The 72,089-nt window shown below is 37.2% G+C and overlaps 2 protein-coding genes and 2 pseudogenes across 2 annotated transcripts; all 4 read left to right on the top strand.

Moving 5' to 3' along the window:
• Positions 1-19,699: 19,699 nt before the first annotated feature.
• Positions 19,700-20,669, top strand: LOC133248862 (olfactory receptor 6C2-like; annotated as a pseudogene).
• Positions 20,670-47,123: 26,454 nt separating this feature from the next.
• On the top strand, positions 47,124-48,059 carry LOC133248861 (olfactory receptor 6C2-like). The gene has a single exon (XM_061419148.1). The coding sequence runs from the start codon at positions 47,124-47,126 to the stop codon at positions 48,057-48,059; it is 936 nt and encodes a 311-aa protein (XP_061275132.1).
• Positions 48,060-51,114: 3,055 nt separating this feature from the next.
• On the top strand, positions 51,115-52,112 carry LOC133248691 (olfactory receptor 6C2-like; annotated as a pseudogene).
• Positions 52,113-61,503: 9,391 nt separating this feature from the next.
• Positions 61,504-62,451, top strand: LOC133248690 (olfactory receptor 6C2-like). The gene has a single exon (XM_061419045.1). The coding sequence runs from the start codon at positions 61,504-61,506 to the stop codon at positions 62,449-62,451; it is 948 nt and encodes a 315-aa protein (XP_061275029.1).
• The last annotated feature ends 9,638 nt before the right edge of the window (positions 62,452-72,089 follow it).

Raw genomic sequence — 72,089 nt, 5'->3', positions numbered from 1 at the left:
TTCTGATCCATGAACATGGTATATTTCTCCGTCTATTAGTGTCCTCTTTGATTTCTTCACCAGTGTTTTATAGTTTTCTATATATAGGTGTTTAGTTTCTTTAGGTAGATATATTCCTAAGTATTTTATTCTTTTCGTTGCAGTGGTGAATGGAATTGTTTCCTTAATTTCTCTTTCTATTTTCTCATTATTAGTGTATAGGAATGCAAGGGATTTCTGTGTGTTGATTTTATATCCTGCAACTTTACTATATTCATTGATTAGCTCTAGTAATTTTCTGGTGGAATCTTTAGGGTTTTCTATGTAGAGGATCATGTCATCTGCAAAGAGTGAGAGTTTTACTTCTTTTCAAGTTTAGATTCTTTTTATTTCTTTTTCTGCTCTGATTGCTGTGGCCAAAACTTCCAAAACTATGTTGAATAGTAGTGGTGAGAGTGGGCACCCTTGGCTTGTTCCTGACTTTAGGGGAAATGCTTTCAACTTTTCACCATTGAGGATAATGTTTGCTGTGGGTTTGTCATATATAGCTTTTATTATGTTGAGGTAGGTTCCCTCTATTCCTGCTTTCTGGAGAGTTTTTGTCATAAATGGATGCTGACTTTTATCAAAGGCTTTCTCTGCATCTATTGAGAAAATCATATGGCTTTTATTTTTCAATTTGTTAATGTGATGTATTACATTGATTGATTTGCAGATATTGAAGAATCCTTGCATCCCTGTGACAAAGCCCACTTGGTCATGGTGTATGATCTTTTTAATGTGTTGTTGGATTCTGATTGCTAGAATTTTGTTAAGGATTTTTGCATCTATGTTCATCAGTGATATTGGCCTGTAGTTTTCTTTTTTTGTGGGATCTTTGTCAGGTTTTGGTATTAGGGTGATGGTGGCCTCATAGAATGAATTTGGAAGTTTACCTTCCTCTGCAATTTTCTGGAAGAGTTTGAGTAGGATAGGTGTCAGCTCTTCTCTAAATTTTTGGTAGAATTCGGGTGTGAAGCCGACTGGACCTGGGCCTTTATTTGCTGGAAGACTTCTGATTACAGTTTTAATTTCCGTGCTTGTGGTGGGTCTGTTAAGATTTTCTATTTCTTCCTGGTCGAGTTTTGGAAAGTTGTACTTTTCTAAGAATTTGTCCATTTCTTCCACGTTGTCCGTCTAATAGGCATATAATTGCTGACAGTAGTCTCTTATGATCCTTTGTATTTCTGTGTTGTCTGTTGTGATCTCTCCATTTTCATTTCTAATTTTATTGATTTGATTTTTCTCCGTTTGTTTCTTGATGACTCTGGCTAATGGTTTGTCAATTTTATTTATCCTTTCAAAGAACCAGCTTTTGGCTTTGTTGATTTTTGCTATGGTCTCTTTTGTTTCTTTTGCATTTATTTCTGCCCTAATTTTTAACATTTCTTTTCTTCTACTAACCCTGGGGTTCTTCATTTCTTCCTTTTCTAGTTGCTTTAGGTGTAGAGTTAGGTTATTTATTTGACTTTTTTCTTGTTTCTTGAGGTATGCCTCTCTTGCTATGAACTTTCCCCTTAGCACTGCTTTTACAGTGTCCCATAGGTTTTGGGTTGTTGTGTTTTCATTTTCATTCGTTTCTATGCATATTTTGAATTTTTTAAATTTCTTCTGTGATTTTTTGGTTATTCAGTAGCGTGTTGTTCAGCCTTCATATGTTGGAATTTTTAATAGTTTTTCTCCTGTAATTGAGATCTAATCTTACTGCATTGTGGTCAGAAAAGATGCTTGGAATGATTTCAATTTTTTTGAATTTACCAAGGCTAGCTTTATGGCCCAGGATGTGATCTATCCTGGAGAAGGTTCCATGTGCACTTGAGAAAAAGGTGAAATTCATTGTTTTGGGATGAAATGTCCTATAGATATCAATTAGGTCTAACTGGTCTATTGTATCATTTAAAGTTTGTGTTTCTTTGTTAATTTTCTGTTTAGTTGATCTATTCATAGGTGTGAGTGGGGTATTAAAATCTCCCACTATTATTGTGTTATTGTTAATTTTCCCTTTCATACTTGTTAGCATTTGTCTTACATATTGTGGTGCTCCTATGTTGGGTGCATATATATCTATAATTTTAATATCTTCTTCTTGGATTGATCATTTGATCATTATGTAGTGTCCTTCTTTGCCTCTTTTCACAGCCTTTGCTTTAAAGTCTATTTTATCTGATATGAGTATTGCTACTCCTGCTTTCTTTTGATCTCTGTTTGCATGGAATATCTTTTTCCAGCCCTTCACTTTCAGTCTGTATATGTCCCCTGTTTTGAGGTGGGTCTCTTGTAGACAACATATATAGGGGTCTTGTTTTGGTATCCATTCAGCCAGTCTTTGTCTTTTGGTTGGGGCATTCAACCCATTTACGTTTAAGGTAATTATTTATAAGTATGATCCTGTTGCCATTTACTTTATTGTTTTGGGTTCGAGTTTATACATCCTTTTTGTGTCTCCTGCTAGAGAATCTCCTTTAGCATTTGTTGGAGAGCTGGTTTGGTGGTGCTGAATTCTCTTAGCTTTTGCTTGTCTGTAAAGCTTTTGATTTCTCCTTCATATTTGAGTGAGATCCTTCCTGGGTACAGCAATCTGGGCTGTAGGTTATTTTCTTTCATCACTTTAAGTATGTCTTGTGATTCCCTCCTGGCCTGAAGAGTTTCTATTGAAAGATCAGCTGTTATCCTTATGGGAATACCCTTGTGTGTGTGTTTTTGTTGTTGTTTTGTTTTGTTTTGTTTTACTTTACAATATTGTATTGGTTTTGCCATACATCAACATGCATCCACCTTGGGTGTACACATGTTCCCCATCCTGAACCCTTCTCACACCTCCCTCCCCATACCATCCCTCAGGGTTATCCCAGTGCACAAGCCCCAAGCTTCCTGTATCCTGCACTGAACCTGGACTGGCTATTCATTTCTTACATGTTATTATACATGTTTTAATGTCATTCTCCCAAATCATCCCCCCCTCTCCCTCTCCCACAGAGTCCAAAAGACTGTTCTATACATCTGTGTCTCTTTTGCTATCTCGCATACAGGTAGACATTACCATCTTTCTAAATTCCATATATATGCGTTAGTATACTATATTGGTTTCTTTCTTTCTGGCTTACTTCACTCTGTATAATAGGCTCCGGTTTCACCCTTCTCATTAGAACTGATTCAAATGTATTCTTTTAATGGCTGAGTTATACTCCATTGTGTGTATATACCACAGCTTTCTTATCCATTCATCTGCTGATGGACATCTAGGTTGCTTCCATGTCCTGGCTATTATAAACAGTGCTGGTTAATATAAACAGGCTTTCTATTCTGTTCAATTGATCTATATTTCTGTCTTTGTGCTGGTACCATACTGTCTTGATCATTGTGGCTTTGTAGTAGAGCCTGAACATTGGGATACACGTGTCTCTTTCAATTCTGGTTTCCTCGGTGTGTATGCCCAGCAGTGGAATTGCTAGGTCATATGGCAGTTGTATTTCCAGTTTTTTAGGGAATCTCCACATTGTTCTCCATAGTGGCTGTACTAGTTTGCATTCCCACCAACAGTGTAAGAGGGTTCCCTTTTGTCCACACACTCTCTAGCATTTATTGCTTGTAGACTTTTGGATCACAGCCATTCTGACTGGCCTGAAATGGTACCTCATTGTGGTTTTGATTTGCATTTCTCTGATAATGAGTGATGTTTGGCATCTTTTCATGGGTTTGTTAGCCATCTGTATGTCTTCTTTGGAGAAATGTCTATTTAGTCCTTTGGCCCATTTTTTGATTGGGTCATTTATTTTTCTTGAATTGAGCCTCAGGAGTTGCTTGTACATATTTGAGATTAGTTGTTTGTCAGTTGCTTCATTTGCTATTAGTTTCTCCCATTCTGAAGGCTTTCTTCTCACCTTGCTTATAGTTTCTTTGTTGTGCAGAAGCTTTTAATTTTAATTAGATCCCATTTGTTTATTTTTGCTTTTATTTCCAATATTCTGGGAGGTGGGTCATAAAGGATCCTGCTGTGATGTATGTCTGAGAGTGTTTTGCATATGTCCTCCTCTAAGAGTTTTATAATTTCTGGTCTTACATTGAGATCTTTAATCCATTTTGAGTTTATTTTTGTGTATGGTGTTAGAAAGTGTTCTAGTTTCATTCTTTTACGAGTGGTTGACCAGTTTTCCCAGCACCACTTGTTAAAGAGATTGTCTTTTCTCCATTGTATATACTTGCCTCCTTTGTCAAAGATAAGGTGTCCATGGGTGCGTGGGTTTATCCCTGGGCTTTCTATTTTGTTCCATTGATCTATATTTCTGTCTTTGTGCCAGTACCATACTGTCTTGATGACTGCAGCTTTGTAGTAGAGCCTGAAGTCAGGCAGGTTGATTCCTCCAGTTCCATTCTTCTTTCTCAAGATTGCTTTGGCTATTCAAGGTTTTTTTGTATTTCCATACAAATTGTGAAATTATTTGTGCTAGCTCTGTGAAAAATACCATTGGTAGCTTGATAGGGATTGCTTTGAATCTATAGATTGCTTTGGGTAGTATACTCTTTTTCACTATATTGATTCTTCCGAACCATGAACATGGTATATTTCTCCATCTATTAGTGTCCTCTTTGATTATTATTTGTTGTTTTTCCCTTGTTGCTTTTAATATTTGTTCTTTATGTTTGATCTTTGTTAATTTGTTTAATATATGTCTTGGGGTGTTTTGCCTTGCATTAACCCTGTTTGGGACTCTCTGGGTTTTTTGGACTTGGGTGATAATTTCCTTCCCCATTTTAGGGAAGTTTTCAACTATTATCTCCTCAAGTATTTTCTCATGGTTTTTCCTTTTGTCTTCTTCTTCTGGGACTCCTATGATTCGAATGTTGTGGCGTTTAATATTGTCCTGGAGGTCTCTGAGATTGTCCTCATTTATTTTAAGTCTTTTTTCTTTTTTTCCTGTCTGATTCATTTATTCTACCATTCTATCTTCTATTTCACTAATCCTATCTTCTGCCTCCGTTTTTCTACTATTTGTTGCCTCCAGAGTGTTGTCTCATTTATTGTATTATTCATTATATATTGACTCTTTTTTATTTCTTCTAGGTCCTTGTTAAACCTTTCTTGCATTTTCTCAATCCTTGTCTCCAGGCTATTTATCTGTTATTCCATATTTATTTCAAGTTTTTGGATCATTTTCACTATCATTATTCAAAATTCTTTATCAGGTAGATTCCCTATCTCTTCCTCTTTTTTTGGTTTGGTGGGCATTTATCCTGTTCCTTTACCTGCTGGGTATTCCTCTGTCTCTTCATCTTGTTTATATTCTTGAGTTTGTGGTGGCCTTTCTGTATTCTGGCAGTTTGTGGAGTTCTCTTTATTATGGAGTTTCCTTGCTGTGGGTGGGGTTGTATCGGTGGCTTGTCAAGGTTTCTTGGTTAGGGAAGCTTGTGTCAGTGTTCTGGTGAGTGGAGCTGGATTTCTTCTCTCTGGGATGCAATGAAGTTCCTAGTAACGAGTTATGAGATGTCAATGGATTTGGAGTAACTTTGGGCAGCCTGTATATTGAAGATCAGGGCTGTGTTCCTGTGTTGCTGGAGAATTTGCATGGTATGTCTTTCTCTGGAATTTGTTGGCCCTTGGGTGATGCTTGGTTTCAGTGTAGGTACGGAGGTGTTTGATGAGCTCCTATCACTTAATGTTCCCTGGAGTCAGGTGTTCTATGATGTTCTCAGGATTTGGAGTTAAGCCTCCTGCTTCTGGTTTTCAGTCTTATTTTTACAGTAGTCTAAAAACTTCTCCTTCTATACAGCACCACTGATAAAACATCTAGGTTAAAGATGAAAAGTTTCTCCACAGTGAGGGACACCCAGAGAGGTTCACAGAGTTACATGGAGCAGAGAAGAGGGAGGAAGGAGTTAGAGGTGACCCGAATGAGATAAGGTAGAATCAAAAGAGGAGAGAGCAAGCTAGCCAGTAATCACTTCCTTATGTACACTCCACAGTCTGGACTGCTCAGAGATGTTCATGGAGTTATACAAAGAAGAGAAGAGGGAGGAAAGAAACAGAGGTGGCCAGGAGGATAAAAGGGGGAATGAAAAGGAGAGAGACAGTTCCAGCCAGTAATCAGCTCCTTAAGTGTCCTCCACTGTCTGGAATACACAGAGATTCAGAGAGTTGGGTAGAGAAGAGAAGGGGAAGGGAGGAGACAGAGGTGACCTACTGGAAAGAAAGGAGAGTCCAAAGCAGGAGACAGCAGTCAAGCCAGTAATCTTGTTCCCAAGTAAAAATAGGTACTTAGATTGGATTCTTAAAGGTACAAAATTGATAACAAATACCAAAAAGCAAAGATTAAAATTCTAGAGTAGAGGTTGGATTTTCAAAAATACAATATTAAAGAAAAGAAGAAGAAAAAAAAAAACAAAGTCACAAAAGTTATTAAAATATATATATGAAGTTTGCTTTAAAAAATAGTCTTTTTTTTTTGAAAACTAATAGTAGGCTATAAAAGTGAAAAATAATTTAGTAATAGAGAACTTAAATTTTTTTAAAAAGTTAAAAAAAGAAAATAAAAAGAAGAAAACAAAAGAAAAAGAAAAAAAGAAGAAAAGAAAAAGAAAAGAATGATCGTAAAAATAGTAAAAATATATCTAGGACTTTCTTTTGTGTTATTGTGGGCAGTGTGGGGTCCGTTCATTTTTGGATAGTTTCTTGGTCTGGCTTATATTTCTCAAGATGTATAGGCCCCTTCCTATGTAGTCAGTACTAACTACAGGGTTTTACTCTATTGCACCTGTCACTTCTAAGGCGGTTCCCTCGGTTTTAGCTTCTCTTTGCTGGTCTCTTCAGTGTCTGATTTCCTCCCTGACACAAGGGGGCGGTGGTGGACACTTTTTTAGGCTCACTTGTTCAGTCGCGCTGTGGGGAGAGAGGGACGCTGCAAACAAATAACACTGGCATGTGCTTGCAGTGTCTCAGCCACACTGGGCCTGCCCCCACTCACAGCGCATGCATCCTCCCTGCCCACACAGCTCAGGCTCTAGATTGATCCGTGGGAACCACCCGAGGCCAGCCCTGGGCTGCAATCACCTTCCAAGTCTAAGCCACTCAGGTTCAGGCACTCGGGTAGTCCTCAGAGGCACAGACTCCTTTGGGCTTGCATTTTGTGCCCTTCCCAGCTCAGAGCAGCTCGGGTGATGAGGTGTTTGGCGAGAGCGGTCACTAAGACTTATTGCCTCTCCCATCCCTGCCACTCGGTTTTCTGGGTGTACAACTGGTGCACTTTCTCAGGTGGATGACTGTCCAGAACCCCAAGAAGTCTTAGTAAGTAAAAAAGCCTGCTTGCCGTTTGGTAGAAAATGTCTCTCTGGGGCTGTGATTGCCCCCTTCTGTCTCTGGCTGCCTGTCACTGGAGGGGGATGGTCTGCAGCCGGCTAGTTCTGTTCCACCTTTTGTTCTGTGCATGGGCCTGGCAGTGTCTTAGGGCTTTTCACGTGGTAGCTATCCCACAGTCTGGTTTGCTACCCCAAATTACTTCCCTCTGATTACCCTCGGGGGCATTCAGGCCCGATCCTTACTCTAAGCAATGCAGCCCATACCTTCCTGCCCAGCCCCCGCTTGCTAGTGGCGAGCGCAGGCATCTGTGCTCCTTCTCTGCTGGGGGAGTTACCATTGGGCTCGTAATCTATGGGTTTTAATTATTTACTTATTTTTCCTCCCTATTATGTTGCCCTCTGTGCTTCCAAGGCTCGGCACAGACTCAGCAGTGAGAGTGTTTCCTGGTGTTTGGAAACTTCTCTCTTTTTAAGACACCCTTCCCGGGATGGAGCTCCGTCCCTACCTCTTTTGTCTCTTTTTTTGTCTTTTATATTTTTCCTATCTCCTTTCGAAGACAATGGCTGCTTTTCTTGGTGCCTGATGTCCTCTGCCAGCATTCAGAAGTTGTTTTGTGGACTTTACTCAGTGTTTAAATGTTCTTTTGATGAATTTGTCGGGGAGAAAGTGGTCTCCCTGTCCTATTCGTCCGCCATCTTAGGACCGCCCCTTTTCTCACCTTTTACTCAAACTTCTTCCTTGAGATGAAGGAATAGAATATTTTGCCAATTTCAATTATACTTTGTATTCTCTGTTTTGCCTAGTTTTTCTGGGCCTCTGTTAATTTGCTTTTAAGTTTTATTAATAAGATTTTAACCCTTATCTCCTAAAGATTTTCATCACTTCATGCCAAAAATGATTTGGCAGTCAGCCTGGTATCAAATCCTCTATATCTGTTCCCATCTTCTCTCCTCTCTCTTTCTCTCTCCCCGCTCCTGTTTTAATTGTCAAAACTACATTAACCATTATGATTCATAAATCAAAAAAAAGTCATTCTGGAGCTAAGATAGCAGGATAGGAAGACCCTGAGTTTGCTTCTAGTTATTTCTCTAGATAGATAGATAGATAGAGATACAGATATAGAGATATAAAGAAGAAATAACAATGGTATTAGGGGCAGAGATGAGCTATAGTTAAGACCCACAACCCAGGGTAGGTGACCAACAAATGCACGTATCCTCCCAGGGAGTTAGGGGTCTGAGCCACAAAACAATGTCCCCAGTCTGGGGATCCTACACCCAGAAGATGAGCTCCCAGAATATCTTGTTTTGAAAACCAGAAGGACTTGCGTATGGGACAGCTGCAGGTATTAAAGGACATACTCTGACTCCCAAAGCAGAGGTAGTAATTTGAAAGGAACCTGGGTGACCTCCACTTGCTCTGATCTTGGAGAACCTCCAGAGGCAGAAGGCTACCACTGGACTGTCCCTGGGGACACACACACACACACACACACGCAGGCAGGCAGCAGATATTTTTGAAAACTTGTTCTACCACGAGGACACATGTGCTGGCAAATGCCAAATTGGAATCCTCCCTTTAGCCCATTAGTGCAGAGTGCTTAACCACAAACCAGCAGGTCACCACCAGTTCTGGCACCTGGCAAACTGAGGAGCCAGATGAAAGAAGACAAAGTTGTGCCCTTCAGCAATCCAGTACAGCCCCCAAAACCCCTGAGGCTAACGATCAACCACCTGGGACTCAACCCAACATCCAGTAGGCTGCTAGCAGCTTCAAACCCCCACAGCCCCTGCACCTAACTGTCCCAAAAGAAGATCCTGCACATCTGAAAGCAGGCACCAGTGAGAGTATCCAAGAAGGGCCCATACAACCCACATAGGGGACAACTCTAGAGCATATCTCTCTGGTGACCAGAGAAGAGTGGAGACCATAGTACATCTCCTACATAAGATCATTTCTCCAAGATCTGGAAATATAACTGACCTACCAAATACATAGAAATAATAGAAAGAATTAGGAAAAATAAGGGGACAGAAAAATACATTTCAAAGTAAGGAACAAGACAAAACCCCAGAAAAAAGTTAACAATGTGGAGATAAGTAATCTACCAGATAAAGAATTCAAGGTAAAGATCACAAAGATGCTCAACAAACTCAGTAAAAGAATGGATGAACATAGTGAGAAGTTTAATAAAGAGAAAATATAAAGAAGAAACAGAGATGAAGAAAGTTGTGTGCTGTGCTTTGTCATTCAGTCCTGTCCAACTCTGCAACCTCAGGACTGCAGCCCACCAGCCTCCTCTGTCCACAGGATTCTCCAGGCAAGAATACTGGAGTGGGTTGCCATGCCCTCCTCCAGGGGATCTTCCCAACCCAGGGACCAAACCCATGTCTTCCATATTGCAAGCAGATTCTTTACCAACTGAGCCACCAGGGAAGCCCAATATGAAGAATACAATAACTGAAATTTTTAAATACACTAGAAGGAGTCAACATCACATTAGAAGTTACAAAGGAACTATAACTGACTTATAAGCAGAAACTTTACAGGCTACAGGGAGCAGCATGATATATTCAAAATAATGAAAGGAAAAGAAAACCTAAACAAGAATACTGTACCCAGAAAGAAGATGTGAAAGTAGGAGGACATGGAACTCACCTCCCCCTCCACAAACACATGAAAAATACAGCCACAGGAAGAACAGTTGTCACTGAGAGTTAACTAGAGACTGGCAGGAGTCATGTACAACCAAGGCTTCAAGAAAGATCCACATGGAACTGGGCAGAAAGGGGAAAGAAGCAAGCCCAAACTTAAAAGGAACAGACCAGCTCAGACGCAACCCTCAGGTCTTCTGCTCCAGCAACTTGGGAACCTGACCCAACCCCCAATAGACAGTGATGGCCACTGAGCAGAAGAGAAGCCATATCTCTCTCTGGCTCTGGCCCTAGCCCCCTTTATCTCCAGCCCTACCTCCTACCAAGTTAAGATGATGTCATTAGGATGGGCTCTGTTCCAATATCACAGATGCTCTTATTAAAAGGATAAATTTGGATTCAGAGACAGACACGAATAGCGAGATGATGTAAAGACAGAGATATGGAGGAAGAGGATGGCCAGGTGTCAATGGAGGCAAAAACTAGAGACCTGAAACTGCAGTGATGAAACACTACAAGGATACTGACAATACCAGATGCTCAGAGAGAGGCATGGATGGGATTCTTCCTCAGCTTCCTCTTCCTCAGAAGGAACCAATCTACCAACATCATGATTTTGGAACTGTAGCATCCATAACTGTTAGACAATGAATTTCTGTTGTCTTTCTCCACCATATGTTACATTTTTATGGAAGCAAACTAACCAAGCAATGGAATCCCCAGCAATAGAACTTCAAAGTATAGGTTGCAAAAAAATGAGATAACAAATCAAAAAAAAAAGAAAAATATACAATCATAGCTGAACGCTTAAACACTCCTCACTCAGTAATAAATAGAAATATTAGACAGTAAACCAGGAGGATATAAAAGATCCCCATAACTCATCAACCAACTGGAACTAATTGTCATTTATAGAACACTCGATAGAATAACAGGATACGTGGTAAAGTATCTGGGCAGGTCTGAGACAGATGTAGGAATTCCTGAGAGAGTCACAGCAGATCAGACCTTAAGTATGTATATAAGCATGAATATTATTTAGAATGAACCCTGAACCAGATAACTATGGTCCAAACAACAAAATAAGAAAAGCAATTTTAGCAAAGGCTTAACATGTTAAACAGAGTTCAGTCAACACTAAAGAAGACAAGACAGAGCTGTAGTTTGAATCTCACAGGGTTTATTGCCTGTCAGGTGAATAAAATTTCATACCTTTAAGGTAAATAAAACAACCCAGAGTTTATGCAGTGAAATATTCACAGTGTGAGGACACAATCCAAAATCACTGAATATACAAACAATCAGTAAAATGTGACCCATTTCAAAAGACATTCATCTACCAAAATGACAATCTCTTGGTACCAAGGCCAAGATGACTCAGATATTGGTAGCATTGCACAAAAGCTTTAAATCAATCTTACACAACCATGCTTTATGAAATAAAGGAAGATAATAAAAAGTTAAGATGTCCCAGAAGAGGAAGAGAAAACACATAGTATTAAAAGAAAAATGTTAGAAATGCAAAATATAATCTGTTTCTGAAGAAAGTCACACTTTGGGCTTACTCAATGGATAGATTACAGAAACAAAAACCAACAATTTTGAAAGTAGATTTGAATTGTGTCATTCTTTAAAAGAGGAAAAATAGATTATTTTTAATTTACAGAGATTCTGGGATCTATGGCACAATGTTAAAATCTATCTAATATGTAATTTGAGTCACAGAATAAGCAAAAGAGGGAATGGGGAAGAGAAATAATTTATGGGTGGAAACTTGGCAAATATTGGGGGGAAAGTTTCCAATTAACTCATACACTTCTTACACTTAAAAAGTTCAATCAGCTAATAAAAGCCATAGTCAAGGAAGATTACACATTGGTATATTAAAATGCAGCATAGGAGAGCATTTTAAAATGTGCCTATGCTGCTGCTAATTCACGTCATGTCTGACTCTGTGTGACCCCACAGACGGCAGCCCACCAGGCTCCCCCATCCCTGGGATTCTCCAGGCAAGAATACTGGAGTGGGTTGCCATTTCCTTCTCCAGTGCATGAAAGTGAAAAGTGAAACTGAAGTCGGTCAGTCATGTCCGACTCTTCGCGACCCCACGGACTGTAGCCTGCCAGGCTCCTCCGTCCATGGGATTTCCCAGGCAAGAATACTGGAGTAGGGTGCCATTGCCTTCTCTGAAATGTGCCTATTCAGTTTAGTTCAGTTCAGTGTCTCAGTTGTGTCCGACTCTTTGCGACCCCATGAATTGCAGCACATCAGGCCTCCCTGTCCATCACCAACTCCTGGAGTTCACTCAGACTCATGTCCATCGAGTCAGTGATGCCATCCAGCCATCCTATCCTCTGTCATCCCCTTCTCCTCCTGCCCCTAATCCCTCCCAGCATCAGAGTCTTTTCCAATGAGTCAACTCTTCGCATGAGGTGGCCAAAGTACTGGAGTTTCAGCTTTAGCATCATTCCTTCCAAAGAAATCTCAGGGCTGATCTCCTTCAGAATGGACTGGTTGGATCTCCTTGCAGTCCAACGGACTCTCAAGAGTCTTCTCCAACACCACAGTTAAACAGCATCAATTCTTCGGGGCTCAGCTTTCTTCAAAATGAACTTATCTACAAAAGAGAAACAGATTCACAGACATGGGGAAAAGACTTGTGGTTGCCAAGAGGGGGCATGTTGGAGGGTGGATGAGTGGGAATTTGTGGTTAGTAGAGGCAAAATAGTGTATATAGAATGGATAAACAACAAGGTCCTACTGTATAACACAGAGAAATATATTCAATCTCCTGTGGATAAACCATAAGGAAAAAAATATATAGAAAAGAATGTATGTGTATTTATAACTGAATCACTTTGCTGTATAGCAGGAATTAACATAACATTGTAAATCAACTATACCTGATTTTTTTTTAGAAAAGGCCCATGAAATGTGAAAGCCAAAGAATTATAAATATCTGGGAGGTATTTCTGAAAACTGTCAACAGTAAGTTATCAATTTGCCTTTTTTTTTGATAAAAGATTTTTTCTCTATTATCCGAATAGTGATACTGACACCAACCATTTTTGCAGAATTACTACATTGGAAAAATTGTCTTTATCATATTATAAATGCCTAACAATGATGAAATAAAAAAAGAGAAGGTTGCCTTTTGTCTTATAATCTGGTAGTAATTATTGCATACTTGGCCTGTTCTGATGCTAATGTTATTTATAGGTGTCTGTCTGAAGACGTTTTCCCCAGGTCTGTGCTCCCCTCTCTATCCCCAAATCTGGTGCATTACACCAGAGATTCATTAGTAATGCTTAAGATAGGGCCACCAAGGACATATTTGTTTGTTTCACTTAATTAAAAATTAGGTCAATTTTTTAAAGGGGAAATTCTGTCAGTATAGAAATATGCCCCTCTGCCAGAAACATCAGAATATCAACTTTCCCAGCAGCAGAGAGAGATCCCTATCTAGCCATTTAAATTACTGTTAGCTCTGTAGTTCCAGAGTAAAGACTTTCTGAACTCAAGGGAAGGCAGACTCTCTGTAGAGAAAATCTTCATCTTGTGTGGGTGGAGGATGACTTAGTGATACTCTCCAACTGCAGAGCCCTCTGTGAGTATGACTGTGCTCCTAAGAATGGGCAGAGACCACCCTCCTTTCTTTCCACCATAAGACCATTCTGATGATTTTTTTTTTCACCCTTTGCAACTTTGGGGTTTGGTGACCATCAGAGGTTACAACTATCAGAGAGGTTTTTGTTTGTTTGTTTTTTAATGTCATTTTCCTTACCTTTTCTGAACTCCAGAATGATGCTTTCCTCTGAGAAAAATCTATCAAAGTAACTGATATGGTTTGACATTTTAATATTTTATGAAGGTTTCAACAACTACTTCTAAAGTGTGACTTCTCAATGTGATTAGCAAGTACAGAGCTGTCATCGATAAGCAGTTTTCACATATCAATACAATGCAGTTGATATAAATACAGTGGAATTTTAGACAGATGCTCTATATATTCTCTGCCATAACCTCCGGAGAAGGCAATGGCACCCCGCTCCAGTACTCTTGCCTGGAAAACCCCATGAACGGAGGAGCCTGGTGGGCTGCAGTCCATGGGGTTGCTAAGAGTCAGACACAACTGAGCGAATTCACTTTCACTTCTCACTTTCATGCATTGGAGAAGGAAATGGCAACCCACTCCAGTATTCTTGCCTGGAGAATTCCAGGGACGGGGGAGCCTGGTGGGCTGCCGTCTATGGGGTCGCACAGAGTCGGACACGACTGAAGCGATTTAGCAGCAGCAGCAGCAGCAGTAGCAGCAGCAGCCATAACCTCATCCTTATTTTAAACAAAAATTACATATAAAATATGTGAATTCTAGATCCATTGAGTGACTTATTTACTTATGTATTATCATTCGGTGACCCCATCCACTAATAGTATTTCACATTTTAATGGAAACTCACTTTTTAACATATATATCAAGGTCAATGTCAGTTAATTACATGAGTGTGTTCTTAAGAATGTAGAATATGAATGACTGAAGAAAATGGTGGCATCTCCTTAGGACACCCAGGCTGATTGAAGTGCTTGGGAGAGTTGGATACTCTGGAATTGTGGTGACAGGACTTAGGGGAGGCACCTGGGCTGCAGAAACAATTCATTCCTGTCCCACCACTGGAAACTCAGTGCTATCTCTGTATGACCTTTAACCTGGTGTTGAGATAGGTAGGCTAACATTTAGGCAAAACATTCCCTGTACTTCCTTTACTCTGTTTTTCTTTAAACATTTTAGGCTAAACTGTGGGACTAGGCACCAAGTGGAAGCTAATATCTGTCTTAATAATTGTTGTTATTGTTTAGTTGCTAAGTCATATCTGACACTTTTTCAACCCCAAGGACTGTAGCTCACCAAGGCCCACTGTCCATGGGATTCTCCTGGCAAGAATACTGGAGTGGGTTGCCATTTCCTCCTCCAGGGGAATCTTTGCAACCCAGGGATGGAACCCATGCCTCCTGCATCTCCTGTATTGACAGATGGATTCTTTACCAGGAGCCACCAAGGAAGCCCCAGCCTTTCTTAATGATTAGGAAGAGAATTTTTAAGGCAACAAAATGAAACTTCAAGTAACTGTTTAATTGAAACTTCTAAGGCAAATGCCTTTTGGTTCAGCAGCATAGAAAAATGACAGGGTATCCAGACAATGCTGGAAGGATAAGCAATATTTGACTTAGCTGCGATGTAAATAATCAGAAAGAAGACCAAATATATAATCTTTTTGATTGAAGCAAGAATTTTAAATGAATTTCTTTTAGCCTAAGACTAAATATGACATATAGCCATTTTTTTTGTATTGCAAGGAAGCAAAGAATGATTTTTACATTTTAAAGACCTCACTTTTAAAATGAAGGAGAGTGGACAACAGAGATTATATATGGCATATATTAAGTATGTGAATTTTTATATCATTTATACCTCACTAAATCTAAAACACAAAAACATCTAATTGGCCCTTTGTAGAAGAAAATTGGGGATATCCATGTGAGATTACATACTAATATTAAAGAATTCCAAGCACTTCAGGTCTTATTACCATAAAAGAGAAGGGAAATTTCACTAGTTGAGAAAGCAAGCTGCTTGTTCTGAGTCACATGTACATATAAAATTTGTAAATTTTATAATAAACATATTTATTGCACTCCCTAAACTTTGAATAGGGCTAGCTGTTTTGGAATCTCAATGAACAAAACATAGCCCAATGCTAACAAAATTACACTCACATATTTAGAGGTAGCAAAGAGACAAGCGTAGTAGGCTAGAAAGCTTTTCTCAGGAAGTCAAACTAAGCCAAAACTTGAAAAATCTACATACATCAGTATCACTTTAGTGAAGGCAAAAACAGCAGTGGGAAGCTGGTAATGAACAGAGTTGTATCAGGAAACAGACTCCACTCAAACTTGTCAAGACATTACTTTGGTTTCTGGAAAATGAACAAGTACTTTGGTGGAAACACTGAAGGGCTCTTTCACAGGTAACTTTCCTTTCTAAACATGAACATTCTCATCACAGGAGTATAATATCAGTGGGTCAAAAAAGCACTTCAGGTCTTATTCAGTTCAGTTCAGTCATTCAGTCGTGTCCGACTCTTTGCAACCCCATGGACTGCAACATGCCATGTCTCTGTCCATCACCAACTCCAAGAGTTTACTCAACCTCATGTCCATTGAGTCAGTGATGCCATCCAACCATCTCATCCTCTATCATCCCCTTATCCTCCTGCCCACAATCTTTCCCAGCATCAGGATCTTTTCAAATGAGACAGTTCTTTGCATCAGGTGGCCAAAATATTGGAGTTTCAGCTTCAGCATCAGTCCTTCCAATGTATATTCAGGACTGATTTCTTTTTGGATGGACTAGTTGGATCTCCTTGCTGTCCAAGGAACTCTAAAGAGTCTTCTCCAACACTACAGTTTAAAAGCACCAATTTTTCAGTTCTCAGCTTTCATTATAGTCCAACTCTCACGTCCATACATGACTACTGAAAAAACCATAGCTTTGACTAAATGGACCTTTTTTAACAAAGTAATGTCTCTGCTTTTTAATATGCTGTCTAGGTTGTTCATAACTTTTCTTCTAAGGACCAAGCATCTTTTAGTTGATGCTAAAATTCTGGCTTTTAGGTCAGATAGAATCCATGCAATTCAAGTATTGCAGATTAATATTAAACTGTAATTTTAACTGTAAATGTTGATTTCAAATTACATCTTATCTATGTATGGAGAGAATAAAATGGACATCATCAAAAAATACAGCTGAAGAAGCAGAAACCACTGGAAGAGAAATCATGTTGTACCCAATAAATAATTCATGGAAGATGCTCCAGCATACTGCTGCTCATTTTGGCTTTCTTTTTTTATTTATATTTGGTAAATTTTTAATTATGAAATAATTTTGTACTTGCAGAAGATTTTACATACTAATGCTGACAGTTCCCAGATATCCTTCACACAGCTCTCCTAAAGGTGGCATCCTGCATAATCATAGTGCAATAATTATTGCCAAGGAATTAACATTGTATTGTGTTGCTCAGTCACTCAGTTTTGTCCAACTTTTTGTGACCCCATCGACTGCAGCATGCCAGGCTTCCCTGTCCTTCACCATCTCCCAGAGCTTGCTTAAATTTATGTCCACTGAGTCAGTGACACCATCCAACTGTCTCATCCTCTGTCATCCCCTTTTCCTCCTGCCTTCAATCTTTCACAGCATTAGGGTCTTTTCTAATGAGTATGCTCTTCACATCAGGTGATCAAAGTATTGGAGATTCACTTTCAGCATCAGTCCTTCGAATGAATATTCAGGGTGGGTTTCCTTTATGATTGACTGGTATGATCTTGGTGTCCAAGGGACTCTCAAGAGTCTTCTCCAACACCACAATTCAAAAGCATCAATTCTTTGGCCTTCAGCCTTCTTATGGTCCAACTGTCACATCCACACATGACTACCAGAAAAACCATAGTTTTGACTCTATGGATCTTTGTCAGCAAACTAATGTCTGTTTTTTAATACGCTATCTAGGTTTGTCATAGCTTTTTTTCCAATGATCTAGTGTCTTTTAATTTCATGGCTGCAGACATTATCTGCAGTGATTTTGGAACCCAAGAAAATAAAGTCTATTACTCTTTCCATTGTTTCCCCATCTATTTGCCATGAAGTGATGGGACTAGATGCCATGATCTTAGTTTTCTGAATATTGAGTTTTAAGGCAGCCTTTTCACTCTCCTCTTTCACTTTCATCAAGAGGCTCTTTTTTTCCTCTTCACTTTCTGCCATAAGGGTGATTCATCTGTATATCTGAAGTTATTCATATTCTCCTGGCAATCATGATCCCCTCTTGTGCCTCATAAAGCCCAGCATTTCACATGATGTTCTCTGCATATAAGTTAAATAAGCAGGGTGATGATATACAGGCTTAACATACTCCTTTCCCATTTGGGAACCAGTCTGTTGTCTATGTCCCATTCTAACTGTTGCTTCTTGACGAGCATACAGGTTTTGTAGGAGGCATATAAGGTGATCTGATATTACCATCTCTTCAAGAATTTTACACAGTTTGTTGTAATCCACACAGTCAAAGGCTTTAGCATAGTCAATGAGGCAGAAGTAGATGTTTTTGGAATTTTGCTTTTTTTTCTATGATCCTACGGGTGTTGGCAATTTAATCTCTGGTTCCTCTGCCTTTTCTAAATTCAGCTTGAGCATGTGAAAGTTCTCGGTTCATGTACTGTTGAAACCTGGTTTGGAGAATTTTGAGCATTACTTTGCTAGCATGTGAATTGAGTGTAATTGTGAATGTGAATTGCGGTAGTTTGAACATTCTTTGTCATTGCCTTTCTTTGGGATTGGAATGAAAACTGACCTTTTCCAGTCCTGTGGCCACTGCTGAGTTTTCCAAATTTTCTGGCATATTGAGTGCAGTACTTTAACAGCATTGTATACACTGTATACAAATGTTAATAATTAAAATGGAGATTTAAGGATGGATCCAGTTCATGGCCAGGCTAGGGTGGTCACCTAGGTTGCTGCTGCTTCTGCTGCAGCAGGTCCTTTGTGCTCCCTGGCCACCCGCTACCACCGCCTAGAGCTGGGGCTGCATGCTGGCTACTGACCCTCCATCTGGGATCCCTCAGACTGAGCATGTGCGAAGTGCTGCCTCCCTCACTGGGGCCTGTGTGTCCCTAGAGACACAGGAAGAGACTTATTGGGAATCATAGGATTTCAGGGTCTCAGAGGAAAGAAGGATTACCTAGGAAATAAATTAATTAAATAATTATTTTGTTTGGATTTTCCTAATTTTACCACTGATGTCATTTTCTGTTGCAGGATCCAATGTAAATTACTATTTGAAAAGGAAATGTCATGTGTCCTTAAGTGTCCTTCAGTCGTGTCTCATCCTGTCTCTTCTCTTCCTTTGTGACCTTGCAAGTACTAACAGTTGAGGTTAAATTCTTCAGGGTTTTTAGTTTTGGCATATAATAGTTTTTTACCCAATATAACAGCAGGAAACTTGTTTATGTAGTACTTATTAAACACTGTGTTCTATTAGAGTGAAAAATGGAAGGAAAGTTGGATACTGATGTAGAAATTTCAGGATGAATAGCAAGCCTGGAAAGCAAATGGGTATTATTTGGATGAGAATTCTGATACCAAAAGCAAAATATATAAAATGAAATAATTTTTTAGTCATTGCAGTAACAGCAAACACTCAAATACTGCACACATGATCTCCAGACTCTGTATAAAATGTCAAACTCAGCCATTTATTCGCATTTAACAGGAACTCACACTTCAAAAAACATGTGCGCTCATTCAAACTCGTGAGTAGTGAAGAATTATTAGGAGCAAAAGAACATTATAATATCTACAAAATAGTATCACATGGATGACATTTCTAATTCTAAAGCTTAATATATTTCATAGAATAAAGGACAGAGTTTAGATTAATTGAAAAATAGAGATGTGAGAGCATGCAAGGTGGTATATGAACACTAGTAAAAACATATCAGAAAAACATGATCATAAGGATTTCTATAATGCACATCAAAATAGCTGAGAATTCTGAAGTTTTGACTCATCATTAGCATGACTCACGAAATAAAATGACTATTCATTGCTGTGATTGGATATTTTCACCCAATAGCTATGGCCTCACAATTTCATGCAAGTTTTTTCAGTTCAATGTCACTTGAGTTTCTGAGGAGTTTGATAAGTATAAGTCAGCAATGAGAAACCATACATCATTACCTACATTCATATTGCTAGGACTGACAGATGATTCTCCAATGCAGGTTTTGATTTTTATATTTCTGTTTATATCCTACTTATTGAGTGTCACTGGGAATCTAACCATCATTATACTCACTTTAGTAGACTCTCACCTTAAAACTGCCATGTACTTTTTCCTCAAACACTTCTCTTTTTTAGAAACCTTATTCACCACGGTGTGCATTCCCAGTTTCTTATACAGCTTATCAACTGGGGACAAGACTATTTCCTATAAGGCTTGTGTTAGTCAACTATTTTTTGTCTTTCTTTTTGCAATAACAGAATTTTTCCTCCTAGCCATCATGTCCTGTGACCATTATGTGGCCATCTGCAAATCCTTATGTTATGCAACCATCATGAACGCCAGAGTCTGTGGATGGCTTGTTGTCTGTTGCTGGATAGCAGGTTGGCTGGTCATATTTCCACAACTCTGCCTGGGCTTAAACATAGAATTCTGTGATTCTAATGTCATTGATCATTTTCTCTGTGATGCTTCTCCTATGATGAAGATCTCTTGTGCAGACACATGGTTCATAGAACAGATGGTTGTTGCCGTTGCTGTGTTGACTGACATTGGGACATTTCTGTGTGTAGTTCTGTCATATATATATACATCATCAAGACCATCACAAAGTTCCCTTCTGCCCCGCAAAAGATGAAGACCTTTTCTACCTGTTCTTCTCACATGATTGAGGTTTCTATCACTTATGGCAGTTGTATCTTCATCTATGTCAAATCTTCAGCAAAGGATGAAGTGACAATTAATAAGTGTGTGTCGTTGCTTACTACTTCAATTGCCCCTATGTTAAACCCATTTGTTTATAGCTTGAGGAACAAGCAAGTGAAACAAGCTTTTACAGACTTAATCAAAAGAATTTCATTGATCTAAAAGAAGTAAAGAAATGTTGAAACTAAGCATAAAATAACAATTTAAAAAGAGCAATGGGCCTCAAGGTCACAATCTTCATTCATGAACTATTAAATCCTGGTATATTGTCTGTTCATATTAACAGGCTCATCTCACTGTTATTACTGAATCTCGGACCTAAAATCATCGTTTCAATGCTTGTTGAAATAAACAACTTGATTTCTTTCCTTCTACTAACCCTGGGGTTCTTCATTTCTTCCTTTTCTAGTTGCTTTAGGTGTAGGGTTAGGTTATTTATTTGACTTTTTTCTTGTTTCTTGAGGTATGCCTGTATTGCTATGAACTTTCCCCTTAGGACTGCTTTTAAAGTGTCCAAAGAAACAAAAGAGACCATAGCAAAAATCAACAAAACCAAAAGCTGGTTCTTTGAAAGGATAAATAAAATTGACAAACCATTAGCCAGACTCATCAAGAAACAAAGGGAGAAAAATCAAATCAATAAAATTAGAAATGAAAATGGAGAGATCACAACAGACAACACAGAAATACAAAGGATCATAAGAGACTACTGTCAGCAATTATATGCCTATTAGACGGACAACGTGGAAGAAATGGACAAATTCTTAGAAAAGTACAACTTTCCAAAACTCGACCAGGAAGAAATAGAAAATCTTAACAGACCCATCACAAGCACAGAAATTGAAACTGTAATCAAAAATCTTCCAGCAAACAAAAGCCCAGGTCCAGACGTCTTCACAGCTGAATTCTACCACAAATTTAGAGAAGAGCTAACACCAACCCTGCTCAAACTCTTCCAGAAAATTGTAGAGGAAGGTAACCTTCCAAACTCATTATGTGAGGCCACCATCACCCTAATACCAAAACCTGACAAAGATCCCACAAAAAAAGAAAACTACAGGCCAATATCACTGATGAACATAGATGCAAAAATCCTTAACAAAATTCTAGCAATCAGAATCCAACAACACATTAAAAAGATCATACACCATGACCAAGTGGGCTTTTTCCCAGGGATGCAAGGATTCTTCAATATCCACAAATCAATCAATGTAATACACCACATCAACAAATTGAAAAATAAAAACCATATGATTATCTCAATAGATGCAGAGAAAGCCTTTGACAAAATTCAACATCCATTTATGATAAAAACTCTCCAGAAAGCAGGAATTGAAGGAACATACCTCAACATAATAAAAGCTATATATGACAAACCAACAGCAAACAGTATTCTCAATGGTGAAAAATTGAAAGCATTTCCTCTAACGTCAGGAACAAGACAAGGGTGCCCACTTTCACCATTACTATTCAACATAGTTTTGGAAGTTTTGGCCACAGCAATCAGAGCAGAAAAAAATAAAAGGAATCCAAATTGGAAAAGAAGAAGTAAAACTCTCACTGTTTGCAGATGACATGATCCTCTACATAGAAAACCTTAAAGACTCCACCAGAAAATTACTAGAACTAATCAATGATTATAGTAAAGTTGCAGGATACAAAATCAACACACAGAAATCCCTTGCATTCCTATACACTAATAATGAGAAAACAGAAAGAGAAATTAAGGAAACAATTCCATTCACCATTGCAACAGAAAGAATAAAATACTTAGGAATACATCTACCTAAAGAAACTAAAGACCTATATATAGAAAACTATAAAACACTGGTGAAAGAAATCAAAGAGGACACTAATAGATGGAGAAATATACCATGTTCATGGATTGGAAGAATCATTATAGTGAAAATGAGTATACTACCCAAAGCAATTTATAGATTCAATGCAATCCCTATCAAGCTACCAATGGTATTCTTCACAGAGCTAGAACAAATAATTTCACAATTTGTATGGAAATACAAAAAAACTCAAATAGCCAAAGCAATCTTGAGAAAGAAGAATGGAACTGGAGGAATCAACCTACCTGACTTCAGGCTCTATTACAAAGCCACAGTAATCAAGACAGTATGGTACTGACATAAAGACAGAAATATTGATCAATGTAACAAAATAGAAAGCCCAGAGATAAAGCCACACACATATGGACACCTTATCTTTGACAAAGGAGGCAAGAATATACAATGGATTAAAGACAATCTCTTTAACAAGTGGTGCTGGGAAAACTGGTCAACCACTTGTAAAAGAATGAAACTAGAACACTCTCTAATACCATACACAAAAATAAACTCAAAATGGATTAAAGATCTAAACGTAAGACCAGAAACTATAAAACTCCTAGAGGAGAACATAGGCAAAATACTCTCCGACATACATCACAGCAGGATCCTCTATGACCCACCTCCCAGAATATTGGAAATATAAGCAAAAATAAACAAATGGGACCTAATTAAAATTAAAAGCTTCTGTACAACAAAGGAAACTATAAGCAAGGTGAAAAGGCAGCCTTCAGAATGGGAGAAAATAATAGCAAATGAAGCAACTGACAAACAACTAACCTCAAAAATATACAAGCAACTCCTACAGCTCAACTCCAGAAAAATAAATGACCCAATCATAAAATGGGCCAAAGAACTAAATAGACATTTCTCCAAAGAAGACATACAGATGGCTAACAAACACATGAAAAGATGCTCAACATCACTCATTATCAGAGAAATGCAAATCAAAACCACTATGAGGTACCATTTCACGCCAGTCAGAATTGCTGTGATCCAAAAGTCTACAAGCAGTAAATGCTGGAGAGGGTGTGGAGAAAAGGGAAGCCTCTTACACTGTTGGTGGGAATGCAAACTAGTACAGCCACTATGGAGAACAGTGTGGAGATTCCTTAAAAAACTGGAAATAGAACTGCCTTATGATCCAGCAATCCCACTGCTGGGCATACACACTGAGGAAACCAGAAGGGAAAGAGACACGTGTACCCCAATGTTCATTGCAGCACTGTTTATAATAGCCAGGACGTGGAAGCAACCTAGATGTCCATCAGCAGATGAATGGATAAGAAAGCTTGGTACATATACACAATGGAGTATTACTCAGCCATTAAAAAGAATACATTTGAATCAGTTCTAATGAGGTGGATGAAACTGGAACCTATTATACAGAGTGAAGTAAGCCAGAAAGAAAAACACCAATACAGTATACTAACGCATATATATGGAATTTAGAAAGATGCTAACAATAACCCTGTGTACGAGACAGCAAAAGAGACACTGATGTATAGATCAGTCTTGTGGACTCTGTAGGAGAGGGAGAGGGTGGGGAGATTTGGGAGAATGGCATTGAATCATGTGTAATATCATGTATGAGACGAGTCGCCAGTCCAGGTTCCATGCACGATGCTGGATGCTTGGGGCTGGTGCACTGGGATGGCCCAGAGGGAGGGTATGGGGATGGAGAAGGGAGAAGGGTTCAGGATGGGGAGCACAGGTATACCTGTGGCAGATTCATTTCGATGTTGGGCAAAACTAATACAATATTGTAAAGTTTAAAAATAAAATAAAATTTAAAAAAAAAGAAATAAACAACTTGAATTATTTCAACTTTTGTTGAAAATAAACTTTCTCCAAGATGACATCTCATATCAAGAGAATGTAAAGGACCTTACTGAAATTCTAACTTGGTTCTGATCAATTAAAGAACTATTAAATGTTACATGGAAATAAATTGAATTCTTGAGCTGATAGGAAAATAGTGGAGTAATAGTATCCATTGTGTTTTTTAAGCCAAACATCCAAATGCATTTATATAATTGTAATTACTCTTCTCAAGAAGGAGTTGATTATTCAACATAAAAATGAGTTCATTTGAGCAAAAAAGGAATAAATTTTAACCATGGAAAGGAAAATATATGACTTTAGAGACTTGGAAATCCACATTGACCTTGTAAAAGAAACTTTAAAGCCCAAAGACTTGAAGTTTAGATTCATCAGAGTCTCTCTAAAGTGAAAACCTCTCTGTTAATTCTAAAGCACAACCTCTCTGTTAATTCATCACCCTGGTGGCCAAAATCAGATAAAATCTGCTGACATAATAAAACAAGTTAGTGCTGAAATATATAATATAATGCAAGTCCTAAATATAGTAATTTAGATGAACAGGAGCAAGAAAATCTCAGCAAATTAAAGCTCTAGAGATCAATAAAATTAAGCTATCAAAATACAAAGAACCCCTGGGTTATAGACAAGGAATCCATTACCAAGGCATAATTGTTTTCTCAATGATTATCTTTAACATTGCCAAAGCATAAGTATGATCTTCACTAATATTTTACAAAGGAAGATGTGCTCCTACATGTATAGTGTGAAAATATCTCTTTAAGACCCTTCTTTCAATTTTTTTTTTATTTTGATATCTGTCCAGAAGTAATACTGCTTGATCATATGGTGTGTGCGTGAGTGCTAAGTCACTTTATTCCTGTCTGACTCATTGCGACCCTATGGACTGTAGTCCACCAGGCTCCTCTGTCCCTGGAATTCTCCAAGCAAGAATACCAGAGTGGTTTGCTGTGCCCTCCCTCCAGGGGATCGTCCTGATCTAGGGATTGAACCCACCTCTCATGTCTTGCACATTGGCCAGTCAGGTTCTTTACCACTAATGCCACCTTTGAAGTCCACTTGATCATATGGTAGTCTTATTTTCTTTTTGAGAAATCTTAATACTGTTTTCCCAAGAGGCTTCACCTTGTCTACAATCCCAGCAACCGTGTGCAAATATCCTGTTTCTTTGTATCCTTGCCAACACATGTTATTTTTTGATTTTTTGAAAACTATCCATCCTAATAGGTGTGAGGTTACACATATTTATGGTTTTTTTTATATTTTATTTATTTTTTAACTTTACAATATTGTATTGGTTTTGCCATATATCAATATGAATCCGCCACACATATACATGTGTTCCCCATCCTGAACACTCCTTACTTATGTATAATATCATATATGAAACGAGTTGTCAGTCCAGGTTCAATGCATAATTATGTTTCATCTATATTTCTATGTTGATTGGTCATGTTGAACATCTTTTTATTTGCTTGTTGACCATTTGTATATTATCTTCGAAGAAATATCTATTCAAGTCCTTTTTACCCATTTTTGTCCTTTTGTTGTAGTTGTGGAATTCTTTATGCATTCTGAATATCAACCTCTTATTGGGTATAGGGTTTGCAAATATTTTTAAATATTTTGTTCCTAATATATGTTTGCATTAATTTTGATTTTTTATGAATATTGCATTAAAGTATGAATTTATGTTGATACTGAGTTTTCTGGCACCCAGTCCTAAAATTTGTGCCCAAAGTGAGCACCTTGCTTCATACACTCTAGTACCTTTTGTGATAAACAGAACACTCTTTCCTAACACTCTGATATGATTGTGTCCTTAACCTATGGGTCTTAAGTAAAGAAAACTAGGAGTTACTAAACTTCAGAGGATGGGGTAACACTATTTCGTTTTGGCAATTCTCTCTCCTTTTCCAAGAAACAGCCTGCCCAGTAATAACCATGAACTCTTCATTCTCTGGGATAAGTGGCTGAGTTCAGGTTTTGCCCTTAGAAAATCTGAGACAGGAATAAGTCATTAATGGAAATAACATAAAAGTCAAACAGTGAGTTCAGACTGAAAAAATCTAATTTATATTTCCTATCTTATTAAAATCAAAAACAAATGGAGACCATCCTTGAAAATTCCCTTAGCAGACAAAGCTAATTTGGGTTATTTCTTATTTATGCCTCTGGAAATCATAAGTAAAACATAAAAACTTTTATAAGGTCATCACTAACCAAAGGTTGATATAAGGTCATCACTAACCACTTCCCGTTATTTAAGAAAATTCTAATATTATAAACAGTCACTGTGGAGAAAAAACAGTCACTTTCTTCTTAATAGATAGACTGCTTTATAACAATATACTCTTTTAAAAAATATATTTATTTATTTTTGGTTGTGCTGAGTCTTTATTGCTACATGTGAGCTTTCTCTACTTGTGGCAAGTGGGGGCTACTCTCGAGTTATGGGGGGTGGGCTTCTCACCACAGTGGCTTCTCCTATTGCAGAGCATGGGCTCTAGGATCCATGGGCTCAATAGTTGTGATACATGGGCTTAGTTGTCCTACAGCATGTGAAATCTTCCTGGACCTGGGATTGACCCTGTATCCCCTGCATTGGTAGGCAGATTCTTAACCACTGGACCACTGAGGATGTCCCACGATACACTCTAGAGTCTCATTCCGTGTTTTGTTTGAGGACTTTCAATTCACAAACTGTCTTTGTGGTATAGACACAATAAACTTTTACTAATTACAGCTTCAATGTTTTATTGGTTTTATTCTGTTATTTCTGAACTTTTGACAATCTCAACTTCTTAGTCACCAAGCTTTATTTCACCCCAAATTATGCAACTAATCAAATGCTGAAAATTTACAATTAAAAGAAAAAGAAAGTCTCCCTAGTTGGATGATGGGGCATAAAACTGTTGTATTTGGATACTTCAACTCTTCTGTTATTATTTAACACTGAAAGCAATCTTAAAATCTAAATACAATCAACTGCTGCTAAGTCACTTCAGTCGTGTCCGACTCTGTGCGACCCCGTAGACGGCAGCCCACCAGGCTCCCCCGTCCCTGGGATTCTCCAGGCAAGAACACTGGAGTGGGTTGCCATTTCCTTCTCCAACACACGAAAGTGAAAAGAGAAAGTGAAGTCGCTCATTTGTGTCCAAATCTTAGCAACCCCATGGACTGCAGCCTACCAGGCTCCTCCGTCCATGGGATTTTCTAGGCAAGCGTACTGGAGTGGGGTGCCTTTACAATCAACTAGTAGTATGCAAATGAAGGAAAATCCAAATATCTCTCCTCTTACCTTTCTAACTTTGCCCATTCTCCTTGAGAAGCATCTCATTCACATGCACTTAAAGTGTTCTCCTTACCTTCTGCATCATATTTAACATTCATTGCAATACAATATCTTATTTTCTTTGTTTTTCTCTGTGCTTATTTTTATTTTTCTAACTTGCACATACTTGATAGACCCAACATCTGAGGAGATGACTACCTCAGCACTCCTATAAACTACTGCCTTCCATAAAAAGACTGAGATTTTATATGGTAGCTTAACAGCATTTTCAGTGGATCTGATTTCTTCTGGACTTCATGTTCTGTGCGTCTTTACATGAGATTTTCACTTCTTGTTTGCTACACAGCTGCAGAACATTCAACCACATGTTCAATACAGGTTAAAAGAAGTAGGAAAATCAAGCTCCCTTACTAAATTAAAAGTATATAAATTGTATCTAAAAAGGATTTCTCTCACTTCACCAGTGATGTTTGCTTTAAACTATAACTGGTTGCATATAGTCACCTCTATCCATATAAGAGTATATAGCAAGCTTACTCGGAGAAGGCAATGGCACCTCACTCCAATACTCTTGCCTGGAAAATCCCATGGATTTAGGAGCCTGGTAGGCTACAGTCCATGAGGTCCCGAAGAGTCAGACATGACTGAGTGACGTCAGTTTCACTTTTCACTTTCATGCGTTGCAGAAGGCAATGGCAACCCACTCCAGTGTTCTTGACTGGAGAATCCAAGGGACGAGGGAGCCTGGTGGGCTGCCATCTATGGGGTCGCACAGAGTTGGACACGACTGAAGTGACTTAGCAACAGCAGCAGTAGCAGCAAGCTTACTAAAGGGTCTGACTAAATTTTTTGAGGTCTGACTGTTGTCAGCTTTTGAGTCCCACTTCTCTGTCCTCTTCTGCTCGTGCATGCCTGCGTGCTGTCTTTTCAGTCATGTCTGACTCTGTGAAACCCTATGGACTGTAGCTTGCCAGGCTCCTCCATCCATGAGTTTCTCCAGGCAAGAATACTGAATGTGTTGCCATGTCTTCCTCCAAAGGATTTTCCATACCAGGGACCAAACCCACATCTCATACATCTCCTGCATTGGCTGTGGGGATCTTTACCACTAGTGCCACCTGGAAAGCCCCTACTTCTGCTCATATCTGGGTAAACTGATAAGAAAGCTCAAACATTCATTTCTTTGGTTCTGGTAGGATGTTGAGACCACATGCAGGTAATTTCACCCCATCCCTACCTTTTCACCACCGTAGAACCAAGCCAAACTTCTTTTCCTGTTCTCTCATGCCATTTTTAGACCAGCGTGAAAAGCAGAGAATTTCTGCTCTTCTCAGAGAACTTCATTATCTGAATAATTAACCTTACAAACCCTCTTCGTGTGTGCACGTTGTCATCCATCTCTACATCCAAATCAAATTTTGAGTAAAGGTCCATCCTGTCTCTATGAGGGGTGAAGGATGGAGACAAAACTACCACCTGACTAGACACTACAGGAAATTCAAAATAATTTTTCTGTAGTTCCTGTCTCCAAGAAATTGTCAAATCATGTTTCAAGATGTAATATCTTCAATCAGGGTTCAGAGATACAAATGATTTATGGTCATGTTATAACAGTCAAGTTGCCATGAAAAATTTTCAGTATCTTGTTGAAAAATCCCATATTTGGCAATGTAGGAAATGAGGGTGATTTGTTTTTGGTAAATTATTGGTGTCTCCTTCTGAGCTCATTTGTCTTTTTTCAGGCATGCCATGCCAATCTTGGAAGGTTATCTCAATATGGGGATGTCCTCAGTTCAGTTCAGTTCAGTTGCTCAGTCGTGTCCGACTCTTTGCGACCCCATGAATCTCAGCACGCCAGGCCTCGCTGTCCATCACCAACTCCCAGAGTTCACTCAGACTCACGTTCATCAAGTCAGTGATGCCATCCAGCCATCTCATCCTCTGTCATCCCCTTCTCCTTCCCCCAATCCCTCCCAGCATCACAGTCTTTTCCAATGAGTCAACACTTCTCATGAAGTGGCCAAAGTACTGGAGTTTCAGCTTTAGCATCATTCCTTCCAAAGAAATCCCAGGACTGATCTCCTTCAGAATGGACTGGTTGGATCTCCTTGCAGTCCAAGGGACTCTCAAGAGTCTTCTCCAACACCACAGTTCAAAAGCATCAATTCTTCAGTGCTCAGGTTTCTTCACAGTCCAACTCTCACATCCATACATGATCACTGGAAAAACCATAGCCTTGACTAGACAGATCTTTGTTGGCAAAGTAATGTCTCTGCTTGGTCATAACTTTTCTTCCAAGGAGCAAGTGTCTTTTAATTTCATGGCTGCAATCACCATCTGCAGTGATTTTGGAACCTAAAAATATAAAGCCTGACACTGTTTACCCATCTATTTGCCATGAAGTGATGGGACCAGATGCCATGATCTTAGTTTTCTGAATGTTGAGCTTGAAGCCAACTTTTTCGCTCTCCTCCTTCACTTTCATCAAGAGGCTTTTGAGTTCCTCTTCACTTTCTGCCATAAGGGTGGTGTCATCTGCATATCTGAGGTTATTGGTATTTCTCCCGGCAGTCTTAATTCCAGCTTGGGCTTCTTCCAGTCCAGCATTTCTCATGATGTACTCTGCATATAAGTTAAATAAACAGGGTGACAATATACAGCCTTGACGTACTCCTTTTCTTATTTGGAACCAGTCTGTTGTTCAATTTCCAGTTCTAACTGTTGCTTCCTGACCTGCATACAGATTTCTCAAGAGGCAGATCAGGTGGTCTGGCATTCCCATCTCTTTCAGATTTTCCACAGTTTATTGTGATCCATACAATCAAAGGCTTTGGCATAATCAATAAAGCAGAAATAGATGTTTTTCTGGAACTCTCTTGCTTTTTCCATGATCCAGCAGATGTTGGCAACTTGATCTCTGGTTCCTCTGCCTTTTCTAAAACCAGCTTGAACATTTGGAAGTTCATGGTTCACGTATTGCTGAAGCCTGGCTTGTAGAATTTTGAGCATTACTTTACTAGCGTGTGAGATGAGTGCAATTGTGCAGTAGTTTGAGCATTCTTTGGCATTGCCTTTCTTTGGGATTGGAATGAAAACTGACTTTTTCCAGTCCTGTGGCCACTGTTGAGTTTTCCACATTTGCTGGCATATTGAGTATAGCACTTTCACAGTATCATCTTTCAGGATTTGAAAGAGCTCAACTGGAATTCCATTACCTCCACTAGCTTTGTTCATAGTGATGCTTTCTAAGGCCCACTTGACTTCACATTCAAGGATGTCTGGCTCTAGGTCAGTGATCACACCATCGTGATTATCTGGGTCATGAAGATCTTTTTTGTACAGTTCTTCTGGGTATTCTTCCCACCTCTTCTTAATATCTTCTTCTTCTGTTAGGTCCATACCATTTCTGTCCTTTTACGAGCCCATCTTTGCATGAAATGTCCCCTTGGTATCTCTAATTTTCTTGAAGAGATCTCTAGTCTTTCCCATTCTGTTATTTTCCTCTATTTCTTTGCATTGATCGCTGAGGAAGGCTTTCTTATCTCTTCTTGCTATTCTTTGGAACTCTGCATTCAGATGCTTATATCTTTCCTTTTCTCCTTTGCTTCTTGCTTCCCTTCTTTTCACAGCTATTTGTAAGGTCTCCCCAGACAGCCATTTTGCTTTTTTGCATTTCTTTTCCATGGGGGTGGTCTTGATCCCTGTCTCCTTTACAATGTCACACACCTCCGTCCATAATTCATCAGGCACTCTATCTATCAGATCTAGACCCTTAAATCTGTTTCTCACTTCCACTATATAATCATAAGGCATTTGATTTAGGTCATACCTGAATGATCTAGTGATTTTCCCTACTTTCTTCAATTTAAGTCTGAATTTGGCAATAAGGAGTTCATGATCTGAGCCACAGTCAGCTCCTGGTCTTGTTTTTGTTGACACTATAGAGCTTCTCCATCTTTGGCTGCAAAGAATATAATCAATCTGATTTCGGTGTTGACCATCTGGTGATGTCCATGTGTAGAGTCTTCTCTTGTGTTGTTGGAAGAGGGTGTTTGCTATGACCAGTGCATTTTCTTGGCAAAACTCCATTAGTCTTTGCCCTGCTTCATTCTGTATTCCAAGGCCAAACTTGCCTGTTACTCCAGGTGTTTCTTGACTTCCTACTTTTGCATTCCAGTCCTCTGTAATGAAAAGGATGCAATCTCAAAAATGACACAATGATCTCTGTTCTTTTCCAAGGCAAACCATTCAATATCACAGTAATCCAAGTCTATGTCCCAACCAGTAATGCTGAAGAAGCTGAAGTTGAACAGTTCTATGAAGACCTGCAAGACCCTTTAGAACTAACACCTAAAAAAGATATCCTTTTTCATTACAGGGGAATGTCCTCAGGAGATTTCAAATAACAGGTGTGCTGACTACCTTGGACATTTGAGTCAGCAATGTGAATGCCAGCTCTCAACACTTTAGGCTAAAAAATGGTTTTAAAATGTGTAACCAGCAGCCTAATTAAACTTTCTCTGTACCCTATTTGCCTGTTGGAAAACCAGAAAATATTCCAGAGCATGATTTTCTCCCTTTATTAAACCTATATTTGCTCAGTCACTTCAGTCGTTTCCGACTCTTTGCAACCTCATGGACTGTAACCTGCCAGGCTACTTTGCCCATGGAATTATCCTGGCAAAAATACTGAAGTGGGTTGCTATATCCTTCTCCAGGGATGAAACTCATGTCTCTTGCAGCTCCTGCATTGGTAGGCAGATTCTTTACTACTGAGCCACCTGGACTTCCCTTATTAAACACCACAATTGTTTTATGAAAGTAAAGAAGAAAGCTGAGCCTAACTCCATTTTGGTTTGGAGTCTATTTACTAAATCACTGGCTATTTTACCCCCTGAAATTAGTCTGTGTCTAAATAATCTCTTGTCCTCCATTAGATACTCATTTTAGAGGACAGGATGTTAGAACTGAATGGTTCTTTAGTTCTAATGCAACTCCCTTTGCTCATAGATGAAATATGAGTCTGGGAGAAAAAAAGAAAATTTGCCAAATGATTTATTGATTAGAGCAGTTGGAAAGTTGAGATGCTCCAACCCTGACTGCTCAGATGTGTTTATCTTGTTGTTATTGTTCAGTCACCTAGTTGTGTCCAACTCTTTGTGACCCCATGGACTGAAGCACTCCAGGCCTCCCTGTCCCAAGTTCATGTTCATTGCATTGGAGTTTGCCCAAGTTCATTTTCATTGCATTGGTGATGCCATCCAGCCATCTCATCCTCTGACACCCTCCTCTCCTTCTGCCCTCCATCTTTCCCAGCATCAGAGACTTTTCCCAATGAGTCATCTGTGTGCATCACATGACCAAATTACTGGAGCTTCAGCTTCAGCATCAGTCCTTCCAGTGAATTTTCAGGGTTGATCTCCCTTAAGATTGACTGGTTTGGTCTCCTGGCTGTCCAAGGGACTTTCAGGAGTCTTCTCCAGCATCACAGTTCGAAGACATCAATTATTTGGCATTCTGCCTTCTGTACAGTCCAGCTCTCACAACTGTATGTGACCACTGGAAAGACCATAGCCTTGACTATGCAGACTTTTGTTGGCAGAGTAATGTCTTTGCTTTTCAATACACTGTCTAGGTTTGTCATCTAGGTTTGTGTATGTCTTAAGCATCCAAAACAAAATGAGTTACTTATAGACAGAGACCAAACATGTATATCTGTATTATTAATAGTTTTCTTAAGGTTGCCATACCAAAGTACCAAAAATTGGATGGCTTAAAACAGTAGGATTTTACTCTTTCACAATATTAGAGGCTAAAAGCCTGAAATCAAGGTCTCAGCTGAGCCATACTCTCTCTGAGAGTTCTAGGGAAGAGCCCTCCTTGTTTCTTGTATTTTCTAGAATTTTCCAGTAATCCTTGGCATTTCTTCGTTCAAGGATGCATCTCTCTAATCACTGCGTTTCATCATATGCATATCTTCTGCCTGTCTGTCATTACTTCATCTCTCCTCTATGCATGTCAGCGTCTATGTCCAAGTGTCTCCTCTTATCAGGGTGTCAGATATTCTGAAATAAGGCTCATCACAATATTCAACATATCATTTTGAGGAAGCATAATTCAATTCCTAATAGTGTGCCCAATGACTTCCCAGTAGTTATGTCTTTCCTATATGCAAAACTGTTGATGAAGTCTGGGGAAAGTATAGGCAGATCTTTCTAAAGGGGCAAAATATTCACTCACTTTTGTGGAAATTGTCAAGATGAATCTAAATTTTATATGGAAATTGTAGAAGTGCACAGGAAAATTTCGAAGATGACTAGCAAAGCTAGGAGAAAGTGGTGCTAGTGGTAAAAAACCCTCCTGCCAATGAAGGAAACATAAGAGATGTGGGTTCGATCTCTGGATTGGGAACATCTCCTTTAATAGGGCACATCAGCCCATCCTGGTATCCTTGCCTGGAGAATCCCATTGACAGAGGAGTCTGGCGGACTACAGTCTGTAGGGCCCCAAAGAGTCGAACACAACTGAAGTGACTTAGCGTGCATACATGGTATGTATGACAAACCAATACAAATAGAACAATATTTTCAGAAAAGCTTAAGCATCAAAAGCATTGTATTTTTATTTTTAACCTGGTAAATTTGGTTGTAGTAAACTATAACCAAAGCTTGGTTTTGTTTTTGTAGTTTGCTAGTTGTAGTTTCACCTAGTATACTTGTGAAAACCTATCTTACTATTAATATATGATTTGTAAACGATTAAAATAGTATATTATAATTCAATACAAATGTTTAAAATTAAATACAGCTTAGATCATACCTAATGGTGAAAAACTCACTGCTTTCTACCTAAGATCAGGAATAAGAAAAATAGTCATAGCAAAATTTCATAAAAACAAAAATTAAAGACAGAGTTTTTTGGTTTTTGTTTTTAAGGTGGATCTATCTTTTTTGGCAATTAACACATTTGTTTATGTAGACAAGAATACCAAAAAAAGCTACTAAAAATAAGAGAATAATGGCAAGGATATAACATAAAGGATCAATAAGAAAAAATTAATTATATTTCTACATACTAGCAAAAAGAAGTCTGAAAATAAAAGGAAAAGAACTGAAAGTAGTCTAAAATGTCCTTGGAATGAATTTTAACAAAAGATGTCTAAGACTAGTATGTTGAAACTACAAAACTCTGTTGAAAGAAGTCAAACATACATAAATGGAGATATAGACCGTGTTTCCTTGGGCTTCCCTTGTTGCTCAGCTGGTAAAGAATCCACCTGCAATGTGGGGGACCTGGGTTTGATGCCTGGGTTGGGAAGACCCCTGTAAAATGGAAAGGCTACCCACTCCAGTATTCTGCCCTGGAGAATTCCACGGACCGTATAGTCTGTGGGTTCACAAAGAGTCGGACATAACTGTGCAACTCTCACTTAGTATAAAAGACTGCTTATTTATCTACAGACTCAATGAAGCTTGGTTCAAACTCCAAGCAGGACTTTTTGTAGAAACTAATAAGCTGATACCAAAATTCATATGGAAATTCAAAAGACCTAGTATAGTCTTAGTATAGGGGCTTCCCGGGTGGTGCTAGTGTTAAAGTACCTGCCTGCCAATGCAGGAAATGTAAGAAATACGGGTTTGATCCCTGGTTCAAGAAGATTCCCCTAGAGAAGGGAATGGCAATCCACTTCAATATTCTTGCCTGGAGAATCCCATGGATAGAGGAGCCTAGTGGGCTACAGTCCATGGGTTGCAGAGTTGGACACAACTGAGCATGCACACACCAGTATAGTCAAAATAATTTTAAACAAGATTAACATATTTGTCAACATATTTCCCTTCCCCTTCTAATCACAGGATTGGTTGGGTCTCCTAACAACCAGCCCCAATTCTTAGAAGAGGTCCAAAATTCACTTCACTAACATAACAAAAGATAAACTTGATCATTCTCAGCACTCAGAAAATTCCAAGGTTTTTTTTTTTTTTTTAGAAAATTCCAAGGGTTTTAGGAGCTCTGTGACAGAAACTGGGTGAAGACCCAATAAACACTTATTATAAATTGTATAACACAGAAGGCTAGTGGGGTGATTGGCTGGTGACAAAGATTCTTTGCTTGATCAAACTTTATTTTTACTTTAAAAAAAATTTTTTGTCCATGTTACCTGGCTTTTGGGGATCTTAGTTACTTGACCAGGAATTGAATCTGTGTCTTTGGCTTTGCAAGCACAGAATTCTAACCACTGGGTAACCGGGGAATTCCCAAGCTTGACCAAACTTTAGCAGTTTCTAGAAACGTTTCCTAGCTGCATCTGTGCACTTGCTGGTAAAGTTAAATTTTAGCATGAACCCTCTACTACACTGATCACTGTCATTAACTCATGTTTAATACAGTAATAAATGATATCTACTATCTAGTTTCTCAAGAGGCAAATCAGGTGGTCTGGTATTCCCATCTCTTTCAGAATTTTCAACAGTTTATTGTGATCCACACAGTCAAAGGCTTTGGCATAGTCAATAAAGCAGAAATAGATGTTTTTCTGGAACTCTCTTGCTTTTTCCATGATCCAGCAGATGTTGGCAATTTGATCTCTCGTTCCTCTGCCTTTTCAAAAACCAGCTTGAACATCTGGAAGTTCATGGTTCACGTACTGCTGAAGCCTGGCTTGGAGAATTTTGAGCATTACTTTACTAGTGTGTGAGATGAGTGCAATTGTGCAGTAGTTTGAGCATTCTTTGGCATTGCCTTTCTTTGGGATTGGAATGAAAACTGACCTTTTCCAGTCCTAAGATCATGGCATCTGGTCCCATCACTTCATGGGAAATAGATGTGGAAACAGTGTCAGACTTTATTTTTGGGGGCTCCAAAATCACTGCAGATGGTGACTGCAGCCATGAAATTAAAAGACGGTTACTCCTTGGAAGGAAAGTTATGACCAACCTAGATAGCATATTCAAAAGCAGAGACATTAGTTTGCCAAGAAAAGTCCGTCTAGTCAAGGCTATGGTTTTTCCAGTAGTCATATATGGATGTGAGAGTTGGACTGTGAAGAAAGCTGAGTGCCGAAGAATTGATGCTTTTGGACTGTGGTGTTGGAGAAGACTCTTGAGAGTCCCTTGGACTGCAAGGAGGTCCAACCAGTCCATTCTAAAGAAGCTCAGTCCTGGGTGTTCTTTGGAAGGAATGATGCTAAAGCTGAAACTCCAGTACTTGGGCCACCTTATGCAAAGAGTTGACTCATTGGAAAAGACTCTGATGCTGGGAGGGATTGGGGGCACATAGAGAAGGGGACAACAGAGGATGAGATGGCTGGATGGCATCACGGACTCAACGGACGTGAGTTTGTGTGAACTCTGGGAGTTGGTGATGGACAGGGAGGCCTGGTGTGCTGCAATTCATGGGGTTGCAAAGAGTTGGACATGACTGAGCAACTGAACCGAACTGAACTATGTAGTTGGGCTTCCCAGGTGGCACAGTGGTAAAGAACCCTCCTGCCAATATAGAAAATGCAAGAAACATTGCAGTAGGAGATAGCTAGGTTCCAGGTTGGACATTTACTATCAGCCAGCCTCCTCTTTGCATTTCCTGAGGCAAGAGATAGGTGGTCTCCAGTTGAGGAGTTTCTGTGTTTGCTCTCAGAAATGGAAGTAACAATAATAACAGGGTAAATAGCCAGTCTTCGTCTCTTCTAAACATCTCCAGTCAATCCTAAAGGAAATCAATCCTGAATATTCATTGGAGGGACTGATGCTGAAACTGAAACTCCAATACTTTGGCTACCTGATAGGAAGAACTGACTCATGGGAAAAGACCCTGATGCTGGGAATGATTGAAGTCAGGAGGAGAAGGGGATGACAGAGGATGAGATGGTTGGGTGGCATCACTGACTCAATGGGCATGACTTTGAGCAAGCTCCAGGAGTTAGTGAAGGGCATAGAAGCCCGGATTGCTGCAATCTATAGGGTCACAAAGAGTCAGACATGGCTTAGCAACTGAACAACAGTAATTTCATATCAAGTTTTTTTTGTTTGTTTTTATTTTAACACTTAACAACTTCTTTAACTTTACTGATTGGGTACTATTACAATATGATTCCTGTATTCCAAATTTGTTTAATAATTCCATCCAAATGGATATGCTTATAATAATATTTGGGTTAAAAGTTGTAAGTAAGGTATAATTCAGTAATAAAAAGTGAAAGTTTCAGTTGTTCAGTCGCTGAGTCATGTCCAACTTTTTGTGATCCAATGGACTCCATCACACTAGGCTTCCCTGTCCTTCACTATCTCCCAGAGTTTGCTCAAACTCCTGTCCATTGAGTCAGTAATGCCATCCCACCATCTCTTCTTTTGTCACCCCCTTTTCCTCAGCCCTCAATCTTTCCCAGCATCAGGGTCTTTTGCAGAGAGTCAGCTCTCTGCAACAGGTAACCAAAGTTTTGGAGTTTCAGTATCAGCATCAGTCCTTCCAATGAATATTCAGGGTTGATTTCCTTTAGGATTGACCGACTTTTTCTCCTTGCTGTGCAAAGGACTCTCAAGAATCTTCTCTAGCACCGCAGTCTGAAACCATCAATACTTTGGTGCTCAGCCTTCTTTATGGTCCATCTCTCACATCTGCATATGACTACTGGAAAAAACCATAGCTTTGACTTTATGAATTTTTGTCGGCAGTATGAATAAAGACACTTCAAAATGTATCAAACCAAAATAAATTTAAATACAACACAGAGGTGGAAATAAGATCTCAATAGTTACATGTTCAAAAAATTTAGAAATGATACAGTAACATGAAACTAAGATTACCAAATTGATATACATTCAGTGGAAAGCAAAATTATAATTCAATCTATCCAATCACAAATTCAGATCAATTTTTTAAAAATGAGAGAGAAACAGATTCTCTAATGTATTGAAAATTTAAACCTTGATTGTAAAACACAGAAGTGGCATTTTAAAGTCTATAAATCAGAAATAAAACTTTACATGTAAATATTTAAAATAAACCATTTAAACTTAAGTACCCAACTTCAATAATAATTAAAATTTTGAGACAAATTAGAGCATACCTAGCCAACAATAGGGCTTCCCAGATGGCTCAGTAGTAAATGAGCCATTGCAGGAGACACAGTAGATGTGAGTTTGATCTCTGAGTCGGGAAGATCCCCTGGAGTAGGAAATGGCAACCAGCTCCAGTATTTTTGCCTGAAAAATTCCATGGACAGAGGAACCTGGTAGGCTAGCCTACGGGGTCACAAAGAGTCAGCTAGAACAGAGAGAACACACAGCAAACAATAACATGATAAATATCCATATAAAGCACACATTTATAAAGTTTGTATGTCTAAAGCACATTTGCATGTATGAATTTTTACTTGAGAGTAATTTATGTACTTACTAATCTTTGATAATAACATTTTTCGAAGTAGATTAAAAATAAAGTGACATACTCACTTTAAGCAACTAGAAAAACTATACAATGAAACAATGTAGAGTTAACAATGAAAGTTTAAGACAAAAAGAAAAGCAATTAAGTGCTAACTTTAAGGTAAATAATTCAGAGGTTGATTCTCTGTAAAACTTAGGGGAAAATAATCTTACATACCCAAATACAGAGAAAAAAGTCAAAAAGAAATATATTTGAGAATTATATATATATAAGAATTAGAAACAAGATATAAATATGAATACATAGGAGATTCAAATAGATATAAACACATGCTTCATCAATTTTGCAATAAATTTTACTAAAGAACTCAAAGAAAAACTTCTTGGTAAAATATGAAAAAAGAAATTATGTATTTAAATATAGCAATACCCATATAATTTATTGGGAAAAATGAATAAATTTCAGACTGTAAAGTGGAAAGAGAAAATTATTTTTTTAATTCTCAATGACTTAATAAATGTCCTAAATAATTTCAGCCTAAATGAATCCATTCCAAATCAAAAAAAATTTTTAACTTCATTTAAGTGTACAAATAAAGATTTTTCTCTATACAATATTTTTAAGTACATGTTAGGAACATATTAAAAGAAAAAATAGAATAGGACCAAGTAGAGTTTAATTTAAAAGGAAAAGCTATACCTCAGTAAAATCTATCCACATACTTTATCATATCAATATTTAACAATACAATCAGAAAAGTAGATAAGTAGATAGTGAAAACCCTTTCATAAAATTTAATACTCATGAAAAATTCACAATTAAATGAGAACATGATAAAATGATAAATAAAACTATTCACAAAAAATAAAATTTATTTTAAAGAATAAATTACAAATAGACTATGAATACACTAGGGCTCATAGCTCAGATGGTAAAGAATCTGCCTGCAGTACAAGAGACCCGGCTTCGATCCCTGGTTGGGGAGGATCCCCTGGAGAAAGAAATGGCAACCCACTCTTGTATCCTTGCCTGGAAAATCCCATGGACAGAGGAACCTGGTGGGCTGCAATCCATGGGGTTGCAAAGAGCCGAGCATGACTGAGCGACTAACACTCACTCCCTAGTGGTTCAGTTGTTAAAGAATCTGCCTGCAACCCAGGTTCAATCCTTGGGTTGGGAGGATCCCCTGGAGAAGGAATTGTTAACCCATTTCAGTATTCTTGCCTGGAGAATTCCATGGATAGAGAAGTGGGACAGATTACAGTCCATAGGATTACAGTGTCAAACAGGACTGTGCAACTTTCTTTTTTTTTTCTTTCAGACTATGTATATAAATCAAGAACCAAATATGGATGTCTAATTTCATCACTCCATGAGGACCAGCAGTGAGACAGTCAGGGCACCAGGTGTGTCATCCAGCTACATTGATTGACTGAAGGTCATGTCCCTGATAGTTCAGTTCAGTTCAGTCGCTCAGTCATGTCTGACTATTTGTGCCCCATGAATCACAATACATTAGGCCATGGCCTGACAAAATTTGGTCGACTGGAAAAGGGAATGGCAAACCACTTCAGTATTCTTACCTTGAGAACCTCATGAATAGTTTATGAAAAGGCAAGAAGATATAACACTGAAAGATGAACTCCCCATGAAGATAGGTGTCCAATATACTATCAGGGAACAACAGAAAAACGACTACAGAAAGAATGAAGAGGCTGAGCCAAAGTGGGAAAGAAGCCCAGTCATAACAAACACTCTCTTCCAACAACACAAGAGATGACAACAACAACAATCTCATCCTTGTTATTCAACATTTTTTGTATGGCCTTGAAACACCATTAAAAAATAAAATAACTATAAATACAATTTGTTACAAATGATAAGCAGAAGATATAAAAATATAGCTTTTAGCAATTTAAATATGTATATTTTATGCATCATTAACCTGAATATGTGAAAGAGGAGAGTGAAAAAGTTGGCTTAAAGCTCAACATTCAGAAAACTAAGATCATGGCATCTGGTCCTATCATTTCATGGGAAATAGATAGGGAAACAGTGGAAACAGTGTCAGACTTTATTTTGGGGGCTCCAAAATCACTGCAGATGGTGACTGCAGCCATGAAATTAAAAGATGCTTACTCCTTGGAAGGAAAGTTATGACCAACCTCGATAGCATATTAAAAAGCAGAGACATTACTTTGCCAACAAAAGTCTGTCTAGTCAAGGTTATGGTTTTTCCAGTGGTCATGTATGGATGTGAGAGTTGGACTGTGAAGAAAGCTGAGCGCCAAATAATTGATGCTTCTGAACTGCAGTGTTGGAGAAGACTCTTGAGAGTCTCTTGGACTGCAAGGAGATCCTACCAGTCCATTCTAAAGGAGATCAGTCCTGGGTGTTCTTTTGAAGGAATGATGCTAAAGCTGACACTCCAGTACTTTGGCCACCTCATGTGAAGAGTTGACTCATTGGAAAAGACTCTGATGCTGGGAGGGATTGGGGACAGGAGGAGAAGGGGACGACAGAGGATGAGATGGCTGGATGGCATCATGGACTCGATGGAAGTGAGTTTGAGTGAACTCCAGGAGTTGGTAATGGACAGGGAGGCCTGGCGTGCTGTGATTCATGGGGTCGCAAAGCGTCGGACACGACTGAGCGACTGAACTGAATATGTTTAAAGTAAAATAAGAATATGATAAACTACCACAATAAAATAAAAATTTCTAAAGAAATAAAAGCCATATACTTTTATTCTACTGTGTACTTATTTTAATTAAAATCAAAAACAAATGAGAAAAAAAAGAAACAAGTGATGGATGCTCACTTTCATCACTGATAATCAGCATTCTATTACCATCTTGAAAATTCCATAAGATAAATAATAAAATAGTTGGAATTATCAGAATGAACTTTTGAAACCACTGTAGTTAGAAATTATGAAAGCCATATTTTTTCAAGTTTTTACCTGTTCGAGAAGTGAATGTACTTTACAGTGATCACCATCTTCAGTTCAGTTCAGTCCAGCCACTCAGTCATGTCCGACTCTTAGCGACCTCATGAACTGCAGCAGGCCAGGCCACCCTGTCCATCACCAACTCCCGGAGTCCACTCAAACCCATGTCCATTGAGTCAGTGATGCCATCCAACCATCTCGTCCTCTGTCGTCCTCCTCCTGCCCTCAATCTTTCCCAGCATCAGGGTCTTTTCAAATGAGTCAGGTCTTCGCATCAGGCAGCCAAAATATTGGAGTTTCAGCTTCAACATCAGTCCTTCCAATGAATATTCAGGACTGATTTCCTTTAGGATGGACTGATTGGACCTCCTTGTAGTCCAGGGACTCTCATGAGTCTTCTCCAACACCACAGTTCAAAAGCATCAATTCTTCAGCTCTCAGCTTTCTTCACAGTCCAACTCTCACATCCATACATGACCACTGGAAAAACCATAGCCTTGATTAGATGGACCTTTGTTGACATAATGATGTCTCTGCTTTTTAATATGCTGTCTAGGTTGGTCATAACTGTCCTTCCAAGGAGTAAGCATATTTTAATTTCATGGCTGCAATCACCATCTGCAATGATTCGGGAGCCCAGAAAAATAAAGTCAGCCACTGTTTCCCCATCTTAACATTTTACATATTTTATTCAGTACTTTTTCATAAAAGTACATAAAATAGTGCCATACATTTAATTAGAGTCAATGAAATCTAATAGAAAACTTACAGACAATAAGAACATTTAGTTATTTGGATGAAGAAAGGATAAATGGAAATGAAAAGTCAGTTGACTACATTTATAGCAGCAATAAGCCCCTTCATCAAAGCAATCAATATAACTGCTAAAGAATAGATTCTATTCTGAATTCAAGGTGTTACAAAATAAAATATTAATTTGTCCACTCAATAGATAAATTTAACACAATTCCAGTTAGAATCAACTTTTTAGAAAATTTTAATTGCACTAATTATCTCAGTATGAAATAGTTAAATCTCATGAATGAGTAACACATAAATGAAAAATGAATATTAGTGAATAGAAGCTTATTTTAAAAAATATCAAAACATATATAGATCAGTGAAATCAAATTAGTATGGTACTTGCTTTAAAAAAGATAAAATGTTCAGTAGAACATTTGGGATCACAAAAGCGTACACTAAAATGTAGCCTTTATTTTTATATAAAGTTTTACTTTACTTGTTATATCAAAGTTGGATATTTTCAGTTCATTAAGAAAATCATTCTTTATATAATAATTGCTTCAGACACAAAAAAAAATCTCAAATGAAAAATTTTATTTTTTATTCATGCAAATCAGTTACATTTAAATAATTTAAAAATTTAACTATAAAAAAAGCCATAAATATAAGCCAAAACAAAACAACCATAACTGTTTCAGGTAGTGAATGCTAGTGAGCTTTCATTATGGTGGCTATCTCAACATACATTTATAAGAAACTGTCAAATTTTATACCTTATACATACATATATTCTTATTCATACCTCAGTAAAGGTGAAAAAATATGTGTTAGAAAAATGAAAAAATAAATACATGCCATGACTCCATTCATAAAATATTTTAGAAAATGCAGACTAATCTATAATAATAGAGATGGATGGATGATTGACTGTGAGTAGCAGCAGCAGTAAGGATGGGCAGGAAAGAGTGATTAAATAGGAGCACAAGGAAACTTTGGAAAATGAAAGATTAGTTTGATGGGGTGACACTTAGGAGTACACATATGTCAAAATATCAAATTGTACACTTTAAGTAGTGCAGTTTATTGTATGTCAATTATATCTCATAATGTAGTTAAAAACTAAAGAGCAAAAAATATTTTATAGACAGCTGTATAAAACTATGAACTATATGACAAAAATTAGTATCAAAACTTAAAGGCTTAAAATCTTGAAATACATATATAAGAAATTTAAAAGAACAAGACATGAATAGATATAAAAAATAATTTACCAAATCTAATTATGGTGCAAATGTTTGATATAAACTGATCTTATGATTTCTATGAAGTGAAGTGAAAGTCACTCAGTCGTGTCCAATTCTTTGCAACCCCGTGGACTATACAGTCCATGAAACTCTTCAAACCGTAATACTGGAGTGAGTAGCCTTTCCCTTCTCCAGGAGATCTCCCCAATACAGGGATCGAACCTAGGTCTCCCACATTCTTTACCAGGTGGATTCTTTACCAGCTGAGCCACAATATTATATAAATTTTCTAAAACTGAAATCACATTATTGAGAAATTTCACTTATATAAATTATTCTCACGCATTAAAATATATTTGTATGAGCATCCTTTTGATAGAATAATTGGCAACCTTGGAAAATAAAAATAATTCTACACTTAGTTCAGGTTTTGTTTTAAAACTGGCCAAAATTGTCATTGAGGCAATGTTATTTTGGGAAAAGAAATTGATGCTCTGTGATAAACAATGTTTAAATATATAAAAGTGTATGTTATTATTTTCATGAAATATACATAACAAAACTGACCATTTTTGTGTCATTAAATACAAAATTCAATGACATCAAATACATTCATATTGTTGTGCATACATGTGTTCATATTGCTTGCATACATGTGTTGTGCTCAGTTGCTCAGTCTTGTTTGACTCTGCAACCCCGTGAACTGTAGCCCATCAGGCTCCTCTGTCCATGGGATTTCCCAGGCAAGAATACTGGAGTAGGTTGCCATTTCCTTCTCCAGGGGATCTTCCCCACCCAGGGACTGAACCAGCATCTCCTATAAGTCCTGCACTGGAGGAGGATTCTTTACCACTGGGCCACCTAGGAAGCCCATATTGTTGTACAACCATAAAAACATGTTTTGTATCCAATTACAAGATATGGTGGCAAATTTTTATGTATTCATGAATACTATAGCATAGTCTGGGCTGAGATAGAAATATCTGGAAGGATAAGGTCTGTAATGTAAATGTTAGGCTTGTGTAATTTTATAAACTTTTCCTTTCTCTTATGTGATGGGAATTGTCCAATAATAAAACATTCATATAATTAAGGATTTTATTCATATAATTAAACAATTAAAACTTTCAAGATGCCTTGTGATGTGCAAGATTTTTTTTAATGATTTATGTAATTTAAATGATACTGTTGTCCTCCTGACCTGTGTCAAATGCTGCTGTAACATCCTCCTGTCTCCAAAGACACAGTCCCCACTGAAGCCTGTGTTGTGTTTTTGCCAAACTTCATTACTCAGATTAAATAATGACTCTTGATTGTAGGTCAGCAAGGACCATTTGTTTTTGTCACTTAGTGGTATTTTCTGCAAATTAAAAATAAAGTGACATTTGACACTGACTGTAAAACATTTCTCTCTGTCCTGCTGGCTTAACACATATCTCCTCTAGCAGTTAAGAGAATTCCTGAGCTCTTACTGTAATTTATTTTTGTTTCAACCATGGAGATAGTAAGAAAATATTTGGACATTTATAATAGCACTAAGCCCATCATAAACAAATCTTTCCAATTTGTTGGAGATGGTGGACAAAGGGAGCCCTATTCATTCCCAGACATGACAATTAGTGTGAAGACATAAACATCCTTATTAAAATATGACTATTAGCATTGTAATCTTAATTTTTTGATGTTTAAACAAGCACCAGAAGCTTTGATTTACTCACAGAAAAGTAAGTACGATAAAGTTTGTCTCTTGGATTGTAATTCCTTTCATAGGATCTTGGTTATATTTTCCACTGGAAACAAAAAAAATTTCAGTAGTAATTTCTATTTTTAATGTATTAAAATATATTTTTGAAATGCCAGTTTTTAGAATGAATTTCCGTTGTGTGGATAAATTTCATTTCCTGGGAAGTGTATGTCATATATAAAAAATTCTGTATCAAAGTTAATATAAGAAATATTCAAGATAACTTTGGATAGATATATCTCAAATAAAAATAGTGTTTTCCTGTATATAGAAGTATTTAAGCATGCCCTTTCATTCCTCTTTACATATCCCCGAAAATAACATAATTACTAAAATGACATATCTCATTACATAGCCCTGTGTTCATATTGAACATTTGTTTGAAAGAATAATCAGAAACCAGATACTAACATTTTATTGTCAATATGCTTACTAACTTCTATTATAAAATAGTCTTGTAAAAAAAATAGATGTATTTCAAGAATTGTGTGATGGTCAAAGTTTGAAGGGCAGAGTAAAATTTCACAATGATGCACATATCATCTGAGAAATTGTTATGAAAGATGAAAGGAAGGTAGATGGGCTGCAAATACATATGTATGTCTATTTCTTCTACATATCAATTTGATATAAATACTTGACAGCTGTTGAATTTCTTAAGAAGATTTTAACTTTCAAGTAAGCTGTAATCGTCAGTCAGTGATTTTACTCTATATCAGAAACACTGGACCTAAGTAAGTAGTTACGATGAATCGTGACCAACCTCAGTAAGAAAAGAATACAATAAGTTAAACAATAAAGTAAATACACTTGTAAAACAAATGAACCAAGCACAAAAAGGGTGAATTTTTTTCTATTCATTGATGTTAGAAAATCTCAAGATAAGAAACACTAATTGTATATTAGAAATATTTGAGTCTCTACTGGTGTAGTATCAGTGAAGATTAATTCCTTGGCTGGAAGTTGTAGAAGGGAAGAGAAGGTGATTATCATATATATCAGCATCAGGGTAACACACATGTTCAGTAAAGGCAATGATGGGAGAAAAAAAAAGTGGACTATGTAGCACTGGGTGATGGGCAAGCAGCAGGGCTTAGCTTATTTGTAAGAATTAAGCACACTTAACCTAAAAAGAAACTAGCATACAAAATTTTCTTTTGGAACAAAGACCTCAGATTTTTCTCTAGAGTCTATGAAGTAAACCCCAGTTATTTTAGCACTGTTTTTAAAAGATTCGAAGTGTCAAGAAAAGATACAAAATCAAGGATGCAATTTTCTGATTCCATTTCTGAATAAGGAAAAATCTTGAAAGTCAAAAGATGTTATTGCAACCTATGAAAGTGTAGCTCCTCAGCATCTACTTAGTCACAATGGAAAATTTTAAACACATGATAGACAGACAAAATACACGTGTTTATGTATATACATATATATAGTATGTATATGTATATATATATAACATATTGTATATATAAACTAAAAGATTAAATGTATTAAATTTTAAACCAGTTAAAATAGTCTATAAGCAAATTTCTCTGAATATCACATACAGATTGGAGAGAAGTGAGAAGTCAGTGATGAGAAACAGTACAGTAACAAAATTCATTCTGCTGGGACTGACAGATGACCCTGAGCTGCAGGGTTTAATTTTTATCTTTCTATTCCTTACCTACACACTGAGTTTAACTGGAAACCTGACCATCATCACACTCACCTTTGTGGATTCCCACCTGAAAACGCCAATGTACTTTTTCTTAAAAAATTTCTCCTTCTTGGAGATGTCTTTCACATCTTCTTGTATCCCCAGATACCTGTATAGTATAGCTACAGGTGACAGGGTCATTACCTATAATTCTTGTGTCCTTCAAGTATTTTTTACTGATCTGTGTGGAGTAACAGAATTTTTTCTGCTGGCCACCATGTCCTATGACCGCTACTTGGCCATCTGCAAGCCCTTGCACTATGTGACCATCATGAGCAACAGAGTCTGCAGAATTCTCATCATCTCTTGCTGGATGTCTGGTTTATGTGTATTAATCCCACCACTTAGCCTGGGTTTAAATCTAAAATTTTGTGACTCTAACAAGATTGATCACTTTGGCTGTGATGCATTTCCTTTAGTGAAAATCTCATGCTCAGAAACATGGCTGATGGAACAGACGGTTATAATCTGTGCTGTGCTGACCCTAAATATGACTCTCACTTGTGTAGTTCTGTCATATGCTTGCATTGTGAAGACAATTTTGAGGTTCCCTTCTGCTCAGCAAAAGAAAAAGGCCTTTTCAACCTGTTCTTCTCACATGATTGTGGTTTCTATCACCTATGGCACATGCATTTTCATCTACATCAATCCTACGGCAAAGGAAGAAGTGGCCATTAAAAAAGTGGTTTCACTCCTCATTTTTTCTGTTTCACCTATGTTGAATCCATTTATTTATACCTTGAGAAACAACCAAGTTAAGAAAGCCTTTAAGGACTCAATCAAAAGAATTGCTTTGTTCTCATCTAAGTAAGAAAAAAATATTTTAAAAATATCATCTCAAAAGGATAGGAAGGAAATATTTTTGAAGTTTATAATTTACTAATAGCAAAATACATATATTACTATGAACACACATATATAGCAGATAAAACTTAATAAATATTCTCTTGAATCTATGTTAAACGTTGTCAATAGAATGTATTAGAAATAGTGATTTAACTAAGTAGAGCAATAATCTATAAAAGCATGTGGATAATTAGGAGAGTAAAGGCAGGCATATGGGAACAGAGGTTGCACTATAGATCACAGAGACTTAAGGCTGAAGTCTCAGGATTACTGTAGTAAGAGCACTTGTGACACGATAGATGCACATTTAATGAAAGTTTGAATTAGAAAACCATACTTATTTTCATGGAAAGATTACATTTTTTTCCTGAGACGTATTATCTGTAGCTTCTACAGCTGTTAGTCAAGGAAAAAACATTCCCCAGTATATTTGCTACTTGTGCCAACATCTAACACCAATTCAGCTTTTATCTTCCAGATTCTATCATAATTATCTAAATTATTAGATACAACAACTAGAAAAATCCACACAAATGTAATTTCTTGAAAATTATAGTTTTTACACCACATCAACTAATTACTATCAGGAAAGCAGTGAAATGCAGACAAACATCACAAATTATTTGGAACACTGAAAAAGCTACACTCAATTGGAATTCTGTTATCTTAAATTATTCATTATTTACAAAAAAGTAAACTAGCCCAAAAGAGGGGAATTTGTAGTCATCTGAATAAATTGAAAAAAAAAATGAAGAATTAACAAAAGTAAACAGAAAATGTAACTTACTATGGGTAGAAAATGAAGTCAACTAAGTAAGCTAAAGAGATTAAAAGCCAATTCTTTAAAAAGTCCAACAGCACTACAAGAGACCCACCTCAAAATAAGGGACACGTACAGCCTAAAAGTGAAGGGCTGGAAAAAAATATTTCATGCTAATGGAGACCAAAAGAAAGCAGGAGTAGCAATACTCATATCAGGTAAAATAGACTTTGAAATAAAGGCTGTGAAAAGAGACAAAGAAGGACACTACATAATGATCAAAGAGTCAATCCAAGAAGAAGATATAACAGTTATAAATATATATGCACCCATATAAGAGCACATCAATATGTAAGGCAAATACTAACAAGTATGAAAGGGAAAATTAACAATAACACAATAATAGTGGGAGACTTTAATGCCCCACTCACCCTATGGATAGATCAACTAAGCAGAAAGTTAGCAAGGAAACACAAACTTTAAATGACACAATGGACCAGTTAGACCTAATTGGTATCTATAAGACATTTCACCACAAAGCAGTGAATTTCACCTTTTTCTCAAGTGCACACAGAACCTTCTCCAGGATAGATCACATCCTGGGCCATAAATCTAACCTTGGTAAATTAAAAAAAAAACAAAATTGAAATCATCCCAAGCATCTTTTCTGATCACAATGCAGTCAGAGTAGATGTCAATTACAGGAAAAAAAAAAAAAAAACTATTAAAAATACAAACATATAGAGGCTAAACAACACGCTTCTGAATAAACAACAAATAACAGAAGATATTTTAAAAATTAATAAAATATGCATAGAAACGAGCCATCAGGAAGTCCTAAAATGAAAACACAACAACCCAAAACCTATGGGATTCAGTAAAAGCAGTGCTAAGGGGAAGGTTTGTAGCAATACAAGTTTACCTCAAAAAACAAGAGAAAACTCTGTTTTCCAAGGGACTCTCAAGAGTCTTCTCCAACACCACAGTTCAAAAGCATCAATTCTTTGATGTTCAGCTTTCTTCACAGTCCAACTCTCGAATCAATACATAATCATCGGAAAAACCATAGCCTTGACTAGGCGGACCTTTGTTGGCAAAGTAATGTCTCTGCTTTTGAATATGCTATCTAGGTTGGTCATAACTTTCCTTCCAAGGAGTAAGCATCTTTTAATTTCATGGCTGCAGTCACCATCTGCAGTGATTTTGGAGCCCTGAAAAATAAAGTCTGACTCTGTTTCCACTGTTTCCCCATCTATTTCCCATCAAGTGATGGGACCGGATGCCATGATCTTCGTTTTCTGAATGTTGAGCTTTAAGCCAACTTTTTCACTCTCCACTTTCACTTTTATTAAGAGGCTTTTGAGTTCCTCTTCACTTTCTGCCATAAGGGTGGTGTCATCTGCATATCTGAGGTGATTGATATTTCTCCCGGCAATCTTGATTCCAGCTTGTGTTTCTTCCAGTCCAGCGTTTCTCATGATGTACTCTGCATATAAAGGATACTGTTCTTATTTCCATGACAAACTGAATCATGGTGAAAGTAAACAGTGGTTGGGGAGTGTAACTAGTACTCCCAATCTGATATTCTTCTAATTAATGACATTTGCATCAAGACATTGGAATGTTTACATATTAATTTAATGGGTTAGAAGTTAAAAACAATTGTGATAACTTCATAAAAACTTGTGAATGCCACATCTAAAGTATTTTAACAATTTTCTAACCGAAATATTGCCTGTATTCTACAAGTTTTAAACAAAAGGTCATGAGAGGCACAGGGGAAGAAGTGAATGAGGATAAAGTAATTTAGATAATAAAATACTAGTTTTTAAAAATGGATTAATGCTAATACTCAAATCTCAAGCAGTGGATAAGGAAAGCCTGTTTAATAAGCTTTAAACTATTTTGGGTCTTACTTTCACTTTATCAATAACCAAGCTACAAAAAGAAATAGTAAAGCATTGAGAAACTTAAGATTTGGTTTCTGCATTTGGCTTCAGTTAGTAGTAAAATATAACTATATAAGCAATCCCAATCCCAGATGAAGATAAAAGTAAAACATAATGCATGGAAAAGAAGACCCGTAACATGTTGAAGTTTGATATGGATAAAGCCATCTAATATTTTTCAAAATATGCCTTAAGATTATCAAGCATACTGCTTCAGATGACCTATTAATAATAATACTTATAAGCATGCCTTTGTAAATTGCATGTTAGATGGTTTTGTATAGTTTGTTGAGTGATTATTGATATTTGATATTAATATCACTCTCCATATCAAATATCTCTGAATCATAAATGGAGATTGAATAGAAGTCAGGATTCAGTGATGAGAAACCACACAGTAACAACTTTTATCTTGCTGGGATTGACTGATGATCCACAACTGAAGATTGTGATTTTCATCTTTTTACGTCTCACCTACATGTTGAGTGTAACTGGGAACCTGACAATCATCTCCCTCACCTTCATAGACTCTCACTTGAAAACTGCCATGTACTTTTTCCTGCAAAATTTCTCCTTCTTAGAAATCTCATTTCCATCTTCTTGTATTCCCAAATATTTGTGTAATATATCAACAGGTGATAAGACAATCACATATGACAATTTTATCAAATATTTTTTACTGACTTCTTAGCTCCTGCAGAGTTTTTTCTCCTGGCTATCATGTCCTATGATAAATACATGGCCATCTGCAAGCCCTTGCATTATGTGACCATCATGAACAACATGGTCTGTAGAAGACTCATCCTTTGTTGCTAGATGGCTGGCATTGATCATAATCCCTCCACTTAGCCTGGGCCCTGCATCTGGAATTTTGTGACTTCAATGTTATTGATCATTTTGTCAGTGATACAGCCCCCTTCTTAAAGATCTCATGCTCAGAAACATGGCTCATAGAGCAAATGATCATAGTCTCTGCTGTTTTGATGTTAATCATGACCCTTGTGTGTGTCATTCTATCCTATATATACATCATCAAGACCATTTTACAATTCCTTTGTCTTCAACAAAGGAAAAAAGCATTTTCTACATGTTCTTCCCACTTGATTGTGACTTCCATCACCTATGAAAGCTGTATTTTCATCTATATTAAACCTTCAGAAAAGGAATCAGTAGCTATTAATAAGAGTGTGGCAGTACTTACTGCTTCCATCGCTCCTATGTTGAACTCCTTCATTTACACCTTGAGAAACAAGTTAAACAAGCCTTTAATAATGCTATCAGAAGATTCACATTGTTCTTAATAAAGTAAGGGAATTTGCTAAAGTGGAAAAATCAAGTTTTCATGAATAGATTAGACATCCTCAACCTATATCTTTAAACTTTAAGGCTTTCCTACATAGTGAGGAAGCTTTATTGGGATTACATGTGTCAGTAAAGAATCATTTTACAATTTACCAACTCTTAATAAAACCACAAACAGAAAAAATAACTTCATCTTAATATTATAGATTTACTAATTGTGCTTATTGCCTATTCCCACCTCAGCACTTGAGGCCTTTTTGATTTCAGGCCCCATTCTGTTGTTACTCAGTCATGTCGAACTCTTTGCAACCCCATAGACTGCAGCACATCAGGCTTCCCTTGGTCTTCACTATCTCCTGGAGTTCACTCAAATTCATTACAATTGAGCTGGTGATGCTATCTAACCATCTCAATCTCTGCCACCCTCTTCTTTTGCCTTCAATTTTTCCTATCATCAGGGTCTTTTCCAATCAGTTGGCTTTTCACATGGGGTGGCCAAAGTATTGGAGCTTCAGTTATAGCATCAGTCCTCCAAAGAAGCACCATTCCAGATTATTCTCTTCTTGACTTTAAACAATAAACCCAAGAGAAGGCTGGTTTAGGGAAAATGAGTTTAATATTAAAATTAGATTTAAAACTTGAAGTTATAATACTGTTTCTTTATATGTTCATCTTCATATCATGATGACAATGATTAGCAGCTAACAATTAGAAAATCACTAGAGACCTACTACTTTTTAATATATGGAAAACAAATTTAAAAGATGTTTTGTCTTCCCACTTAAGAAAATTAAAGCACAGCGGAGTTACACTGCTAGTAAGAAGTAATTTCCATTTATATCTGACTCAAACACTAGTATTTGCTACATATGTGATGCCCCATGATGTCCATTTTAATGGTAAAATGTCCTCATTGGACACTTTAGGAAAATTACATATGCCAAATGAAGGTATTAATTTATGAAAACTGAACATTATTACATGATTTGGTTTTTCCAGTGCTCACGTATGGATGTGAGAGTTGGACTATAAAGAAAGCTGAGCACAGAAAAATTGATGCTTTTGAACTGTGGCATTGGAGAAGACTCTTGAAAGTCTCTTGGACTGTAAGGAGATCCAACCAGTCCATTCTAAAGGAGATCATCCCTGGGTGTTCATTGGAAGGACTGATGTTGAAGTTTGAAACTCCAAAGCTTTGGCCACCTGGTGTGAAGAGCTGACTCATTTGAAAAGACCCAATGCTGGAAAAGATTGAGAGCAGGAGGAGAAGGGGATGAAAGAGGATGAGATGGTTAGATGGCATCACCAACTCAATGGATGTGAGTTGGTGATGGACAGGAAGGCCTGGCGTGCTGCGGTTCATGGGGTCACAAAGAGTCAGACACAACTGAGCAAATGAACTGAACTGAACTGAAGAGAAAATTATTTAAATACAGCATTCCATCTTAATATAAGCATTCATAATTTGTAAAGAATTGAAAACATTAATTATATTAGAAAAGAGTTTATATTTATATAACATTTACAAAAAGAAGACATACTTTAACATAAAACAATGAAAAGCAGGAAGTTCTGGACAAAAAGTAAGGTCAATAGCATATGAACACTCTCCCTAAGAAGACAGATAAAAATGGAATTATCTATGAATTGGTATATAGAACTGAATTTATGAGTATAATAACTGTGAATTTTTCCAGGAAAGGTCCAATGAAACCAGGGTGTGGGCTCAAAAATGCCACTAATATATGACCGATGACTGTAAACAAATTCAGGAATCCGTATTAAAAACTGAGCCACCTTGAGCCACAGATGTCCCTTCAATCAGGTCTTACTTATATATTCTGTCTTAATTAGGTTCTTTTGATCAATATATAGGAGATCAGTTATGAGGGCACAGGCTCATTTTAACCTTTTTGCTCTCACCAAATTATATGAGCTTGAATTTATTCAAGACCATTTACTTTGTCTTTCACACAGCAAGGCTTTTATTCTAAGTGAATTTTTCAGCTTCTCACATAGCTCTTTGCAGAAGGTCCTGCATTATAACCTTTGTAATTATTATCCATCCCATGACTATGGCACCTGTTCTATTTTAGAGAAGGTAATTATTTAGAAATTAAATTATCAAATAACTGAATTTACATTGATCACTCTGGTTTGAGTTGGAAATGAAATAGCCTAAAGCTTCCTGAACGTAGAGTGAATAGAGAAGCAGTAACACCAAAACACCACGAGCAAAGAAGAAAGTTAACACCATATAATAGAAAACTCAGCCACCCTAAGTGGAAAAAAATAAGGGAGTCTTTCTAAGGCTACTTTGGTTTTTGGCTACTAAGGTATTTGGTTTCTGACAACTCCTATTCTCCCTATACTAAGTAGCCCATTAAACTGACCTGATGGATACAAACTACTACATATGAAATAGATAAGCTATGATGATTTACTGTAGAGTACAAGGAATCATACAGAATATACTGTAATAACCTATAATGGAAAATAATCTGAATATATATATATACACATATATATATATAAAATCACTGAATCATTTTCTATATACCTGAAACTAAAACAATATTGTAAATCAACTGTACTTCAATATGAAAAATCACCCTAAAGTAACCTGATGAATAAATCTCTACTTGATTTCACAAAATTCTTATTTGTTTGAAACTACTACTGTAATAAGTATATGTAATAAATTAGCTTCATTTAGTAACTGTAAAAAAATACACTGCCTAATTAAGAAGTTTCATTGAGTCTTTCTATTGAAAAATGAAAATTCCATCTGAAAGAAATATATAAAGACAGAATATTAACAATTCCAGACTCTGTAAATTTTTCTTACCTGCTCAACCAGGACCTGGGCTAGAATAAACTCACTAATAACTGTAGATTTTGACCATGTTTTTCTTGGACAATTGTGTTCATGCACAATACACTGAATAATGATCCATCTAAAGATATTCTAACCCCTGAAACCTGTGAAGGTTACCTTACATGGCAAAAGGAACTTGATAAATGTGATAAAGTTATGGATCTTAAGATAAATTTATCTTGGATTATGTGAATGGGCACCATTTAATCATAAGGAAAAAGAATCAAGTTAGTGGATGGAGATGTGACAATGGAAACAAGAGGATCAAATGATACAAGGAAAAGACCAGGAGTCAAAGAATGCATGCAGCCTCTAGAAGCTGAAAGAAAGTAGTTTTCCCCCTAAAGGCTACAGAAAAAATGCACGTGGATATGTACAGTGCATATTCAGCCACTGAAAAGAAAGAAATCTTGTCTTTTTAAGACAACATAGATTGAACTTGGGGGCATTATGCTAAGTGAGAAAAGTCAGACATAGTTAAATACTGCATGGTATCACTTTTACATGGAATCTAAAAATTAAAATAAAACTCAGAGAGTAGAAAAGTGATCACCAAAAATTGGGGGATGGGGGAAAAAAGGAGAGTTTGGTTATTAAGAAAAATACAAACTTTTAGGTATGAAGATGTCTGAGGATCTAATGTATAACATAATGACTATGTGCCCAAGAACTGATATTTTTTGAACTGTAGTGTTGGAGAAAACTCCTGAGAGTCCCTTGGACAGCAAGGAGATTAAACCAGTCAGTCCTAAAGGAAATCAGTCCTGAATATTCATTGAAAGAACTGATGATGAAACTGAAGCTACAATACTTTGGCCACCTGATGTGAAGAACTGATTCATTGGAAAAGACCCTGATGCTGGGAAAGATTGAAGGCAGGAGGAGAAGGGGACGACAGGATGAGACAGTTGGATGGCATCACCGACTTGATGGATATGAATTTGAGTAAGCCCCAGCAATTGGTGATGAACAGGGAGGCCTGCTGTGCTTCATTCCTTGGGGTCACAAAGAGTCAGACACAACTGAGCCACTGAACTAAACTGAACCAATGTGCAGATGCTTTTTAGTTTGATGAGGCCCCACTTGTCTATTTTTGCTTTTGTTGCCTTTGGTTTTGGTGTCAAATCCAAAAACATCATCACCAAGACTGGAGTCAAGGCATGTACTGCCAGTGTTTTCTTCTGAGAACTTTATAGTTTCAGGTTTTACATTCAAGTCTTTTATCCATTTGAGTTAATTTTCGTGCAGTGTGTAAGGTAGTACTAACCCAGTTTTATGCTATTTTATTTACTTATTGCATTTGGCTGTCCAGTTTTCCCAGGCTTCACAGATGGCTCAGTGCTAAAGAATCCACCTGCCAATACAGGAGACGTGGGTTCAGTCCCTGGGTGGGCAAGATCTCTTGAGGAGGAAATGGCAACCTACTCCAGTAATCTTGCATGGAAAACCCCATGAACAGAGGAACCTGACAGGCTATAGTTCATAAGGCCACAAAGAGTTGGCCACAACTAAGCACACATGCACAATGTCCAGTTTTCCCAGCTCGATTTATCAAAGACACTGTCCTGTCACATTGCATATTTTTGTCCCCTTTGTCATAAATTAGTTGACCATAGGAGCACGGAAAACTTTAAAGGACATGAATTTATAGTACTTTGATTTTAATATCTGAAGGAACATTAAGATACTAAGATGTTGAACATGAATTAATAAGAATAAATAACTAATATATAACTATATGTATATTAATTTAGACTATGTTTAGAAGGTTAAGAACATTGACTTGTGTATTCAATTATACTTAATCTGTTAATGCTTATTTTTAGTCTTATAAATATGTTGATACATTTGAAGAAAAATGTCTATATGGGTTATATGATTTTACATATTTTTAAATTTCTTATCTAATTAAAAGTTCCTAAATATAGTTAATAATTTATGGTATAGACTAATAAATAAGAAATGTAGTTTTTTAATGGTCTTCCCATACCATGTGTATGGATAATCACAATGGTGTGATCACTCACCTAGAGCCAGACATCCTAGAATGCGAAGTCAAATGGGCCTTAAGAAGCATCACTACAAACAAAGCTAGTGAAGGTAATGGAATTCACATTGAGCTCTTTCAAATCCTAAAAGATGATGCTGAAAGTGCTACACTCAAAATGCCAGCAAATTTGTAAAACTTGGCAGTGGCCACAGGACTGGAAAAGGTCAGTTTTCATTCCAAGCCCAAAGAAAGGCAATGCCAAAGAATGCTCAAACTACTGCACAATTGCACTCATCTCACATGCTAGGGAAGTAGTGCTCAAAATTCTCCAAGCCAGGCTTCAATGTATGTGAACCATGAACTTCCAGATGTTCAAGCTGGTTTTATAAAAGGCAGAGGAACCAGAGGTCAAATTGCCAACATCTGTGGGATCATCAAAAAAGCAAGAGAGTTCCAGAAAAACATCTATTTCTATCTCTGCTTTATTGACTATGCCAAAGCCTTTGACTGTGTGGATCACAGCAAACTCTGGAAAATTCTGAAAGAGATGAGAATACCAGACCACCTGACCTGCCTCTTGAGAAATTTGTATGCAGGTCAGGAAGCAACAGTTAGAACTGGACATGGAACAACAGACTGTTTTCAAATAGGGAAAGGAGTATGTCAAGGCTGTATATTGTCACCCTGCTTATTTAACTTATATTCAGAGTACACCATGAGAAACGCTGGGCTAGATGAAGCACAAGCTGGATCAAGATTGCCAAGAGAAATACGAATAACCTCAGATATGCTGATGACACCACCCTTATGGCAGAAAGTGAAGAGGAACTAAAAAGCCTCTTGATGAAAGTGAAAGAGGAGAGTGGAAAAGCTGGCTTAAAACTCAACATTCAGAAAACGAAGATCATGGCATCTGGTCCCATCACTTCATGGCAAATAGATGGGGAAACAGTAGAAACAGTGACAGACTTTATTTTGGGGGGCTCCAAAATCACTGCAGGTGATTGCAGCCATGAAATTAAAAGACGCTTACTCCTTGGAAGAAAAGTTATGACCAACCCACACAGCATATTAAAAATCAGAAAGATTACTTTGTCAACAAAGGTCCATCTATTCAAAGCTATGGTTTTTCCAGTAGTCATGTATGGATGTGAGAGTTGAACTGTAAAGAAAGCTTAATGGTGAAGAATTGATGTTTTTGAACTTTGGTGTTGGAGAAGACTCTTAAGAGTCCCTGGGATTGCAAGGAGATCCAACCAGTCCATCCTAAAGGAAACAAGTCCTAAATATTCATTGGAAGGACTCATGTTGAAGCTGAAGCTCCAATACTTTGGCCACCTGATGTGAAGAGCTGACTCATTTGAAAAGACCCTGATGTATGGCAAAACCAATACAATATTGCAAAGTAAAAAAAAAAAAGAATGAACTCACACACACACAAAAAGAATAGACCCTGATGCTGGGAAAGATTGCAGGCAGGAGGAGATGGGGACAAGAGAGGTTAACAAGGTTGTATGGCATCACCAACTCAATGGACACGACTTTGAGTAAACTCCAGCAGCTGGTGATGGACAAGGAGGCCTGGCATACTGCAGTCCATAGGGTCGCAAAGAGCCAGACACGACTGAGCAACCGAACCAAACTGAACTGATATCATGTGTATCAGTTTATTCCATGTGACAGTAAGAAGAAGCTAAAATTTCATTTTACAACCAGACTCTTCTGTTGTCCTGCATGCATGCATGCTAAGTCACTTCAGTCGTGTTCAACTCTGCGACCTATGGACTGTAGCCTGCCAGGCTCCTCTGTCCTTGGGATTCTCCAGGCAAGAATGCTGGAGTGAGTTGCCATGCCCTTCTCCAGGGGATCTTCCTGATCCAGGGATCAAACTGGTGTCTCCTGTGGCTCCTGCATTGCAGGCAGATTCTTTACCACTTAGCCACTGGGGAAGCCCCTTCTGTTTTCCTACTGGCTTTTATCTGCAGTGTCTTCCTGTCTCCAAGGAAACTATATCCAAAGAAGATATAGTTACCACATTTTTTACCACAAATTTAATTACTCAAAAGATTCATTAGTGACTTCGTTCTTGGGTCACCAGGGACTCTGTTTATTCACTTGGTTGTATTTTTAACAAATAAAGCAAATGTCAAGCTAGGTATAGTTAATGTGTTCAGAGCCCTGAGAGGTTAGCATAGCAACTTTCCTCAAACTGGAGAAGATTTCTGACATTCCATCATCCTCATATAATATTATATTTCTTTCTTTCTTGAGAGAAGGTTATAAGAATACAACAAGGAAATCCATGTAATTGTTTGAAGATGGATGCTTCAGAAAGATACCTCTAAGAGGCATCTTGGATTTGTTGTGAACATGATAGTGGATTCATAAGCAAAAGTAACCAAAAGCTCATATAAAAATCTTCGTCCTAACTGTCATTTTCAATTTAGGAGTTTTAAGACTGCATATGTTTCAACAAACAACAGAGACTATGATTGACAGTCATAAGAGTGAGGTTTGTCATTTCAACTTTATTCAGTTTTGTGTGATTTAAGTCTTGCTATGCTTTGGAAAATATATTTTACCTGTCTTTTAAAAATTGAAAATGTGAGTGATAAATTTCTATATTTGGTAAAATATAGTTTTTTCATATTTTTAGAACACAGTTCCTTTGGATATAAAAATATCATTTTACTGGAGTTTTATGCACAAAAATATACTGGCATCTAATGGGATTAAAATTTGATGACCATCCAGAAATATATTAAATTCACAGCAAAAAATAAGGGCTATATTCATTTAATTGGGTAAGTATACTCCTCAGTTTACCCAAAGAATGATGTGGCTGAAATTGCATCCTCATCAGAGATTCTTGTCCTCATTTCAAACATGTCTTTTGAAAAAGTAGGATAAACAAAAACCAGTTAGCCACATATCAGTGAGTCTTCTTTTAAATCTTGTTTTACTATACTTTGTGTAACTTTAGAAGGAAAAAACAGACTTTTTAGAACATTGAATGATATCCAATGGTAGTGATAGGGCTAAGTTCATTCAGTGACATGATGGATATGTTGCCTGAGATTTAGGAAAAGAGTTGGAGGAAGATAGGAGATGAGCAGCAGAAATATTTCTCCTACATATCAACTTAATCTAATTTATTTGCTGATATATTTCCAATCCTCTTAGGTTGCTCAGACAAACCATGAGCCTCATTCAACTCTTCTTCTTCACGTCAGGTACTATAACCCTGAGGCCTTAGCTGCATCTTCTATTGAGTCAGTCAGAGCTGACCCTGTCCCATATCAGTAAAATAATACACTAGTTCACACAGTAAAGTGAGTCCACATACACATGAATTGAGGGGTATGGAGGAAACGTAATACACAAATAAGTGTTCTTTCTTAAGTGTTAAAATGGTAGCAAGCACTGATTTCTATGGGAACACAGAGGCTGGGATAAGAGATAGCATAGTGATTGGACTTTCAGGAAACTTTCCAGAGGGCTTCAAGGTGAAACTGAAAATCAATAGTAGTTATTCAAGTTAGTTGAAGACAGAAAACATATGATGTGTGAGAAGTATTTACCAAAAAATCTGTCACATGGAATATGCTCAATAAATGTAATCTATTATCTTTGTTGAAAGGGACATTTTAAGAGGAGAAGGGGGAGAGATAAAGACCATGAGTTTTATTTGCGACATAGTCCATGTGAATGTTCAAATAGATATGTCAAATTTCATCTGAGAATCAAGTATTACAAGACAAAGATATCGATTTAGAAATGACCATCTGAAAGACATAGCAAAACATAAGAATTAATGAAAATAAAAAGGGGATATTAGTATGGTGAGACATGAAAGAAGTGAAGAGAATACTAACAGACAGATAAAAGCCAGAGAAATACATCATCCGTACTATCTTTGAAGTTTATTTACCAGGGCATTTCATGAAAATATAAATGTATATTGTGCATAAGTACAACTATATTGCACTTTAAGACATTCTATATTTTGCATCACTGTGGATTATAAGTGATTACTTAGGGACAGAGAAACCTTGACAGAAGCAGTGTCAGGTGGGGAGCTGAAGAAGTTTTGTGTGTTTGTGTGTGTGAGTGTGTGTGTGTGTACACATGATAGTTTAGAGGTGTTGAGGGGACTTGTATGCAATGAACAAAAACAGAAAACAAAATTCTTTAACCATAGAGCTCAGAGATTTCAAGTGACTACAGAGTATGTGCACAGTGAACCCAAATGATTTTACACGTCTTAATACTTTAATAAAGAACGAAATATCAAGCAACAACAGCAACCAGAGAACTCTTGAATATCACAAGACATCTTTGCTCCTACAAAATGACATACCCACCACAGTCAAAAGTAGTCCTTTACAAAATGAATATTTAAATTGTAAATATTTTAAATAATGATAAATAAGGAAAAACTTGAATATGGTACCTTCCATACTGCTAAAATAATCCTAAATGAAGCATTTCAATGTTAACAGCATATTTAACAGAACTCAGCAGTCAGCAATGAGAAACAGTACGGTAACAACATTCATTCTGCTGGGACTGACAGATGACCCTCAACTGCAGATTTTGCTTCTTATCTTTCTCTTTCTCACCTACATGCTAAGCATAACTGGGAATCTGACCATCATCTTCCTCATCTTCCTGGATTCCCACCTTAAGACAGCCATGTATTATTTCCTACAAAATTTCTCCTTTTTGGAGATCTCATTCACATCAGCTTGTATTCCCAGATACCTGTATAACATTGTGACAGGTGACAAGGTCATTACCTACAATGCCTGTGCCAGCCAAGTATTTTTTACTGACCTCTTTGGTGTAACCGAATTTTTTCTCCTAGCTGCTATGTCCTATGATCGCTATGTGGCCATCTGCAAACCCCTGCATTATGTGACCATCATGAGTAGCATGGTCTGCAGAAGACTTGTCTTTTGTTGTTGGGTAGCTGGTCTGTTTATTATAATCCCCCCACTTAGCCTAGGCCTAGAATTGGAATTTTGTGATTCTAATACCATTGATCATTTTATCTGTGATGCATCTCCCCTCCTGAAAATTTCGTGTTCAAATACTTGGTACACGGAACAGACTGTTATCATCTGTGCTGTGCTGACCCTCCTTATGACACTGATGTGTGTAGTTCTGTCTTACATTTATATCATCAAGACAATTTTAGAATTCCCTTCTGCCCAGCAAAAGAAAAAGGCCTTTTCTACTTGCTCTTCCCACATAATTGTGGTTTCAATCACCTATGGTAGCTGCATCTTCATCTACATCAAACCTTCAGCAAAGGACTCAGTGGCCATTAACAAAGGTGTGACCATGCTCACTACTTCCATCGCTCCAGTGCTGAACCCTTTCATTTACACACTGAGAAACAAGCAAGTCAAACAAGCCTTCAATAATTCAATCAAAAGAATCACAATACTTTCCCAAAAAAATAAGAGAATGTAAAGCCAAATAAACACATACTGAACTACCAAGTTTTGCCATCAGGTTAATTTACTCAAAACACTCTCATTCATCTTGATCTAGTGACAACTTCTTCAGAAACATCATTTAAGAACCTTCCATAACCCAGCATGCTAATAATTTTTTAAAATTTAAATCCTGGCTTCACCTCCAAATTAAAAATATCAAAAAATGAAGCACAACAGGTCAAACAGAAGCATATCTCCAAATTAGACCTACCAAAAGAGAACAGTAAGTTGATAAATTCTTACATTTTCCAGAGAAAGAATAAGTAATGGTTGCCACTAGTTTTTCAAATCCAAAACTTTCAAATTACTTATTCATTGATTCACAAAACAAATATGTATTGGGTAATTCCTTTGGGGTAGGTACTGCTTTAGGCACTAGAAATAGAGACAACCAGCAGAATTTTATTCCCACGTACCTTCAGGAGTGAACAGAAGAAACACTATGTTAAAGAAAGCAAAAGTTAACTTTCAGTAATAAACATTTTTTATGAAGGAGAATTATAAACCTTTACAATTATGGAAATAATAAATAAACAGTATTTTGCTTAATACTAAATACTAAAAACTAAACAAAACAGTTTGGTACAGGAACAAAAATAGACATACTGATCAAGAGAAGAGAATAGAGAACCCAGAAATAAACTCAGGCACTTATTTTCAATTAATCTATAGCAAAACTACATACTAAATATTAAAACAAAAATTATACAAATTGCACATTAAATTTTTAATAATAAGACTTTTAAATGTTATGGTAGTAGTAGTAATGCATACATGCCCAGTCATGTCCAACTCTTTGTGACCCCCATGGACTGTAGCCCATGTGGCTCCTCTGTCCATGGGATTTTCCAGGCAAGAATACTGGAATGGGTTGCCATTTCCTACTCCAGGGTATCTTCCCAACCTAGGATCGAACTGGTGTCTCTTATGCCTTCTGCATTGACAGGCAGAGTCTTTACCACTGCACCACCTGGGAAGCCTCTTAAATGTTCTAAGATTTTCTCAAAAAAAAAAAGAAAAGAAATGAAAGGGAAAATTGTGAGAATGGATAACAACTATTTTGAAGAATTTAAATATTTTGGTATTACAAAAGCCTGCCAGATGCAGACACATATATTGAAATGCCAACACACAATGTCTCTAAAATAGGCGAGCACACATCAAAAATTAAGTAAAAGAGATAAAGTAAAAACAGCCAGATGTATGGAATCTTAGAAACTTATAAATGTTTTCAAAAGAAATACAAAGAGTGGTACATAAAGGTATTCCATTTTTTAATGATATAAATGGTTATACATTGGAAGAACACACACTATTTACCACATTTCCTAGAAAAAGAAATTTACACAGATCATCATCTGAAACTATTTCCTCCATTCTCTACAATTCATGCTATAGGCTCTTGAACTTGTGTTCAAGAGGTTCACATTTAGTCTTTTCTGACTGCTATTTCCCTGTATTTTATATATATTCTCATTCTTTATTGGAGCACACTTTTTTCCCTTCAGTTTTCTTATTTAAAAGTCACTCAGGTTCCTTAAAAAATTAAATATAACACACTACCCTATGATCTAGCCATCTCATTTCCGGGTGTATATCCAAAAGAACTAAAAAGGATCTCAAAGAGATGTGTGCACACTCATGTTCATTGTAGCAGTATTCACAATAACTAATATGTAGAAACAACCTAAATGTCTACCTACCAATTAATGGATAATTAAATGTGGTATATACACACAGTGGAATACTACTTGGCCTTCAAAAAGAAGAAAATTCAGCAACATGTGACACTGTGGATGGACCTTGAAGACAGTATCCTAAGTGAAATAAACCAGATATAGAAAGACAAAAACTTCATGATTGTATTTACATGAAATTTCTAAAATAGTCAAATTAATAAAATTAAAGTCTGGAATAGTGATTACCAGGGAACAGGGCTGAAAGGGACAGGGCAATGGAGACTTATTAATGAAAAGGCATAAAATTTTAGTTAAGTAACATTAATAAACTCTAAAGACCTGCTTTACAACATTGTACCTATAATCAACAATAATGTATTCTACACTAAAAATCTGTTAAAAGGGTAGTTCTCACAAAGTGTTCTTACCACAATAAAATCTTCTCAGAAAATATACACACATATACATTTTTCAGATAAGAGACAAGCCATTATAAATATGATTTCAGTGAACACCTAGAGCTCAACCTTGATGCTAGTTAATATTCCTGTACATGATAACCAACCCATCATTCAGCCATACCTACTGTTACTAAAAGGGCTATTCCTTTCAGATTTCACATTTTTACAACATGTCTATGCTTCACGTTTGAAATTTTATGAAAGGATCATCAGAATATCTATTGTATATTTGCCAAAAAAACAAAATGGGCTCAGAAAACAACACAGTAATCATAGCACTGATACTATTATCTTATCATGAACAATAAAGATCTCTGGGCTGTGTGATTTTGTGATTTATAGTAAAAAAAAAAAAAAAATCTATTTGTCATCATCCAGTTCCTGACAGGATGCTCCTACAACCCTTGGAGATTCTTAAGGGATGAGAGCAATAAAGGTATCTTTTGTTGTGTTAATGAGAAAATGTGGGAAGCCCTTAGGTCACCTAAAGATGAAGCCTGGTTGCCAGGGAAATCAATCACCTGATTAGAGGATTGGAATTTACAGTACCCAAATTGGAAAAGACCCTGATGCTGGGAAACATTGAAAGCAGGAGGAGAAGGGGATGACAGAGGATGAGATGGTTGGATGACATCACCAACTCAATGGACATGAGTTTGAGCAAACTCTGGGAGCTGGTGATGGACAGGGAAGCCTGGCGTGCTGCAGTCCATGGGGTCGCAAAGAGTCGGACACAACTGAGCAACTGTACTGAACTGAACTGAAATCCCTCACCTCAGTGAGAGAGAGGGCCCTCGCTGGAGAATCAGTTCAATGTACAGAGACCAATGATTTAACCAATAATCACTACATACTAAAGCCTCCATAAAACCCCAAAAAGATGAGTTTCAGAGAGCTTATGGGCTGGTGAACATCTGGTGGGGCTGAAACGGGAAACAGGATTCTGTTCATGGAGCCAAAGAATGAATTTCACAAACCAGCAAACGCTCACGCAGGCAAAGTTTATGTTTAAAAGGATAGAGACACAAAGCCCTCAGCATAGACACTGAGAAGGGGTAAAGAGCCCCAAAAGATGGGAATAACAGCAGTTTTTATATCTTTATTAGAATTAATCTGTTCAGTTTTGGTTGGCTTGGGCCCAGATATGTGTAATTTTTGACCAATCAGTTTAAATTGTGCAATGTCCTGTTTGTCATTTTTATGGCTTTCTTGGATCTCCCAGTTTCTCAGTTTTTCTAGACATATCGATGCCATCCCTCGACCATTTCTCGAAACCTCCAGACCGTTATTTAGGAGCCAGAGGGCAACCCACTCCAGTGTTCTCACCTGGAGGTTCTCACCCCACGGACAGAGGAGCCTGTGGGGCTACAGTCCTGGGACCACAAAGAGTCGGACATGACTGAGTAAGCACAGTGCAGTACAGATGTATGTTTAAGAGCTAATTGTCTACCTGGAATTTTTCTCCTTGATAAACTGGACAGCAGTCAATGATTGTCTTGTCCTGGGTCTGAATGTTTTATGACACTCCAGATCAGGGAGGAATTCCTCTGAATGCCTAGAAACTGGAACAAATACAGCTTTAGGCTAATGGAGCCAAAACGCTTGTGTGTGAGAATTAAAATTGAAATTAGAAAAAGAACAAAGACTCTGACTTCTACACTGACTGTCTAACAATTTCTACATCAGTGCTTTCTCATACAAATCCTTTTTCAAATATATATATAGTGACTATTTTCTCCCTGTCTGGGATTTGCTTTTTTATTTTCTTAATGATGTCTTTTGAAGAGCAGTTTTAATTTTTTTGAAATCCAGTGTATCAATTATTCCTTTTATGGTTTGTACTTGATTGTGTGTCCCAAGAAATCTTTGCCTACATGCTGGATTACTCCAGTGCCTTTGTCAAAATCAGTTGGCCATGTATTTCTGAATCTGGATGATTCATTTTATGTTATTTATCTGTGTGTTGATCTTTACATCAGTACCTCACTGTTTTTATCACTGTGGCTTTCAAGTGTCTGGAAACTACATACTGTAAATTCTGTAGCATTTTCCAGATAGGTTTGACTTGATATCAGTTGCTTCCCTTTCCCATATAAATTTTACATATAGCTTTTCAGTTTTTCTTTTAAAAAAGCCTGTTGGGATAGTGATTAAATTGCATTTGAATTTAGAAGTCAATTTGGGAAGAACTGACAAACAACAATGAATCTGCCAACCCACAGACGTGACATATTTTCATATTTATTTCAGCCTTTTAAAATGTATCTCAGTAAATTTTTTAGTGAAGAAGTTTTACACATATTTTTTCAAATATATTTCTAAATATTTTCTGATTTCTATGCTATTATAAATGGTATTTTAAATTTCATTTTCAAGTTTGTTTCTAGTGTATAGAAATGCAACTTATTTTTATACATTGATTTTGCATCTGAAATCTTATTAAATTCACATATTAGTTTAGTATTTATTTTAATTTTTTTAATTTTTTGTAAATGCCTTAAAATTTCCTGTGTACACAATCATGGAAAGACTAGATATCTCTTCAGGAAAATCAGAAATACCAAAGGAATATTTCACGCAAAGATGGGCTCGATAAAGGACAGAAATGGTATGGACCTAACAGAAGCAGAAGAAATCAAGAAGAGATGGCAAGAAATCACAGAAGAACTGTACAAAAAAGATCTTCACAATCCAGATAATCATGATGGTGTGATCACTGACCTAGAGCCAGACATCCTGGAATGTGAAGTCAAGTGGGCCTTAGAAAGCATCACTACAAACAAAGCTAGTGGAGGTGATGGAATTCCAGTTGAGCTATTCCAAATCCTGAAAGATGATGCTGTGAAAGTGCTATACTCAATATGCCAGCAAATTTGGAAAACTCAGCAGTGGCCACACGACTGGAAAAGGTCAATTTTCATTCCAATCCCAAAGAAAGGCAATGCCAAAGAATGCTCAAACTACTGCACAATTGCACTCATCTCACACACTAGTAAAGTAATGCTCAAAATTCTCCAAGCCAGGCTTCAGCAATATGCGAACCATGAATCTCCTGATGTTCAAGCTGGTTTTAGAAAAGGAAGAGGAACCAGAGATCAAATTGCCAACATCCACTGGATCATAGAAAAAGCAAGAGAGTTCCAGAAAAAACATCTACTTCTGCTTTATTGACTATGCCAAAGCCTTTAACTGTGTGGATCACAATAAACTGTGGAAAATTCTGAAAGAGATGGGAATACCAGACCACATGATCTGCCCCTTGAGAAATTTGTATGCAGGTCAGGAAGCAACAGTTAGAACTGGACATGGAACAACAGACTGGTTCCAAATAGGAAAAGGAGTACGTCAAGGCTGTATATCGTCATCCTGCTTATTTAACTTATATGCAGAGTACATCATGAGAAACGCTGGACTGGAAGAAACACAAGCTGGAATCAAGATTGCCGGGAGAAATATCAATCACCTCAGATATGCAGATGACACCACCCTTATGGCAGAAAGTGAAGAGGAACTCAAAAGCCTCTTGATGAAAGTGAAAGTGGAGAGTGAAAAAGTTGGCTTAAAGCTCAACATTCAGAAAACGAAGATCATGGCATCCAGTACCATCACTTCATGGGAAATAGATGGGGAAACAGTGGAAACAGTGTCAGACTTTATTTTGGGGGGCTCCAAAATCACTGCAGATGGTGACTGCAGCCATGAAATTAAAAGACACTTACTCTTTGGAAGGAAAGTTATGACCAACCTAAATAGCATATTCAAAAGCAGAGACATTACTTGGCCAACAAAGGTTCGTCTAATCAAGGCTATGGTTTTTCCAGTGGTCATGTATGGATGTGAGAGTGGGACTGTGAAGAAGGTTGAGTGCCAAAGAATTGATGCTTTTGAACTGTGGTGTTGGAGAAGACTCTTGAGAGTCCCTTGGACTGCAAGGAGATCCAACCAGTCCATTCTGAAGGAAATCAGCCCTGGGATTTCTTTGGAAGGAATGATGCTGAAGCTGAAACTCCAGTAATTTGGCCACCTCATGCCAAGAGTTGACTCATTGGAAAAGACTCTGATGCTGGGAGGGATTGGGGGCAGGAGGAGAAGGGGATGACAGAGGATGAGATGGCTGGATGGCATCACTGACTCGATGGACATGTGTCTGATGAACTCTGGGGGCTGGTGATGGACAGGGAGGCCTGGCCGTGCTGCGATTCATGGGGTCGCAAAGAGTCAGACACAGCTGAGCAACTGATCTGATCTGATCTGATGAAAAAAGGCACTTCTGTCTCCTTATTCCAGATCTTTTTATGTATTTATTCTTCTTCTTCGTTTATTGGAATAGTTGGAAACTTAAACTACTGTTGAACTGAAGTTATGTGAGTGAATATCCTGTCTTGTTCTTAACATTAGAGGACAGCATCCAATTTTTTCACTGTTTAAAAATGATGTTAGCTGTAGGTTTTTCTTGCATGCTTTTCATCAGATTGGAAAATTTCCCTTCTAGTTCTAGTTTCTGAGGATATCATGTATGTGTGCTGAATTTTGACAGATGCTTTTTCCACATGTATTGAGATTATTTTTCTCTCCTTTATTTTGTTAATGTGGTTTGTTACATTGACTGACTAATGTTAAAACTAAACTTGCATTTCTGGTCCAAACTCTGCTTTGTAATGATGTATTATTCCTTTTATACAGTTCTGGATTCAATATTTTGTTTCATTTTTACATCTATGCTTATGAGAAAGAGTGAACTCTGATTTTCCACTCTTGTAAGTTCTGTCTTGTTTTGGTGTCAGGTCTTGTTCAGCTTGGGTGCATTTATAAACATATACATTTCCAACATAAAAATAAACATACCGTACACAGTGAAAACAAAACAAAAAGAGGGAAAAAGAAACATTCCACTATAGAAAGTCAGCAAGGGACAAAAGAAGAGGGCAAAAGAAAAAGAAAGGAAAAAAGGAATTACAAAGCAAGTAAAAAAACTATTAAAAAAGTGGCAATATGTCTAAATCATGGATATTTCTCAGTAATGTAAATGAACTACTTGTATATGCAATAATAAAATTGAATATTAAAAAATTATAAGGGAATAATGCCATGATTATTCCATTCAAATGAAACACAAGAAAAATAAAAATGAAATCTGATTTAAAATGACAGAAAGATCACTAGCTGCCCAGGATAAAAAGTTTACTAGGAAAGGACACAAAGGAAATTTGTGGGAATATGGAAATGCTTATTGTCTTTACAGTGAAAGCAATGATTAGGGAAGTATATATTTTAAAAATTCACTAAAATATTTTAAAGGTTCCACTTATTGTATGCAAATATTGCTTCAATCTGCAATCCAGCCTTGACCTATATTAGTCCACAAATGAATACTTTGGCCACCTGATGTGAAGAGCTGACTCATTTGGAAAGACCCTGATGCTAAGAAGGATTGAGGGCAGGAGGAAAAGGGGACAACAGAGGACGAGATGGTTGGATGGCATCACCGACTCAATGTACATGGGTTTGGGTGGACTCCAGGAGTTGGTGATGGACAGGGAGGCCTGGCATGCTGCGGTTCATGGGGTTGCAAAGAGTCAGACACGACTGAACGACTGAACTGAATTGAATAATTATTTAAAGGAAAAGCAGAATTGCATTCTTGAGTGTATGCAGAAAGATACTCTTATACACGTGACTTGAAGGAACATACTAATTATTAGTATTAGTACATTATAGTTCTAAGTACGAATCTCAGTACCTCAAAGAAATTTTTACTTTGATCCATTTTTCTGGACAATGTGCAGAAATACTTTCAAAAAATTTCTTGTAATATTTTTATATTATAGAAAATATAAAAATGCTAAAATGATTAAAGGTAATTAGAAACAGCATAATTATCTACAGAGTGATATTTTACAACGGTAAAACTTGAAACAGCATTTATTTACAACAGTGATAAATTTGAATTTAAATGCTGTTGTTACAGTAATACAGTGGACTGAAATTAAATAGATTTAAAATAATGCATGCAAATAATTATTGATAAATTATTTAGGCTCACACATAATAGGCTCACACACATCTAAGTGTAAAATTGTTGTTGTTTAGTCACTCTGTTGTGGCCAACTCTTTGCAACCCATGGACTGTAGCTCACCAGGTTCCTCAGTCCATGGGATTTCCCAAGCAGTAGTACTGGAGTGGGTTGCCATTTCCTTCTCCAGGGGATTTCTCCAAACCAGGGATTGAACCTATGACTCCGGCATTGCAGGTTCATTCTTTACCACTGAGCCACCTGGGAAGCCCAAGTGTAAAATAACTGTGACAATCTGAGTACCACAGTATGGAAGTATTTTTCAGTAATGTTTATGCATTTCTAATTATTACATGTGATACACATGGATAGATCTGCAGGAGGAAAAGTATGGAAGGACATGCTCCAAAATTACCTATTATCTCTATTTTAAGTCTTCCTTTATTCTTTTTCACTTTAATTTCTTATTGTCATATGTCTCATCAAATGTCTTAATATATAATATATTCATTTTATAACAAATAGAAAAAGGAGAGAGAGAGATATATCATCTTTACCTTACACAATAGTTAGTTAAAAGAAACTGGACTATGTTTTGTTTTTAATTAAAGTCAGTTGTCCTCCCAGTCCCTAGAGTGATTCTGTTGCTTTCCCTGTCTCTAAAGGTCATTTTCCCTCTGTTATTATATTAGTTTGTCTTGTTTCAATTACCCAAAGGTTAATTGATACAAGATGATTACACAGATGCTAAATTAGTAGTTTTTGATCCTGATTCACCAAGGGCTCTCTTATTTATTAATTTTGTTGCAGATTCAGCAAATGAAATAAATATAATATTAAGAGAAAATCCTCTCTCTCTAAGCATAATAGTTCAGAACATCAGCTTGTCCAAAACTAGTAGGTGTTCCTTTGAGCCTGCTTTTCCTCTCAATTATTGAAACTTTTTCTTTTTTCTTTTAAAGCTATTTCCTAGATTTGTCTTAGCACCAAATCTATTGTGAGGAAGTTGACATATTTGAAGACAAAAAGTTTTAAGGAAATTATGCATTCCCAAGCTGCTGTTACTCTAGGAGTGACCATATTCAATCAGTGTTGTTGTTGTTGTTGTTCAGTCACCAAGTGGTGTCTGATTCTTCTTGACCCCACAGACTGCAGCATGCCAGCCTTCCTTGTTCCTCACCATCTCCCAGAGTCTGCCCAAGTTTATGTCCATTGAATTGGGGAAGCCATCCAACCATCTCACCCTCTATCGCCCATTCAATCATTAGTAACCAGAAATTCTCATGCTTCTAATACTATTTGCATTATAGTCATTTTCAAGTGGTAGCTATAAGAATGATTAACTGCAAGAATGTAAGTATTATAAATTCTGCATTTCAGTTACATTTTTTGATACTTGGGTAATATTTGCCTTTAGTAAGTTAATCTTTCCTGATTGTACAAAATTTATCAGTGGAA

This window comes from Bos javanicus, chromosome 5 (genome assembly GCF_032452875.1).
Source record: "Bos javanicus breed banteng chromosome 5, ARS-OSU_banteng_1.0, whole genome shotgun sequence".
NCBI classification, from domain to species: domain Eukaryota; kingdom Metazoa; phylum Chordata; class Mammalia; order Artiodactyla; family Bovidae; genus Bos; species Bos javanicus.
Note: the sequence above shows the minus strand (reverse complement) of the source record. Positions and strands in the feature narration are given on the sequence as shown.

What these genes read in the sequence shown, in the direction of transcription:
- LOC133248690 (XM_061419045.1), top strand. Translation starts at nt 61,504, where the DNA reads ATGAGAAACAGTACGGTAACAACATTCATTCTGCTGGGACTGACAGAT.
- LOC133248861 (XM_061419148.1), top strand. Translation starts at nt 47,124, where the DNA reads ATGAGAAACAGTACAGTAACAAAATTCATTCTGCTGGGACTGACAGAT.